This window comes from Chiloscyllium punctatum, chromosome 31 (genome assembly GCF_047496795.1).
Source record: "Chiloscyllium punctatum isolate Juve2018m chromosome 31, sChiPun1.3, whole genome shotgun sequence".
NCBI lineage: Eukaryota > Metazoa > Chordata > Chondrichthyes > Orectolobiformes > Hemiscylliidae > Chiloscyllium > Chiloscyllium punctatum.
In genome coordinates this window covers 32,511,532-32,583,620 of record NC_092769.1, presented here as the reverse complement: position 1 = coordinate 32,583,620, position 72,089 = coordinate 32,511,532, and the positions used below count along the sequence as shown (strand labels likewise).

At 40.8% G+C, this 72,089-nt stretch overlaps 2 gene segments (V, D, J or C); both read right to left on the bottom strand.

Moving 5' to 3' along the window:
* Positions 1 to 28,092: 28,092 nt before the first annotated feature.
* On the bottom strand, positions 28,093 to 49,423 carry LOC140456932 (Ig heavy chain C region, membrane-bound form-like). The segment is given in 9 exon segments: positions 28,093 to 28,448; positions 28,588 to 28,715; positions 31,539 to 31,868; positions 32,322 to 32,630; positions 34,570 to 34,875; positions 37,965 to 38,270; positions 48,446 to 48,536; positions 48,891 to 49,205; positions 49,334 to 49,423. Coding segments are annotated over 7 exon segments (1,407 nt in total).
* Positions 48,838 to 54,003, bottom strand: LOC140456870 (Ig heavy chain V region-like). The segment is given in 2 exon segments: positions 48,838 to 49,205; positions 53,988 to 54,003. Coding segments are annotated over 2 exon segments (384 nt in total).
* Positions 54,004 to 72,089: the final 18,086 nt, after the last annotated feature.

The window sequence follows — 72,089 nt, the reverse complement described above, 5'->3', positions numbered from 1 at the left end:
ACTCTCTTCATGTTACCATCATCCGAGAGATTATTCTGATAAAACAGCTTTGCACTGCTTCTGTGACAAGGAGACCATTGATTTATAAAGGTCAGAAAAACTTTCCACAATAGCCGAAATACTGCCTCAACAACACTCCACAACTCCCACATATGATTCATTTTGTAATGAAGGCTGACATTTCATTTCTTGTCCTGGTGAATGGATGCCCGAAATGAATTCGGTCCGTGACGTGTGACCAAGGACATTCGGGCCCTTTTTGCCTAAAGCACTTCCCAACATCTCACCTTCTAACAAATACAACATGAAAAGGAAAGTATATGTTAACAAAAAAGAATAAAGGAAATTTACAGCCCAGGAACAGGCCCTTCGGCCTCCAAGTCTGAGCGGATCCAAATGTTCTGTCTAAACCTGTCGGTCAATTTCTAAGCATCTGTATCCCTCTGCTCTCCATCTATTTCATCTGTCCATACGCATCTTAAATGAATCTACCATGCCTGCCTCTACCACCTCAGCTGGCAACGCATTCCAAACTGCCACCACCCTCTGTGTGAAGTACTTGCCACATGTATCCCCCTTAATCTTTCCACCACTCACAATGAAAGTGTGACCTCTTGTTATTGAATCCTTCACCCTGGGAAAAAGCTTGTCTCTATCCACCCTGCCTAAACCCTTCACGATTTTGTAAACCTCAATCAGGTCCCCCCTCAATCTCCTTTTTATTAATGAAAATAAACCTAGCCTACTCAACCTTTCTTCATAGCTAGCACCTTCCATCCTCATAAACCTTCTCAAACCCTCCAAAAGGCGTCTATATCCTTTTGACAATGTGGCGACCAGAATTGTACACAGTATTCTAAATGTGGCCGCACCAATGCTTTGTACAATTTTAACATGACTTGCCAGCTCTTATAATCAATACCCCGTCCAATGAAGGCAAGCATACTATATGCCTTCTTCACCACTCTATCCACCTGTGCAGCAACCTTCAGAGTACAATGGAACTGCACTCCCAGATGTCTATGCTTATCAACATTTCTCAAGGCTCTTCCGTTCATTGTATAATTCGCTCTAGAATTAGTCTTGCCTACATGCATTACCTCACATTTGTCTGGATTGAAAGCCATCTGCCACTTTCCGCCCAAATCTCCAGTCCCTCTATATCCTCCTGAATTCTCTGACAGTCCCTTATGCTTTCTGCTACTCCAACAATCTTCGTGTCATCTGCAAACTTGCTGATCATACCAACAGTGTCCTCTTCCAGATCATTTATTTATATGACAAACAACAGTTGCCCCAACACTGACCCCTGTGGATCAGCACTGGTCACCTTTCACCATTTCGTGAAACTCCTGTCTGTGTCCTGTTTCTCAACCAGTTCTTTATCCACCTAGCTAGAATATCCTGCACACCATATGACTTCAATTTCTCCATTAGTCTACAATGGGGAATCATATCAAACGCTTTACTAAAGTCCATGTATGTGACATGTACAGCCCTTCTTTCATCTAGCAAATTGCTCACTTCCTCAAAAAACTCAATTAAGTTGGTAAGGCACGATCTCCCCTGCACAAAGCCATTTTGCCTATCACTGTAAACCCATTATTTTCTAAATATAAGTAGATCCTATCCCTCAGTACCTTCCTCAGCAACTTTCACACCACTGACATCATACACACTCATCTTTGATTACCCAGAATATTCCTTCTACCCTTCTTGTACAGGGGACAACATAAGCGACCCTCCAATCCTCCGGCACCTCACCTGTATTTAAGGATTCCACAAAGATATCTGTCAGGGCCCCAGCTATTTCCCCTCTCGCCTCCCTTAGCAACGTGGGATAGATCCATAAGACCATAAGACCATAAGACATAGGAGTGGAAGTAAGGCCATTCGGCCCATCGAGTCCACCCCGCCATTCAATCATTGCTGATGCGCATTTCAGCTCCACTTCCCAGCGTTCTCCCCGTAGCCCTTAATTCCTCTGGACAACAAGAATCTATCAATCTCGGCCTTGAAGACATTTAGCGTCCCGGCTTCCACTGCACTCCGTGGCAATGAATCCCATCCGGTACCTGGGGATTTGTCCACCTTAATAACCACTAGCCTACCCAGCACATCTTCGCTACTTATGTCAGCGTGATCAAGACTAATCAAATTTCTATCTCTAATCTCGACATACTTCATGTTCCTCTCCTCAGTGAACACTGATGCAAAGTAATCATTCAGAATCTCACCCATTCTCTCTGGTTCGACACACAGCCTTCCTTTGTTATCCTTTAGTGGACCAATCCTTTATGTAGTCACTCTCTTGCTTCTTGTATAAGAATAAAATGCTTAGTGCTTCTCCTTAATTCTGCTCGCTAAAGATATTTCATGACCCCTTTTAGCCCGCTTGATTCCTTGTTTAAGACTTGTCCTACTTTTCCGATATTCTTCCAGGGCCCGTTCTGTTCTTAGCTCCCTTAGCCTTATGTATGCTTCCCTTTTCCTCTTTGCTAGTCGTAGAATTTCTCCTGTCACCCACGGTTCACGAATCTTGCCCTTCCTATCCTTTGCCTTGAAAGGGACATGCCTATCCTGCACTATCTTTAACCTACCTTTCAAAGCCTCCCACGTCTCAAATGTGGACTTCCCTTCAAATAGCTGTGTCCATTCCACATTTCCTAGCTTCTGCCGAATTTTGATACAATTAGCCTTGGCTCAGTTTAGTACTCTTCCCTTAGGACCACTCTCTTCTTTATCCATGAGTATTCTAAAACTTACAGAATTGTGGTCACTGTTCCCAAAGAAATCCCCTACCGCAACTTCTACCACATGTCCTGGCATGTACCACAGTACTAGGCACAATATGGCCTCTTCCCTCGTCAGACTATTGACATACTGCAGTAGAAAACTCTCCTGGACATTTCTTGCAAATTCCACCCCATCCAGACCTCTGACGCGAAGTATATCCCAGTCAATGTTGGGAAAAATAAAATCTCCTATCACCACTACCCAATTTCCTCTACATATTTCCATAATCTGTTTACCTATTTGTTCTTCTACCACATGCTCACTGTTGGGAGCCCTGTAATACAGCCCCAACAGTGTAACTGCACCCTTCTATTTCTCTGCTCCACCCATAATGCCTCACTATCCAAGACCTCTATAGTGTGCTCCTTTAGCACAGCTGTGATATCGTCCTTGACCAGCAACGCAACTCCACCCCTTCCTTTTACTTCCCTCCCTGTCCGGTCTGAAGCGTCTATATCCTGGAACGTTTAATTGCCAATTTTCATGCCCTTCCTTCAACCAAGCCTCTGTGATTGCAATGACATGATACTCCTCGGCACCAATCCAAGCCCTAAGTTCATCTGCCTTTCAAACTATACTCCTTGCATTCAAGGAGATGCATTTTAGGCTACCAGTTTTTTTGTTCTCATCTACTCTCTGCCTACTCTGCCCTTTATGAATGCAATCTTCATAATTCTTACAGTCTCCACATCACTGCCTACTTGTTTTCTATTCTGGTTCCCAATCTCCTGCCACATTAGTTTAAATACTCCCAAATGCAGAAACAAAAAAACCCACTAAGGACATTGGTTCCAGTCTGGTTCAGATGTACACCGTCCATTTTGTAATAGTCTCACCTGCCTCAGAACCGGCCCCAATGTCTAACAAATTGAGCCCCTCCCTTCTACACCATCTCTCAAGCCATGTGTTCAACCTGTCTTGTTCTTTTTTATCTCAACGCTGGCTAGCACGTGGCACTAGTAGTACTCCCGAGATCACTACCTTTGAGGTGCTCCTCTTTAACTTCCCTCCTACCTCCCTGAATTCTTCTTTGAGGACCTCATCTCATTTTCTACTTATATCGTTGGTGTCCATAAGCACCAAGACATTTGGTTGTTCACCTTCCCCTTTTAGAACGCTCTACAGTTGATCGGTGGCATACCTGACCTGTGCACCTGTGAGGCAACATACCATCCAGAAGTCCCATTCCACCCACAGAACCGCCTATCTACTCCCTTCACAAGAGAATTCCCTGTGACAATGGTCCTACGAGTCATTTTACCGCCCTTCTGAATAGCAGTGCCTGCCACGATGCCATGAACCATGCACCTGCTGCCCTCACCTGGTAAGTAATCTCCCCCAACAGCATGCAAAACGGTATACCTGTATTGGAGGGGGATGACCGCAGGGGACACCTGCACTGTCTTCTTACTCTTTTTCTGTCTTTTAGTCACCCATTCACTGTCTCCCTCAGCAATTCTAAACTGTGTTGTGACCAACTCACTAAACGTGCTATCCATGGCATCCTCAGCATTACAGATGCTCCACAGTGAGTCCATCCCCAGCTCCAGAGTCGTCATGTGATCAAACAAGAGCTGCAGCTGGACACACTTCTTGCAAGTGTAAGAGTCAGGAGCGTCAGCCACGTTCCTAAGCTCCCACATCAAGCAAGAGGCACAGGCCACGGGTCTGAGTCAACCATTGTTGTTTTGCTGAAAGGTTGACATAGTACAGTGGAAGTTTATAGTATCAATTTGCCTTACAGACATCTTCCATTTAATGATTTTCACATATCCATGGTGTGTGTGTGTGTGTGTGTGTTTGTGTGTGTGAGAGACAGAGAGAGGGGAGCGGGGGGGGGGGGGGGGCTGACAAGAATCCTATTGTTATTTTGGTATACTCTGATTATATTCATAGGTTCAGCCTTTTTTACATGAATGTTCATTACGTCGGTGTTTGGAACTGAGAATTATCCGGAGTTCAGAATGGTTAGGATCATATAACTTGAGCAGCTAATTAAAACAAATCTGTTTCTGCTCAAATTTTCCAAGTATTCAATCACAGTCCATGACGCACGAAGGAATTAATATAAAGCTGACATGACAAAAGGAAGGTTAAAAAATAACTTCAGAGGACATTGGAGTGCTATAGAGAAATATCGGTTAAGTGAGTAGTCAAAGGCCTGACAAATAGAGATTTACGGTGATAAAAGATAAATTGTCCATTTTCACTGGGAGAAAAACGTTTTTTTAAAATAGAGGGAGATTCCATAGCTGTGAGATGCAGTGGGATCAGAGTGTAACATTCCCTGAATCACAAAGTGCTAGCAATACGTAACTAGGAAAGCGAATAAATGTTTTCCTTTTATCGTGGGGCAATTTAAACACAAAAGTAGAGAGCACTGTTGAGCTTGTATCTTGAATGCTCTAGTTCTTATCGGTCACCCTGTTTATGGAAGGAAGTAAATACATTGGAGGCAATTCGGAGAATGCTTACCAGAATAATACTTACAGAATGACTTGTCAGACAAAGGGAATTCGGATAGGCTAGTCTTTTGTCAGTTTGTGGTTAGGAGAGGAAGAGTCAAATTAATTGAAACAAGATGTTTCCTCTTACAGAAGAGACGAGAATGAAGGATTGCTGTCTAAATGTCAGTGGTTGCCCATTTGAAACACATCGAGATGATTTGTTTTCTCTCAAAATGTGGAAACTCTGACACTTTATTAAAACAGAGCTATGGAATATTTTAAAGGCATAAATAAATAGTTTATTGTTGAGAGAGGGATGGTGAAAGGTTTTCAGGATAGGCAGGAATGTGGATTTAACATTACAATTAATGAGACATACTCATGTTGAATATCTAACTCATCCCTGTTTGTATGGGATGTGGCAGGTTGATTAAACTGACAAATTGGAATTTCAATGTAAAGATCCAACAAAGTTTATAATGCTGAAATCCTCCATCTTCAGAGCTTTTTCAATGGTTGAATTTTTCAAGTGTTTGTTTAAAATCGCTTAATTTGTGCTGTAACACTAATTGCCGATGTGGAAACTGTGAAGAGATTCCAATAATGAATGCAGTGATCACAAAGAAAGTTTTAGTCCAATGCGTGACTGAATTAAGATTCATCTAGAACACAACAATGTGAAAGAAAATTAGTGTCACTTCCCGGAAGTTCTATGGAGGGGCTTCTGTCTGAGAACATGCCACAACAATGCAACAATAACAGTAAATTGCTGGTGGACTGACAGTTACAGTAAGATAACGTAGAGACTCCTCATGAAAACAGCACCCAGCAATGCAGAGAATACCATTCCCGACCATAGCAATCACATACTGCCTCTCCATTATCGACATTATCCTTCGGGTCGGAGAGTTTATTTTTACAAACAGACAGTTTTAGGAGAGGACATCAAGGAAGCTTGAATTCAAAATTACTTGCAAATTTGAGTTACTTATCCCTCCTCATTTTAGTCTCTTAAAATGAATATATTCAAGAAATATGTATCCCATCACACTCTCACCCTTATCACCGGCTATAATGTCCATCAAACCTATGAAAGGGGTTGAAGAATAAAATCAGTATTGATTGCAGTATCCGTCTGGATTGTAAGAAGTTGAACAAAAGCAGCTGAACTCAAGCTGCAGGACTGTATCCAGAGTCTTCAGCCATTCAAGCAGCTGGCACTCAATAGTAGCTGGAGGCAAATGCTAACTTCAGGATTTAATTTATCTTGTCTGAACAGTTACAGGCATGGTAAGGTTGACAATCCAAACTGCAAGGGATATGTAAAATATAATTCTCCAAGATTGTTTGCAATAACTGGAAAATATGTTTGATCTTTTGTGTAATTCGTACTTCATTTGATATTATATTTTCCAAGGCAAATGCTGGAGAAGAAGCAGTTCCTGTGAAGTTATGTAGATATTTTCTTCAGCATCCAGAAACCATGTAGCAGGCCCTAGTTACCACAGTCAGCTTTAACCCCCAAAAGATGTATTACATCCAGAAGTGGAAGATAGTGTTCTTTCTTACAGGAGACTTTTGCAGTCATCATTTTATGAATTCTGGTGAAGCCCTGCTGGTTGAACTGAGAGCTGGAGTCAATCGTGATGGTTGGCAGTGCCAAGGGTGGCATGGTACTGACAGTAGGTAGTACAGAAGATGCTTCCTGTTCACAAACCATTATTGAAATGGCATGATCCCAGGAGCTAACAGCAATAACAGAATGAAGACAGAGCAGTGACCTGTCCTTTGCTGCCAGTAGTGGTGGATATTGCTGAGCCTGTACTCAAGAGATTTGCAGGCTACGGCCCACTGCGGGAGTTGAGGAGCTCTCCTATTCACTACTCAGACAGACACGAGTGGCTCTCAATTGATGACTTCATTTGCCCCCCACGCACAGGATAATATAATGGGGCAGAAGGGAATTGGGCTTTGCTCCTGAACTCCCCTCCGCTTGGCCTAACTCATGAGAATCTTGGCAAATGCCAGTTGACATGGAAAATGCAGCCCTGCCTGTGGAGACAGTACCAAAGGTCTTCATTGGAGATATTGGAAAATTGGTTGCCAAGTCTCCATTTGGGCCTGGAGCTCTTCAGCTGAGATATTTTGAGACGCTGCAACAAATATAAAGTTTTGAAGAAATGAATTGGTTGCATCGTATCTCCCTTTTTTGCTTCCACACTCCAGCCTAATTAGCTTGTCTTGCCAACAATTAATGAGGGTTTTGAGCTCATAAATCTTGAACCAGTTTTATAAAACTAGCTGTCAATCGCTTGAAATATTAACTTAATTCTTCAGGTTTATTATGATGATTTTATTGTGGACGTAGATGTATGCTTAAAATGACTGAATAGCACTTTTCTGACTATTTGCAGATCACCTGACAGTCCAAAGTACAAGGTCGATGAAAAACTGTACGCTCCAAAATCTATCATGAAAAAAGTAAGTTTGAAAACAATATGTGATTAATGTTTTGCTTCATTCAGAGGGCACAAAATAGGAAGTAAATCACTTTCTGTGGACTTTTCAGGAAACATCACACAGCAGCGTAGGGAACACCACAGCAGGCAAGAGCATTTGCATAACTGTCTCTCTGTTATCTGCATTAGAATGAGGGATTCAGAATTTTGTTTCAAAAATATTGTATCAGGAGAGAACATCGAAGACACTTCATTGTAAGTTTGCTTACATTTTATTATTGAAGTTTCTAAACTCTTAATATGAATACATTCAAGAACTTGCTATCCCATTTTTGTCTCTAATCATTATCACCAGCAACAAAGGTTTTGAAGAACAAATTCATCATTTATTGCTAAACATCACACAACACCAGGTTATAGTCCAACAGGTTTATTTGGAAGCACACTAGCTTTCGCAGTGTCGCTCCTTCATCAGGTGATAGTGGAGGGCTCAATCCTAACACACAGAATTTATAGCAAACATTTACAGTGTGATGTAACTGAATCATGAACATTTATTGCAGTCACCCATCTGGAGTGTGGCCAGTTTCACTCAAATGGCTGAATGCAAGCTGCAGTCCTGAATCCCGAATCTTCAGTCTTCCAAACAGCTGGCACACAATTGTGGGATGGAGGCAAATGCTCATTTAAATCACTTTATGTATCTTTTATCATCAATTGCAGGCATAGTAAGTGTAACAATCCAAACTGCAATGGAAATGAAACCTATAGTTGTCAGGAACAACTGAAGAAATTGAAGTGTCAGTTTGATCCAAAGTGCAATTTAACTCCTGAATAATATTGTATTTGGAATAAAGGCTATTGCTGCAGAACCAGCAATCCTTGTGAAGTTATGTAGGTATTTCCTTCAGCATACATGCAAGAACAATTTCAAATACGCTGTTCCGGGCCACAGTTAGCACATTGTGGAAACTGCTGGGCTCTGCCTCCCAAGTGTGTATTTTACAGAGAAGTTAGATTGTGGTGTTTTTTTGTGTTGTGAATTGTGGTGGAGTCCTGCTGCTTGGACTGAGAGCTGGAGCCAGCGCTGCTGTAGTGAATGGCACCACCAAGGGCAGCATGCTGCTGATGTGGCCTGACCAAGAAGATATTGCTGGGTCACTATCACAAGAATGAAATGGTCCAATCCAAAGAGCTGATGGTGAAATCGGAACGATAACAGAGTGGCAAACCTTTCTGTGCCACCAATAATGTTTGCAATTGCTGAGCCAATACCCATTGATGAGAAAAAGTCAATTCTGTATTAGAACCAGTATCCAAAGCTCTTCATTGGAGAAATTGGACAGTTAGTTGCCCTTCTCTAATTGCCCCTAAGCTCTTTATTTGAGACTTTCCTGGACTGTGCAACTGTGAAGAAATAGGTTTGTAACGTCATTCATTTCCATGTTCCAGCCTGCCTGTCAATGGCTTGAAATCCTGACACTCCTATTCAAGTGTTTTTATTCTGAATGTAAATGTTTGCTAAAATTGACTTAATAGCACGTTATGACCATTTGCAGCTCTGAAAACATCAACTGCTGAAAGTGCAAGGGAGCTGGTGATTCTGGTTCTCCAGAAGCTAAGAAGCTCATTGAAAAATAAGCTGAATACAATGTGTGACTGTCTACTAATAGCTAGCAGGTCTGGCTGCATGTGTGGAGTGAAAGCAGAGTTAATGTTTTTAGTTGAATGATTCATGTTCAGAACTTCAGACCTCTCTGAAGAAGGGTCACTTGACTCAAGGTGAACTCTGCTTTCTCTCCACAGATGCTGCAAAATATGTTGAGTTTTCAGATTGTCAAATTCCATAGTTTGTTTTATTACATTAAAGAAATTATTGACTGGCATATAATCTTTGCTCTATTGTTAATTTGTAAAAAGACATTTTAGGTGGAAGTTTGCAGTGAATGCTGCAGACCTAATGCTGGGACTGAAACCTAGAGTTTTGGCGTATGCTAAGGATGGTATATTGCCAGCAGTGACCAATGAAGAGATTCTTCATTGATGAAGGGCTTTTGCCCGAAATGGTGATTTTCCTGCTCCTCAGATGCTGCCTGACCTGCTGTGCTTTTCCAGCTCCATTCTAATCTAAAATGACGAGATTCCTGCCAGGGTTACTCATCAGTTGACAGTGCAGCTTAATTTCAAGAGTTGCTCCTCCAGTAAGAGGGACACATTTCTGAGCCCTACTGTTCATACTGATCATTGCTGAGACTGCAAAGGTGGGCACAGTCAGGGATATGAGGGAGGCATGACTGAGAGATCATGTAGAGTCAAGATGTCAAAGAGAACTGGCCTATGTCAGCATGGCTTAGCAATGAGAAGGTGCCAGACTCCCTACTGCCATCTTCCAAATTCGACCACCTCCCAGTTAAAAGCTAGTGAATAATTGAGTGAATAATGTATTAATACAAAGTCTTTCAATAATCATTTCCAGCCCTTCAATGTTCAGGCCTTCAGTTGTTCACTTCAAAGCACTGGACTGTACAATGAGGCTAAACATATTGAAAACACATTGACTACCTAACTCTCTGCTTCCACATACTATTACATTGGCCACCTCCCCTCACCCCATCTCTTCTAAAAGAACAGACTAAGGTGTTCTGCAAACCTCTGTGGAAGTTGAAAAAAAGTCAGCATATATTGCAGTCATATCTTTTGAAAGTGGCCTTTTTTAACAGAATATAATAGAACATAGAACAATACAGCACAGAACAGGCCCTTTGGCCCACGATGTTGTGCTGAACATTTGCCATAGCTTAAGTACCTATCCATGTACCTATCCAATGGCCGCTTAAAGGTCACCAATGATTTTGACTCTGCCACTCCCACAGGCAGCGCACTCCATGCCCCCAACACTCTCTGAGTAAAGAAACTACCCCTGACATCTCCCCTATACCTTCCACCATTCACCTTAAATTTATGTCCCCACGTAACACTCTTTTGCATCGGGGAAAAAGTCTCTGACTGTCTACACTATCTATTCTAATGTAAACAGGAATTTCTGGAGAGCATTAATTTTTGTAAGATTTCTGGAGGAACTTCCTCTTGACAAGATCTCTCTGTGCTATAGCAAAACCCACCATTCCAGACCACAGCCCCTCCCAATATTTACATTACTCCCGGTTATTAGAGTGATTCCTCTCTTTTTATAAATATGCTGTATCAGCTCAATAGAGCCTTTTGATCTTCACGGTTTATTTTCAAATGTTTGCAAGTCATTGATAAGTGTCAATCCTTTGTTTAATTTGTGCTTCACGGTGACTTGTGGCTGGGGACATTTTGTCAGACCAGATTATCAGGAAGATGGGAATCAAAGTTTGCCAGAAATGAGGAAGCAAGTTTGATTTGATCTGATTTTGATGTGGTTTAATTATGCTTCATTTGGAATACAAGAATGTGAAAAGGGAATGTTGGAGAACCATTAATTCCTTCAAAATGTTTTGTGCAATGCAACGAATGCCAGTTCAGACAACAGCAGCTACATTAAAGAGGCTGCTAGACTGCCTCCCAAGGAATTTAAGGTTAGTGACAGAGTTGTCTTAAACAGTAGTACCACCACCCTAAATGCTGAGAGGGGAAATTGCTTGCTGATCAATATTGAGGTTCTGTTTCTGGACATCGGAGCTATAGTGAAAACACTGAAGAATTGTGTTCCTTTCCTTCACTCCACCTCATCGCTTCTTTTTGTTTCTCTTTCCTGCTCATCCTCACTCCCCCACCCCCGATTCCACACTAACTCCAAAATCATCGCCATGGTCTCCAGAATTCGGTGACATTTGATGAAATGTGGCTGCATATTTGAAGAAATATGGCTATGGATTGGGACCAGCTCCTGGTCTCCTCACCTTGGTCTATCTCCCATACAATGTCGCCATTGAATGCTTCGCACTTTTTATAATTTAAGTTGGCCAGAGGCCATGTGTATCCACGGAGTCAGGCACTTTCCCTAGTAATAGTCATTTGTTTGAATCAAGCTTATAAAGTGCTTTCATGGTGAATTCAATACAGGCAGCATCACATCCACTCCATTTCACTGACATCATCAACTAATAGAAGACTAAATGCTGAGGGCATTACAGTGCTCTGGCTCAGAGATCTGTAATTACTCCCGGGTTTATTATGGTCAGGTCTTTCAGTAAACTCCAAACGGATGAAGGAGCAGGAAAGGAAAAGGGATAAAATTCTCTTTTCAACAAAACAGCCAATACTGACTAATATGACATGAACATTCAGTGAATTTGAATAATGAGAAATCACTATATTCGGATTCTGAATCAAACATTGAGCTACAAATTGTGCTTGTAAGGGTTAAATTAGCCATAGTGTATAAAGGGCTTGAGTTACTTTTTCAGAGATAAAGAAGTTAAACTTGAATCCTTGCATTTGGGATGTTGTCCCTCTGTTCAAGTGCAGACAAGTCTTTATTTGACCTCTTTACTCCCCACCCACCAACTCCTACCCTCACAACCAAAACTTCCGATGTTAATAAGAAGTGCCAAACATTAATTTTGTGATCATGCACGTATTTAAAATGATTTAACTGGTAATTTATAACCAGTTGCAGCTGTGAAAATGTTGACACCTCACATTGTGAATTAGGTGGAAACCTATGTTTGTCAGAAACTAAAGGGAACAAATTGGCAAGTAAATACTAAACATGTGGGAAAAGCAGGACTGTTTATAACTATTTGTCATAATTTCCTTATTTTGCATGCGACGGTCCTATTTCTAATGTTCAGAATCCTAATGATATCTTCAATCTGCACTGCCAACTTCATAATTTGTGTGCATACACACAATATGCATAAACTGCATTAAATATTATACCGGGATCATTTAAGAAAGCATTGATCATTGTATCAAAAGATTTTAGCTTGTTTATATAATGAACAAAGAACAATCCAGAATAATTCTGAGTTGGCGGAGGGCTGAGTGCAATGGGGCAAGAGGGCATTTGTGCAAGGACATTTGAGCACAAATCTGGGCAACGTTCAGCTTCAGCTGTACAGTACAGCTTAACATTTCCACAAGCAGGAAATGGTGGCAAAAACAGTACTCTAATTCCCTGCATGATGTTGCAAAGGATATGGATTATTGTTAACTCCAGTGAGGACCATGCTAAATATAGACTGTTCAGAGGGGAAATAAAGAGTAAGGGAGACTGGCAGCTAACTTCAAAAGGGAATCCAAAAGTCATCATTAGTCACAAACAGTGAAAGGGTAGCAACGGAATGAGTGGGGCCAATTATCATTCATCTCCTGTTTAAACGTCATAGGGGCAGGGGCCTGGCTGAGGTATTATGAAGAGGAAGTTGATGTCCAGTTCATGGTGAAACAAAATGTAGTTGAGACTTGGATGAGATGAAGTTTGACAGAATTTTAGAAAGGCTAAAATAAAACAAAATTGTAGATGCTGGAAATCTGAAACAAAAATGAAACTGCTGGAGAATCTCAGCAGGTCTGGCAGCATCTGTGGCGGGAAAGCAGAGTTTTAGTTTTCGAGTCCTGTGACCCATTGCGTATATCCAGCTCTTTCTTTTTCAATGAGAAAGGCTGATCATCATTGAGTGTTGTAACTGATAACAGCGAAATTGGAGATACCTGAGGATACAGAGGAAAGGAACATTGAAGCTGCAGTGGGAATATCCACAACAACCGAATCCTGTTCAAATAGAGGCATGGAATCAGAGACAGGAGAATCACAACATTTAAAATACTTTTGTTCAAAATTGTCTGGATAAATCCAGCAACCAGATTCATCTTAGTGGTCGGAAAGTTTCTAATGAAGTGTAATCACAGCTCCAGCAACAATACTTGGAGATCATATGGACTAAATTTATATGCTGACTAAAAATCTAATATGTAACCTGTTTACCTAAATCAACTGATGAAGGCTCATAATTCTGAATCTTCAGTTTTCTTGGATATTTAATCCAGTTTAGAAACATAGAAAATAGGGCAGGAGCAGGCCATGCAATCCTTCGAGCCTGCCCTGTCATTCATCATGATCATGGCTGATTGGAGTATGACCTTGTTTCATTAAATTATTTGATCAAGGCTTGAAATGCAGCATTGTGAGACTTCTGCTTTTTTAATGTCTGGCAATAAATTATAGACCCAGACACCATTTTAGTTTGCTTTTAATTTTGTGGTTATTGATCAATTGCAATTTAACAGACAGAGCATTCAAAAAAATTATAGACTCAATTCTACAGAAAAAAAAGTGACGAAAAAGTAAGTTTGATTTGTCACGTGGCTAAATTGTATTTTTAATGTGGAATCTAACACCATGAGAGAAATTGCTGTAGAGTCAGAATATCCTGCAAAATAATGTAGAGACTTTCTCATGAAGACATGCCCCGAAAACCAGTCTACATTGTTTGTCCTTGAATTTTTCCAAAAAACATTCAAGGATTATGATCAATATGTATGGTTGTCTCAGATACATTACTGGCAAATGTTGTAACGCCAATACCAAACTCAAGGTCTCTTTCTCAACTTTAAATGTTCCTAGGAGAAATTGAGGACGGCAGAGTCTGGAGATCAGAGATAAAAAATGTGTTGCTGCAAAAGCACAGCAGGTCAGGCAGCATCCAAGGAGCAGGGAATCGACGTTTCGGGCATAAGCAATAGTCAGTAATTTCTATCAGTGTCCACCGTTACAGCTACAAAAAATCCTCTAATATCTCTCCTCAATGGGTCATTCTTTCCCTTTGAATGTGGGCAGTGAGCACTCAGCTCTATCTTTTTTTGGCAGCAAATCGCTACCTTGATCCAGCCTGCTCTCAACAAGAGGTTAACTTGCACTGTCAAAGTGTGGCAATACTGAGAACAATCCTCCCCATACATGACCCATGCTATGATCACAAGAGAGGGGCTTATGTCCAAAACGTCGACTCTCCTGCTCCTTGGATGTTGCCTGACCTGTCAAATATTCCTGTTGATGAATGTTTAGCTTCCTGAGAAACAACTAATAAGTCTTTTTATCTTCTTGATGCTTTCTGTAGGAGTATAGCACCAACACGTCTATCACTTGCATCGATAACTACATTGAATAGCTTTGGGTTATTAGTTGTCGCTAATATTGGGGCAGTAGTTAACACAACTTTCAGGCTGACAAATGCCTTCTGACAGTTTTCCATCCATTGAAACTTCCTGCATTTCTACGCAATTCAATGAGTGAAGCAGCCACACTGCTAAGACTCCCTACAACTTTCTGATAAAACCCACTTGTAGTACTACCAAATGCAGAACAACCTCTGTTATATGAACGTCAATTATCCAAATTTCAGATTATCCGAACAAGATCTCAAGGTCCTTTGTTTGCAATCTGATCAGTTATCTGAGCAATGCATTATCTGAACAATTAGTTATCCGAACAATTAGTTATCCCCACCCGTCTAATGTCGATAATCAAGATTGTTTTGTAGTCGTACTGCTCTTTTGGTCGATGAGGACACCTGTCCATGTTCAATAACATGGTCCAGGAGAGTGATTTATGTTTTCTTGAGTTCGCTGTCAGCCAGGTTTATCACCAAGCCTGCCTCTCAAAGTTGAGTGAATAATTTTGAGAAATTCTGCAAATTTTCCATCCGTGTGTGACAAAAAACCAGGTCATCAATGTGTACCACGCAATTGGGGAACGAAGAAATTGCATCATTGGTTAGTCTTTAAAATGTAGCTGGCACATTCTTCATACCACATGACATGGCTGTAAACTGTACAGTGCATTTTGGTGTCACGAAAGCCGAAATTGTTTTCACATTTTTGAATAGAAGTAGCTGAAGGGGTCCTTTGAGTAAGTCGTAGAGAGAAATATAAATTGCTCCTCCCATCTTCTCAATATGGTCTTCCAAACTTGATTTAGGACATTTATCAGATTTAGTAACTGCATGGATTATGCATAGGTCCACACATAATCATTGGATATGATCTGGCTTTGGTCCCACTGATGTAGGTGAACTCTTTTCACTACGTCAGATTTTGATTATATTGTCTTTCTGCAAGTGTTCAGTCTCTTTCTGAACCTGTGCCAACCTTCAAAGGTTAAATCTGGAGGGTGTTATTTGATTGGAACAGCATTTCCTCAATCAATATTATGTGTAGTGAGATTAGTAATTCCCAGGTTATTCCCACATATCTCCCCATGTGATTATACTATTTATTTTGGGTCATTTCGATTTTCATCCGAAAGGAAACTCAGCCGTTTATCCCAGTTTCCCAGAACTTCTTCATTGTTCAATTTAATTTGAGGAGACCAATTCACAATCATCTGAAATTATTTCGTCACTCTGTGTTGTAGCCAGTACCACATTCTCTTTTGTTTTCTTATCAAAATAGCTTTTGAACAAACCACATCTCTTCAAGCCACAGAATGGTCACAGAAGTAAGTGGAGCAGTAAGCCATTCAGCCCCTTAAGCAGGCACTGCTGTTCAAAATGACGATGGCTGATTATTCAACTCAGTACCCTGTTCCATCATTCTTTCTGTAAGCTTTGATCCCTTTAGCCTGAAGAAAAACTATCACGTTTTGGACTCAATCAATTTCTATGACAGTGAATTCCAAAGAGTCACCACTGTCAGGGTGAAGAAAGTTTTCCTCATCTCAGTCCAAAATGCCCGAGCCAGTATCCTTAGACCGTGAGCCCTGGTTCTGGACTCCCCAGCCGTAGAGAACATCCTTCCTGATTATCGAATTCTGGACATAAACACTGACTTGTACTACATCTTGTGATCTTAGCCTGGATCAATATGGGGAGGGTTGTTATCAGTATTGCCACACTTTGACAGTGCAAGTTAACCTCTTGCTGATAGCAGGCTGGAAGCAAGGTAGCCATTTGTTGCTAAGGAAGAGATAGGACTGAGTGCTCACTGCCCATATTCAAAAGGGAAGAATGACCTATTCAGGAGAGATATTAGAGGACTTTTTCTGGTTGTAATGGTGGACAGTGATAGAAATTACTGACTCCCGTAGAACACACAGGGAATCAGCAAAGGTGACCCAAAGTGCTGATTCCTAATTACACATGTTGCACTTTCCAAATGACAACAGCCCATTGGTTGAAGAAGTTTTCCTTTATTTAAAATTAAAATGCCCATCGATGTATGATACACTTCTGGAGTAGGTGGGACAGGAAGAGATAGGACTGAGTGCTCACTGCCCATATTCAAAAGGGAAGAATGACCTATTCAGGAGAGATATTAGAGGACTTTTTCTGGTTGTAATGGTGGACAGTGATAGAAATTACTGACTCCCGTAGAACACACAGGGAATCAGCAAAGGTGACCCAAAGTGCTGATTCCTAATTACACATGTTGCACTTTCCAAATGACAACAGCCCATTGGTTGAAGAAGTTTTCCTTTATTTAAAATTAAAATGCCCATCGATGTATGATACACTTCTGGAGTAGGTGGGACAGGAAGATAAGCCTACTCAGTCTAACCTAGGAACTTAAGCTACTGATCGAGGGTAGGGAGACTACCATTCGACGATAAGAGGCCTGTTTGGCATCCCAGACAGAATCGATGCAATTGCCCTTAATTGCTTCATTAATCCCTGGGGATGTAAGTAATAAGCCACTTGTCAGAGTGTTGTGTTTTGCTCAGGTGTCACTGAGTAGTGTGCTGATCTTTAAGTCGGAACGTTCAGGGTTCAAGATCTACCCTCGGGGTTAAAATAGACTAATTGATACTGCCACATCAGTGCTGTCCTGAGATAATCCTACACATCAGATGTATATGAGGCATTAAACCAAAGCCACTCTGCCCGCTAAAGGCACCCTTATTATTTTGAACGAACGTGAGGAGATTATACTTGGTGTCCCGGCCAATATTTATTGCTCAATCCCGATGAGCAGATGATCCAGTCATCATCTCCTTCCTGGTTTTCTCATGGCACACAAATTAAATATCACTTTTCTGACATGTGACTACATGATCAAAAGTACTTCGGTTGTTGTATAGAATATCTCTGATTGAAAATTGATTTGTCAGAACCTGGATGTATTGTTACTCAACTTTGCTGTTCATTTTTTATTCTCTTCACTCTATGCTGTAAGAAAAAAACTCCTTTCCAACTTCCACCAAAGGAGAATGAGACAAAGCTCAGTGCTATAATATTTCACTTTGTACTAACATCTGGATGAAACTAATATACCTTTCAATGCAAATATAAAACGAATTGAACCCGTTTTAAACGTTTAAAACAAATTATATATTTCACCAAAGGAGTGTATTGAAATATTTCAATAGTTCTCATTGTGTCAAGTACCAGCAAACAGTGGAGTCTGTTCCAATCTAACTTATCTTGTCTAAAGAATAGGCTGAGGAAAAGAACAGCGCATTATGGGCTCCTTCAATTTGAGAATGAGGAAAGGAGTACAGTGTGGATCAGTGATTAACAGCGGGAACAGTATTCTCCAGGTTAGAATAGATGTGCAGTGGAATATACTAAAATGATAGAATGAGAGAAGCTGAAGTGGGATATTGTCGGCTGAATGTTTTATAAGCCTGTTCAAATCGGGTCAGTCAGGATCTTATTGAATGGTGGAGCAGGCTCGAAGGGCCAAGTGACCTATCCTCGTTCATTGTTCATACCTCGAAACAATAATGTTAGTTACTCGAGCGGAGGTATTAAACACACATTTTAAACTGTTACATGGACACATGCTGATATTTCCATCTATGACTCCCTGGGTTTGATAACATGTAGTTGACAGTGGCCCCAGGGGTTCTGCACTTGTTTCAGAGGTCTGGAAATAGATGTACAGGATACTCTGAGATTGCATTAAGATGTTATATAAAAGCACAACTTTTCTACTTGTCTTCCTGCGAGGGTAGAGAGGGTTTTGCTCTTCATCAAACCTGTGCTGCATTTGACTTCAATCTGCTTTTCTTTTTTGCATTATTGTGTGGAGTTTATTCTCTTAAGTCAATAGCCTGGGTTTTGCCCAAAGTTTAAGAGGTTTTTACTCACATTGGTGAGTTTCTGTATCCCATGAGGTCGATTCATTGCAATCAGTAATGGAAAATATAGCAGATCAAATATAATGTTGTTAACTGTTATTAGGTCATTTAACAGGGATAACTATGTGCTGTTCTATGCCCCTCAGGATTTAAAAGCCTTTTCAGTGGGGCCACTGCTGATTTACCCCAGGCGCTACACTGGTGAACTCACTGAGACTGAAACCTTTATAATCTGGGACAATGATGAAATACAAACTGACTGGAACTGCAACTTATCAGAAAAACTAGGGAACAGGGAGAGACTGGGGCCGAAGCTCAGAACACAGAGGCACTGTAAACCCAAGCACCCATTGACACAGCTTCTCGAGATGGGTTATGATGTGGTTCTGCACTATTCGGGTCTGATCTCTGATCAGAACCAATGCTTCTCTGTCAAACCTATGTGGTTTGTGGAAACAAATAATGTCTGCTAGGACGCAACTACAAAGCTCTCCTGCAATAATGTCACACAGAATCAAGTGAAATTTGGTGTATCCCCTTTTGGGGCTTCCTGCATCCTTTCAAGTGGCAGCTGAATTTGTTGGTCAGGTATCAGTTACCATCGAATTGGATGAAATCTTGTTAGTGGTTCATTTATTTACATTTCCCTATCTCTGAGGTTTGCCCCATTTCTTTATTAAAGAGCCAATGTGTGTGAGATCTCTTTAGTGCTGTCTATAGGAGAGCCGTGTTCCTGCCACTGTGCAACTTCATATTGATATCTGCCTTTAAAAACAATCTGAATCTATGGTCACATACTGGTGTCGGAACTGAGTAAGGCTCATAATAGAATGACCAACTCGACAACTGCTACAAACCAATGTGGGCTAGATTTTCCAACTGTCATTATCACAAGGGTGCTTTTGGTGCCACATTCACTATTCAGAATAACAATTGGTTTTTCTGCTTGTGCAGAATTTCTCTCTATTACTTTAAATAATAGTGTACTGTGTGTGGTTTGTTTCTATTTATTTCTGTTCCTCAATGACTTTGAAATTCTTACTGAAAAAGTATCAAAGGCAAAGTAAAGCCATTCTTCTCTCTCCAGAAGTACATTGTTGCTGGTTTTCCTCTGAGGCCAGTGCAGAACTCTACCAGTTCATTGTAGGCCTGATACATTATAGTTAAATTTCACCTCTGCCAGCTGGTACAACATGGAAATTTGAGTATTGATGAAAATAAAGATTTTTAAAATTTAAATCTTTAGTATTGTACTTATCAGGACACAATCAAGAATACCAATGGGAAGGGAGAAGACATTTAATCTGTCTGGGTAATGAGTGCTGATTGGTAAAGACATGGAGAATGGACCAGGTGATGATTGGCAGTTAACTGCCATTGCTTGTTGTGATTCGACTAAATTGGTGATGGCCATTCTCTGATTCATTTGTCAGGGCAATACCTTGACCACTCAGGCAACCTGCCAATTGAAAACTCAACAAAGTTTAGCTGTTAACTGTCCATCACCATCTGACAAGCCCATTTCCATTGGTGACATCTCCATCAATCGTTGTGTACTTTCCAAAGCTGCAGATCTCTTTTCCTGTTCAGTGTAAACTGTTGTTTCCCTTTACATCAAAATCCTTGCTACTATGATGATGCATGCAAGACAAAAAAAAAGTATGTCCTATTTTACAGCAATACCCAATTTCTGTATTTGCAAACAACTGTTTGAAAATGGGAACTTTTTGCAAATGGAGGATCCAACATCCGGCTGATATGATTAAAATGGAGGAGAAAGTGAGGACTGCAGATGCTGGAAATGTGTTGCTGGAAAAGCGCAGCAGGTTAGGCAGCATCCAAGGAACAGGAGAATCGACGTTTCAGGCATAAGCCAAAACGTCGATTCCCATGATTAAAATGGAATCTAGTTTTCGAAGTTGAATTAATTTAACCCCCTGACAAGCCCACTTTGTACATGCAGATCCACTTTGAATATTGTATCAGTCTGGCTGTTGAAAGGCAGCTTTGGAAAGTTGTTTATTTATGTTAACTTCAATTTAATGAATTGCTGAACCGGTGGAAAATACATTCTATTGCATTTACGAAACTAAGATATCTTGTGAAATCAGGAGATGTGCACAATGCAAATGAACATCCCATTTACTGCTGGCCTGGACAAGACTGGTAAATTTAAACTGGCGCTTATAGAGAAAAGACAGAGAACTTAACTGGCTCATTATCATCTAATGTATTGAGTTTAAACTTATGTCTGTCTGTAAATTCTTCAAGGCCTTGATCCATGCTGTCTCTTGTACTTTTTATATACACACTCTGTTCTTTTGGTTCTCTGATTGCTTTATATCTTTTTGTCCACGAGTATGGTCAAGTCCCCTTAATTAGCTGTACTTTACTGATAAACTTCCTCAGATGCCCTCTTTACTCATTCTCTCTTTGAAAGCTTACTTAAAAGGCAGTTTCATGTTTCTGCTCATTGGTCCAAACTCTACTGATACATGTCAACAACCTTCTCCTGTTTGGCTTTCGGTGCATCCTTTTCCAGTTTGGAAGGTCGAACTCAAATGCTGAATATAGGGTTAAAGACAGGATTCTTGGCAGTGTGGATGAACAGAGGGATCTGGGTGTGCAAGTACATAGATCCCTCAAAGTTGCCACCCAAATGGATAGGGTTGTTAAGAAAGCATATGATGTTTAGGCTTTCATTTACAGGGAAATCGAGTTTGAGAGCCACGAGGTTTTGCTACAGCTCTACATGTCCCTGGTGAGACCACGATTGGAATATTGTGTCCAGTTCTGGTCACCCTGCTATAAGAATTATTTACAGGCTTTGGAGAGGGTGCAAAGAAGGCTTACCAGAATGCTGTTTGGACTGGAGGGCTTGCCTTATGAAGAAAGGTTGAATAAGCTTAGACTTTTCTCTCGGGAGAGAAGGAGGAAGCGAGGAGACCTGATTGAGGTGTCCAAAATAATGAGAGGAATAGATAAAATCAAAGCTAGAGAATTTTCTGCAGGGCAGGATTGACAGGTACGAGGGGGTCATAGTTTTAAGATATTAGGAGAAAGGTATTGAGGAGACGTTAGAGTAGGTTCTTGACACAGAGAGGTGTGAATGCATGGAATACATTGCCAGCGGTGGTGGCGGAAGCAGAGTCATTAGGGACATTTAAGTGACTGCTGGACATGCACATGGTTAGCAGGGAGTTGAGGGATGTGTAGGTTGTTATTATATTTTACATTAGGATTATAACTCGGCACACTGTCGTGGGTCTGAGGGCCTGTTCTGCGCTGTACTTTTCTATGTTCTCCGTTAAAGCATATCATAAATGTGAGTAATAATGTCCACTTTTGGTAGATTTAATTGGAATGTATCTGCCAAACCTTTAGCAAAACTGAATCAGCAAACAGCTTCAAACTGTGCGCACATCCATCACATAACATTGCTGCTCCTCATTAACTCTTCAAATACACTGCTCCATTCCAAATAGCGGACCACCCGTTCCCATTCAGAGAAATTTGTATCTGATGGATGGAAGCGGTTGTTTCTGTACTTCTGCCATTTTTATTGAACTCATCTCAAGCTACACTTTAAAATTTGACAGTCAGGCCAAGACTGTTTGTGTTAAGCTTTATCAATTTGGACAAGTTTTCCAGCTCTTCATGTTCTTGAATATTGGAATGGGACTGGGGTCTATCAGGCCTCAAGGGACAGGCAGCAAGGTCATTAGGTGGATAATACGGTGGAAGATGACAAGGGAAGGAAGGAGTTTCAGTGCCTCTCATATTTCCATCTCCGTAGTATTTTATTGATCCCAAATTAGGGAAAAGATGACCACTCAGGTGGTCAATGTAGAGACTGTTCCCGCCAGTGCTGGCAGTTTATTAGCAGTAGGTGGGTCCTCTATTGGGTGGGAGACCTCCTCCTGCATCCTAGAGACACGCCTGCAGGATGTCCCTCCTAATGAAGTACCTCATGGCTCACAACAGGGTATCCCATCTGCATACTGGAACAGTCTCCTGTCCAGGTTAGCGATCATTACGGGAACTGGAAATCAGAGTATGTGAGTGAAAGAAGCCGTGAGGGCTAGAGTGTTCACAACATTCCCAGGACCAGGTTGGCAGGTCCTACTGAAGCCATTAATAAGTCATTAAGATCCCCCAATTGGTGCATGAACAATGGGTTACTCCTACTCCTAGTAAGAGTATTGTGATTAATGCTTTTTAGTGCTATTACGCAAATAGTGAAGTGTGGCCATGTGATAAAATCATTTACATTCACTGCTGAATACTCGAGACTTTTTTGTGAGAAACTTTATAATTTTTCTAGTTGTTCTGAACACACTTTTTATTTCATACAATGGTGATTTTCTACATAGGATTACAGAGGAAAAACAGACCATTTGGCACAATCAGTCCATGCCAGTGCTTATGTTCCATTCAAGGTGTTTCACATCTTTCCTCATCGAAATCACGCATTGTAATTCTCTATTCCCAACCTTTCCAAGTGCTCGCCTAGTTTCCTTGAAATACATCTAAACTATTGATTTCAACTATTCCGTCTGGTCACATATTCCCCGTTCTCATCATTATTTCAGTGAAGAGGTTTCTTCTGAATTCCCTTTTGGATTTCTTGAGGTACCGCCTTATATTGACAGCCTCTAGTTATGTTCTATCCCAAAGTGAAATGTTTTCTCTGTACCTTCTCCTTCAAAACCTCTCATAATTTTAGAACTGTCAGCCTTCTTTTCAAGAGAGAAGAATTCTTCCTTGACATGCACAGCCAGAAACTTGTGTAGCATTTTTATAAATCTTCTTTTCACTCTTTCTCATACATTCTATAAAATGTCAACTGGAACTGCAGGCAATACTCTTAATTATAGTCAACCAAATTATTAGATTACTTACAGTATGGAAACAAGCCCTTCAGCCCAACAAGTCCACACCGCCCCACCGACGCACAACCCACCCATACGTCTAACCTTAACCGACACGACGGGCAATTTAGCATGGCCAATCCACCCTAACCTGCACATCTTTGGACTGTGGGAGAAAACCGGAGCATACCCACGCAGACACGGGGAGAATGTGCAAAATCCACACAGTCAGTCGCCTGAGGCAGGAATTGAACCCAGGTCTCTGGCGCTGTGAGGCAGCAGTGGAAACCACTGTGCCACCAAGCCACCCACATTTAAGAGGGACCCTACTTTCAAATCTATCCCTTTCGAGATAAAGCTTAGAGCTTTGTTTGCATTTTTATGGCCTTTAGAACCTGTGGTGAAATTGTTAGTGACTGATGTAATTGTCTGAAATCCCTTTGTTTGTCTCCCTCCCTTAGATGTGCATCTTTGAAAAATGACCTGCACATTATTCCTACCAAGATGTAACACCTTACATTTATCTGTGTGGATCTTCATTTGCTAATTATTTCCAATTTGGTATCATTGAATTGCTAACTTTTTTTGTCTTAATTAGATACAATATTTAATTTGCAGTTTTACTTTATATTGTTTTGAATTTTTAGAGACGTGCAGTAATCCACACGGTAACTATAACAACTAAATGTAGAATGACAGATAGATGAAAATTATTACAAACACAGGACTAATTAATAGACTCTATTAACTGCAAGGTCAAAACAGGGAATTATTTTTTACACGAATGATATGGTGAGATTATCCGTAGTGCAATAACTTTTTCTCCATTTTTTTGTTGCAGTTTATTTCCTCAGGTCTTTCTGTGCTACTGGTATGAAATTGAAAAGGCACCCATCCTCCATTTTAAGCTAAATGATAATTAAAACAAAACAGCATTTATATAAAATGTAACATGATTTATGAAGCCATCCCTCTAGGCTTATACATATTCACAGCCATGTAGAGTTATATAGGGAGAGGCAGAATAGGCTGGGGCTGATTTCTCTGGAGCATTGGAGACTGAGGCGTGACTTTATAAATGTTTATAAAATCATCAGAGGCATGGATATTGTGAATAGACAAGGTTTTTTTCCCTGAGGCGGGTGGAGTCTCACCTAAACCTATACTCGTGAGTATAGGTTTAGAGTGAGAGGGGGAAAAGTTGAAAGTACCTAAGGAGTAACATGTGCATGCAGAGGATGGTGTGTATAGAATGAACTGCCAGAGGAAGCGGTGGAGGCTGGTGCAATTTCAACATATAAAAGACACCTGAGTGTGTATACGAATAGGAAGGGTTTAGAGGGAAATGGGCCAAGTACTGGCAAATGGGACTAGATTCGTTTAGAATATCTGGTCAGCATGGGCAAGTGAGACTGAAAGACCTGTTTCCAAGTTGTAAATCTCTATGACTCTATGATCTACCCCTTTGCTCTTAATGTACTAGTCGAATCTCTTTGGATTATCTTTAACATTATCTCCCAAGGCTTTCTCATTTTCCTTTCTTGCCCTCCTCATTTCCCTCTTTAGAATGTCCCTGCACCTCTTGGACTCTTCGAGTTCACTTGATCTCATTTATCTATATCTAATATATGATTCATTCTTAATCTGACCCAGAGCCTCAATATCTTTATTCCTCCAGTGTTCCCTCCTCTTACCAGCCTTATCTTCACACTAACAGGAACATCACGCCTCTGAACTCACGTTATCTCACTTCTGAAAGCTTCATTCTTGCCGGCCGTCCCTTGAGCTGCAAGCAGTCTACTCCAATCAACCCTTCAAAGTTTTTGTCTCATACTATCAAAATTTGCCCTCGTCCAATTAAGAACTTTAACTTATATATAATGCCAATCCTTTCCATAGATATTTTACAACTAATCGAATTATGACCCCGGCCACAAAAAGCTCCCCTACTAAGCATTCAGTCACTTGCCCTGCCTTGTATCTCAAGAGTAGGTCAGGTTTGCTCCTTCTGAGGTAGTTACATCTGCATATTAATGAAGAACATTGACTTTAGCACTTACCAAATTCCATACCATCCAAGCTCTTAAGACCATGGCTGTCCCACTGTATGTTTAGAAGTTTAAAATTTGCGATTGTTACAAACCTATTATTTTTACATATAAATAAGATCTTTCAACATATTTGTTACTCAATTTCACTCTGACTACTGGGGGGACTATTACAATTGCATCAAAGTAATCACGCCCTTCTTATTTATGAGTTCCATCCACATAGCTTCACTGGACCATCCCTCAGAAATCCCTTGTGTTAGAACAGCACTTATATTTCACCACAAGAAAAATTGACTCCAATCTCCTTCTAGCTCTTCCTATTTCTGCCGTACCTTTGATGGTGGGAGGGGCTTTGAACATAAATTATTCAGTTTACTGGTGATGGTTCGTAGCTGAAAATAAAGATACCATGGGTGATTTGGGTGATGGGAAATAAAAGGTTACATTGTGTGGAAGGAAAATTCTGGATATAAACAAGATTTTTACAAACCGATCTCCATTCTGTCTGCCCAGGTCTTGCCTACACCGCTGTACCTCCAGAGGACTTTTATTTTGATGAGTTCAAGTTAATCTCAGCCGCTGTTTTGTACTTGTCAACTATTTGTTAACGGGGGTTTGCCGTTTCAGAATGTAGGTTACCTTATTGTGTACGTTCTCAGAGTTCAGTGTTTGGGGTCCTTGTTGGTTCACCCTGTGCTTTGGTATATAATGCAAAATTACAGAAAAATATTAATAGCAATTTAAGGTAAAATGTTAGGATATTGGAAGAACAGCTAAGAGCATCAAGTTTGACAGAGGGTTGTGGGACAGGACATGGAAAGCAGCAGGGTTTCCAAAACTTCTCATCTCTGCCTTCCCTGATCGAAATCAACCTGTGATTTATCATTTTTGAGGATTGTTATTCATTAATATCGGTGTGTCAGATAGATCTCAGTCTCAGGGAGGTGTGGCGTGCTTCTTTGTTTTGTGATGAACTCAGAGGAACATACAATAGTAAAGGAGTAAACCCAAAGGGGTGAAGGAGCAGAGGATCCCCCGTGTGTATGTGCACAAATCAGGGAATGTACCATGACACGTGGACAGAAGAGCAAATAAACCCAACTTCATCAATAACGCTGTAGAGAACAAGCACAAAGCAATTATATTAAACTCAAATAAAACAGTCTCTTGTCTCACCTGGAATGTTGCATCTTGTTTCCGATGCCACGTTTTTGAAAAGATGCGAAGTTATGAGATTGGGTGCGTGACTGATTCACAACACTATTCCCGGAATGATACACCTCACCAACCCTGAGACGTTGGGACTGTTCTCCTCTGCTGATAGTTTCCAGACTCTGTGAACAGTTGCTCTGATTGGTTCTCAATTCCGTCTTGCGTCACATAGATCCCAATGGCTGAATATTTCAAGTACTCATGAGCTCTGCCTGATCAACATCGACCTCTGATTTATTATTTATGAGGGTTGCTGTTCAGTAATATCCCTGTCTCAGATAGATCTCAGTCTCATTCCCTGGGATTTGACAGATGCGGTGTGTCAAATAGACCCCAGGAATTGTGATACATGAGATTTAGGTGTGAGAAAAACTCCAGTCCTGAGAATCTGCCCTTGGATTGTGCACGTGTTGTGTCTGAATACCTGACTGAACGTTGACATTTTTGGCTGATGAATGTTTCGTTGGGCGCTTTAGGTGGTGATTTCTGCATTACTAACCCAGGCTGTCCCCACATTGGGAGTACTTTTAGTTTAGACAGTGTAGAGTAAAGTTTCAAACTCCTTTGCCTGCCTTTTATAGGCTTCTGGTGGAGCAAAGCTCCTCATTTGTATCATTAGATGACCCAAAGTCGTGACCCTTTGTGCATAAGAGGAAATGTTCTCTTATCATTCTGCCTCTGGAGTGTTCCATCAGGCATATCGTGTGATAGATGTATTTACATTATTGGGCTGCATGGTAGCGCAGCATTAAACTAAATGACTGGATGAAACACAACCAAACAGAACAAGTGAAAGCATTTGGCTGGGAAAGGAGTAGGATGTGGGAAAATCTATTATTACTGACTGGTCTTGAAGAAAGAATTAAGTAAACTCAAGGTTAGTGCATATTCATTCGAGATTTATTAACCATTTCAGAAAGCATTTTTATCCAAAAAGTTGATGTAAAAGCTAACAGAAGTGAATATAATGGCTGGATGCCACATTCAGATGAGAACACATGCGCTGTGAGCTGGGAGTTTTCTGTACATCAGTAACAGTCACAAGAAAGGGAATACAAAGGCTCTTCAGAAAGGGTTACATCAGTAACAGTCACAAGAAAGGGAGTACTAAGGCTAATCAGAAAGGGTTACATCAGTAACAGTCACAAGAAAGGGAGTACTAAGGCTCATCAGAAAGGGTTACATCAGTAACAGTCACAAGAAAGGGAGTACAAAGGCCCATCAGAAAGGGTTACATCAGTAAAAGTCACAAGAAAGGGAGTACAAAGGCCCATCAGAAAGGGTTACATCAGTAACAGTCACAAGAAAGGGAGTACAAAGGCTCATCAGAAAGGGTAGGTAACCATTCTGAGTAAGGAACTAATAAAAGCAAAACAAATGGGGCTTCAAACAACTGGGAAGCTACAAATTCTTCCATCCACAACCATCTCAAAGATATCAAAGTAAAAAGGAAAATCCATCAATAATTGTCTCAGTAACACGCTGATAAACTGAAGTAATCTCACTGTTAGAGTCAGCAACAGGACAGATTGTAGATTGGGAATTCAGAGACCTTGATAAGCAGATCACGAAAATCAAGGGGGTCCACAATTCATTCACTTAACCTGGAAAAGAGGCAAAAAGCAATGACGCAGATATTTATGATCAGGGACTTTCAGACTTAATGTTTATTCAATGGCACACTTAGAGATTTTACAAAACATATTGGGCTGCTTGGCGTGAGAAAGATGTGATTATTCTCACCTTCACCAGAGTGACGGCAGCGCTGTAGAAAATACTCAGGAAGAACAAGGTGATGAACGTGGAAGCAGTTGTCCAGATGTTGCTGTTATCATCATCATAGTCTTCAATCCAAGTGCGATCTATTGAATCTATGAATATAAAGCCGAGAGAACGCATTTAGATTGTTTATTGATCCAGATCGATCTATCTGCATCCAAGTCATGTAATTAGAGGCCATTACATCTTCATAAAGCAGTCAGGTATTTCTCAAGTGTGACTCTTATCTGTATCTGTTAGTGCATCATTGACTCTCAGCAAGAAATTACAAATACTAACTGCACATGTACTTTCTTCATTGTCCATGTCAGAACGCTTTAAATTATTTTTCTTTTAATCTATTATTTAAGGATATTATTATTTGAGGAATGCTGATAACTAATGATTATTTTAATTGAATCATTATATTTAAAATATAGGCTGTGATAGCACTTTAGTTGAAAATTGTGGCCATCACTGAATAAAAGTTCAAATGTGGTTCTCATCTTTATGTATTGGTGACCAATTACTTGGCAAATCATGAATATAAGTGACATCACAGTCAGGACATTGCTTCATATTTTTGTTTGTCGGATCTGTACATTTAGGAATAAGTGTTTGTACATGTGTCCCTTAATTTATTTGATCTACTGCTTGGTGTGTTTGGTTTTCCTTTAATGTTTGTGTATGTGGTTATGAGAGTCTCTTTCTTCACTCTTGCCCATGTTGGAGTTTGTGCGTGAATAAACAAATTCCTGTTCCTTTACTGCTGGTGTGCTCATGTGTTTGTGTACCTAAATTTTGGTCTTTTCACATTGTGTAAGCATCATCACGCTAATATGCCACCTCGTTGCTGCCCCTATGCTTATCTTGTAATTTCTTTGTGAGTGTTCACTTTTCATTAGTGCTATCTAAAATGTGTGCTTATGCGTCTGTTTCAGATCCTACCTACATTAGGTTATTTTCATGTTTATGCTTAATAAATGTTAGCATGCAATGATATATTTTGATGGATGTTTATATTTATATGATGATGTTTGCTGTGTGACAATCTTTCCCAAACCATCTCCTGAGAAGCTTGTTTGTGTTATTGTTTGTGGATGCTTGCTGATGCTTGTGCCCATTATCCTTATTTAATAAACACCCCTCTATTTGTTGATCTATGCACTTGTGTGTCTGCATGTGAGACTCTGAATTTGTGTGTACGTGTGATATTGTATCCATGCTGATCAATGTGGTTTAAAAATAACTAATTAAGCTGCCTCTGTCATTGTATGTTTGTGATTCTGAAAATGGGAAAATTATGATATTAATATTTATCTCTGTGCACTTACGTGCCTGTGTGAGTTGACAAGTGGGAGGACATTTTTCAGAATTTGAATCTGTGTTCATGCGTGTATGTCTGTACGCATTGTGCTGTATGAATGTAAATGTATTTGTGTGTTACCGTGTGTCTTTGTTTCTCATGGTTATGTGTGAGTACCCCTGTTCATTTGTGCAAATGATTTTCATTCAGTGTATGTGAGTTTTTGTATGAGCTTAGAGAGTGTTCAAGTGCCACTTGCATCTGTGGCTCTGTGTGAGTATGCATGTGTGACATCTTATCTATATGCACATTTGAGTGTGCACATAAATATGTGTCTTTAGGTGAGAGCTCGTATATGTGTCATTACGAGTGTATTTGTGATCATCTCTCTGTATCTGTTCTTATACCAGACTGCAATTTTTATTGCTGTAATTTATTGTTCGAATTTTAATGGATTGCCCATAATTAGATCTGACCTTGGTGTTGTAGGAAACATTTCCCATCGTCATGGAGAGATAAATGTTTTATGAGCAACACTTCTGTTGCAGTGATAGAATTTCTGTCTCTGAGAGAAAAGTCTTGAGTTCAAATCCCCACTGCCCCAGAGATAACATTTCTGAATATGTTTATTAGAAAATGTCCACTTGTGTTCTGTATGTGAAACAAAATGATATCAGGTATTCGAATACCAGAATTGACCCCATGTGCTCCAGAAAACTGAGACAAACCTATGGAATACAAACCGGGACGATGCAAACACCAGTTTTGGATTATGGGAATCAATGTTCATCATTTGTTAACAGAGCCAAGCATGTCCAACATGCTTCAAAGGTATTATTTTGCATGGAAATGTTAAATCTTTGGACAGTAAGCAAGAAGCTGACTGTTCCTGTTAGTAACTGGGTTACATTACAGAGGACATCTTCCATGAAAACTCTTCACAGGGAGCAAGAGGACAGACCATTCATCGTTCCCCTCCCCTCTGCTTCACGACAACTTATCTGTTGATTCTCTTTGGTGTGAAAGTGAAGATACGTTCTGTCAACTCATGCACTGGTGCAAGATCCCTGGCAATTCCCCAGAAACAAAGGTTACATTCAAACTCTTCTGCACTATTTACGATTGGTATGTTCCAATCAAATTTAATTTTAAAGTGTCTTAAATTTACATTTCCAATTGGTGCAATGTGGCAGTTTAAAACTGACATGAATTTTGTAAGAGTGTCCAGTCGGGGGAATCAAGAACACCAAGTTCATAACTCGTGCTCTACCCTTGACATAAAATGGACATTGTCAGATTTTGTCACAGAGGGATTTAGGATGGATAAGGTATTTGGCGGAATCCTGCAATGAGTGAACTTTACTCTGTCTCTGACCCAGGGTGTATCTGAGCAGAGAACATTAACTGCACAAGACACTCGTCCTAGACCTGTTGATAATCCACTTTAACTACACAGATGGAATGGAAGTCAGGGTGGGAAACAATTAATTCAGTATTTAACTCACAACTGGAGGGAAAAAAACACTTCTATTACTTCTGTTGAATTATTAAATTCAACTTTGAAATTTTTATTGACATGAATTAACAGTGTCCATCAGTGCAAGCGAAATGTTTACAAAACTTGGTTTACCGCTGGATTTATCGACTGTTCTGTTGATTATCTTCAGTGGAATCGCTTCATGTTCCACCACACAGGAGTAAGAAGCACCGCTGGCCCACTCCTCCGCTGTAATGGATAACAGGCTGTACATGAAGAAGGAGATGTTGTCACTCTCCGCCATCACCTCAGTGTTCTTGTAGTTACTGGGATTCACCGGCTTGTCATTGTTTGTCCACTTGACGAAGATCTCTCGGGGGGAGAAACCTCTCACTAAACAGGTGAGGGAGAGAAACCTCTGAGCGGAGATTTCTTCTGTTGGTGGCAGGAGGACCGACACTGATGGCTCCAGCGGATTAATCACTGCAGAATATGTGAGACAAATATAAATCAACCAAAAAATCCTGAACCAATATCACAATTTCACTAAATATTAAACTATGCCACGTTTAATTTGGGATTTATTCACTTCCGTTTACTAAAGGAGCAGAATGGTACACATTCTGTTCAGTAAAAAAAGTCGAGTTTAATGTGAAAGTTGCCTCCATGTTTCCAGCCCACAACAAGGACATTCTGTCCAACTGTCATTGCTGATGGTGACGTCACAACCCAGGCTTCTTCCCACTTTATCTGACTGAATCAGAATACAATATCCTTTGGTCCATCTTTATCTTAATCAGCTACCCAGCTATCCTGCCTTCAGATGCACCATTAATACTCCCAATGGTGTTTGTTCATACCAATCAAACCCTGACATTGATGTAACTGCATCTGGATTACACATGGGATCCTTTGTGTTTTAATCTCACCGCTCACCTTTCTCCTTGTGGATGGAGTCTCTCCGCGGAGTCGGTAGATTCTGATGGTACACCACACATTCAAAAGTAACGCCACTCAGCCAGGCTTCAGTAGAAATGTCTAATTTGCTGATCACGCTGTCGGGATTCTGTCCAGGCTGGTCAGCAATCTCTGTTTTCAGAGGCTTCTTTTCTTGTTTCCAGGTCACGTTGACTCCAGAAGGAAAATTGGACACAACGCAGGTTAACGTCACCGTCGCCTCCAGTAAGACTTGTTCCACTGGCGGTGGGAGGATTTTAACGGTGTTAGGGTGGCACTCGGTATCTTCTATGAAAGAAAAATCAAAGTCAATGAAAAATGCCCCTTTATGATAAAAACAGCCAATCTTCAGATTACTTCTTCACAGGGTGAAGACACCACCTTCAAAATGGCAACTCCAACTATTGCTGAAACGATGCTTCATGTTGTTGATGTATTTTGATTTGTGAAAGCATTTGTGATTACGTATAACATACCCTGTGTAATTACTCCTAAAGAACACTGGCTTTGTAACAAGTGAAACCTGAAAAAAAATAAAATAATCGAAGATACCATCATGTAACCCATGGAATTACCTTTCTTTCAGAGTCTGTCTCTCACTTAACACCATCTATTGATACTTGTGACAAGAGTAATCTCAATATAATGAGTTCATTTCCATGTTCATAACCCTTTGTTGCAAATGCTGCTGGTCATTCTGACTGCCAAATCACATCCTACATTTTAGACAAATTATAATAAATAATAATTATTCTCTTTGCAGAGTTCTAAAGTGTTACAGGAGCGGTGAACAGCCATGGAAATTCTGTTCATTATATTTAACGTGATCAAAAATACTTTGCGTTATTGGTGTGATGTCATTCTCTAATTTATGTCATTGTTCCTCGTGAGCTGTGTTTGGAGTAGATCAGAAAACAAGACATTGAGTACAGCATTGGATATCGAGAAGGACACCCATCTCCTTAAGTCTTTCCCTCCATTCAGTTTGTTCGTAACTGGTCTGTACTTTCACTTTATTTACTAAGGTGCGTTTTTTAATTTCTTCATAGAGCAGGGGAGCAAAAAACAAACAAAAGCGTCTTAAATCAATCTACAAACGCGATGGAAATGTGCACTAATTTTATAGACATCCACTACTCACTGTGTAAACATCGCTACCCCAAACCAGGCTAAATCAGCCTGTCTCGAGTTCCTAGTTCATTCATCCCTATTGGACCGTTCTTACCAGAATTTATTCTCCTGCCTCATCCACTAATTACAGAGACCATCTTAAAGAAGCTCATTGAGATCACGTTTATCCCAGTTGATGTGATACCCACTTGGTCTGGAGTCTGATCCCATAAATGAAGTTAAAGAGCTCAGTACCAGATAAAAATCGATGTCGTAAAATGTCCAAGGCCAACAGGTCATTCCTGAGCAGGGGATGATGCACTGAACGCATTTTAATTTATTTTCAAGTAAGGGTCACTGCATATTTTAACCACGTCATTTTGAGACCACAACATCATAAGATAGAGGATCAGAATAAGGCTGTACGGCCAATCCAGAGTTTAGATCAGAATGATGCTGGAAAAGCACAGCAGGTCAGGCAGCATCCGACGAGCAGGAACATCGACGTTTCGGGCTACAGCCATTCTACTGTCATCTCTAAACAAGAGCCGATCTATCTCTGGCTTGAATACACACAATGGCCTGGCCTCCACAGCCCTCTGCAGCAACAAGTTCCACAGCCTCATCACCCTCTGGCTGAAGACATTTCTCCCCACATCTCAGTTCTAAACGGTGCCCCTTTGACCTTGAGACTGTGCCCTTGGGGTCCTAGTCTGGCCGACCAGTCAAAACATCTATTCCACGTTCACTCGACCTCAGTCTCTCAGTATTTTCTATGTTTCAATCAGATATCTCTCCAATATCCCCCCTCCACCCCCAAACCTATCCTTGAAGGGGCCCTCTGAACGCCTCTCCCAGCATGGTCAGGCAATAAACTATTTAACAAAGCTCACTGTCTATATATCTATCTTCAACAGAGAGGAAACATGCTTTTCTGACTTGCCAAAATGTTGAGTCATGAGCGATGCTAATGTCACACTCAAAGTGAAATGCGATATGTTGCATGTTGGGAAACGAGAAGCTGTACCGTACTGTTTACTACGCCTGATAAATGAGCGTGTTTGATTCACATCAGAGTTTAGAAGTATTTGTAGCTCTCTCAGTGTGTGTCTCTTACCCTGGAGTGCGGTGATGTTTTTACTTTGAATGTTCTCTCCATGATTGACCTGGCAGGTATAGACTGCGCTGTTGAACCATTCACCATAAGGGACCATCAGCCGACTCATCACCGAGAAGTTCCCGTTTGCCTCACACACAGGAGACGTGAAGAAGCCAGAATCCAAGGGTCGGCCATTTTTCAACCAACTCACGGAGGTTGACTTCGGATGGAAATCGATGATTGAACAGACGACGGTTGCAAACTTGCTGCTTGCGATTTCTTCACTGGAGCTCACGGTTAGGAGAAGAGTTGGTGGGAGAATACCTAGATCATTAGGAAACACATCGCATAAATTATCTGATGAATTTCAGAACAAATACAATCAGTTCTCATATATCAAGGTTTCTTGTGGTTAATGGATACAAGAATCATAATTATGCAGAGTGCTGCAGAAGCTGGGATCCACACAGAAAGATCAGCAGGACAATGTGAAAAGCTAAAATTATAGGACACAGCAAGGGAGTCAAGGAGGCATAGAAACTATAGGCCGGTAACATCAAAAGGGAGATAGCAATGTTGGATGGTATTCGTTTTAATGACAGAGTCTGATGAACAAGGCAGACAAATTACTGGCATAAATGAGGAAATGATGCGGTTGCTATCACAGAGACATATTGAGAGCCAGGCAGGAGTGGCTATTCAACATTCCAGGATTTAGTGCCTTCAGGCGAGACAGGGAAAGATGGAAAAGGATGAGGGCTGGGGTGTACAGTGCAGAATGTTGCTTCTGTCGCAATTCTGACAAGAGTATTTTAGGCTTTAAAGAGAAATGAAACCATGGATCCCTCCTCGAACAAAGGCAAATGGACAGTACTTCAAAACCAAAATACAGCAAACATAACTACTGGGAGAGCATGATAGACCTTACTATAGGTCCAAAAGAGAAAGTGAACATACATGGGCAAATTTCAGAGAAATGTAAATTAAATAGGGGAATGAGAAAAGAGGTTTTTAACTTCCTCAGCATAGGCTTGGATATTCATTTTGTCAAAAATTTAGAGGGAGCAGAATTCTGAAAATGCCCCCAGGAGAATATTTTAACAAAGTATGTGTTTAATACTGAGAATTTTAATCCAGACCTTGCAAGAGAGGGGTGAACCTGGACTTAACTTTAGGGAATGAAGTCGACCCAGTGGGTAAAACCTCAATGGTGGAGCACTTTGCAGACAGTGATCGTAAATCAGTTGGATTTCAGATTGTACTGCAAAGGAATAGAAATTGGCCCAAAGTTTTGAAAAAGGGAAGGACAATTTTAGTAAGATCAGGTAATGACTTGACCAGAGTGGACTGGAAGCTGACACTTATTGGTAAATCTGAGTCAGAGCAGTGTGACACATTTAAGAGAGAGATAAGAAAATCACAGGGAGGACATTTCCCAGGAAGCCACTGAGTGGGACCAAGAATGCAGTGGGCTCTGGACACCAAAGGGCATGGAGGGTGAGATAAAGAGAAACAAGGGAGGCTTCCGGTCTAAACTGAAATCTCAAAACAATAGGAATTAGTATGGAGTACAGAATGTGCAAGGGGGAGTTTGAAAGACAGAGGAATTAGAAGAGCAAAAGAGACCATGAGAAAATAATAGCAGTCAAAATAAAGGAAAATATTTTTAAAAGTTACACGCTCATTCAAAATAAAATAATTATTCGGGAAACAGTAATGCTCATTAAGTGTATTATTGGAGTGGAACCGAAGGATTAGATTGTGGTCAAAACGAACGTGTTCTGTCAGTGTTCACTAGTAAGAGGGACAATGTGGGGACAGAAAACATGGAGGGGTGTTGTGATGTAGTTTTCAGAAATTAGGACACATGACGTGATGTTCTGTGTTGTCTTGCTGAATGAAAAGTGGTTATATTTCCAGGGCAGATGAAAAGTATACCGAGCTGTTGAGTGATGCAAAGAATGAAATAGTTGGGTCGCTGACAATAATTTAGAATTCCTGTCTGGCCACAGCACTTGTGCCAAGTGAGTGTAGATCAGCCAAAGTTGCACTGTCATGCAGGACGAAGGAAGGTATAAATAATGAAAACACAGATCTGTCAAGCTCATCTCAGTGGTAGGGAAACTATTGAGAAGTGAAGTTAGTCTTCATTTGGAAGATAAATCAACAATTTTCATCACGGTTTTATTGAGAGGAAGTCATGTGTAAGAATTTGATCGTAGTTTTCAGAGAGATAACTCGATGTCCAGATGATAGAAATAATCAGAGCCAATGGGATCGGAGTTAATTTGACAGATTGGATCGAGAACTGGCTGAGTGGTGGGAGCAGGGGATAATAGTCATCGGGTGTCTGCGTGACTGGAAATCTATGTCTCCTGGTGCTCTGTAGGGATTGGTTTGATTTCCTTGTTATCTCTCTTACATACTAATGATTAAGACTCAAATTTAGGAGTATTAACCAGTGAATTCACAGATGAAATGAAAACTGTCATGCTGGTAAGTCATGAGCATAATGGCTTTCGATTGCAGGAGGATATAAAAGGGTTGGTTGTATGTGAAGTGAAGTTGCAAATGGAAATTATTCTGCATAAATGTAAGGTGATGTAATTCGGCAGAAGAATCTGTGAGGTATGACGTTTTGAATGTTGAAACCCTGGAAAGACCTGAGGATCTTTGGTGCATGTACCCACCGATCCCCTATAGTACTGTGTCGTCTGGATAAAGAGGCTAAGAAGGTGAGAGGATATTTGCTTTTCTGAGCCGAGACATTGACAATGAAGAGTAGGGAGATGATACTGGAACTTAATAGAACACTGGTTAGGCCATACTGAAGCGTTGTATGCATGTTATCGAAGGAATGTGATTACACTGAAGGCAGTATTGATGAGATTTGCCAGGATCTTGCCTGGGTTGGAGGGTTTTAGTTATGAAACTAGTTTAGATAGACAGGGGTTTTCCTTGGAGCAGAGGAGAATTAGGGAGAAGATTATCATAATGTCTAGATTTATTTTAGGCATAGACAGGGTAAACTGGATGAAACCTTTCCCCTTGATGGAGAGAGAAGGTAAGGCCAGGAGCTTCCAAGTGGATCTCAGGGGAAAACAAAATCAAACAGAGGGTGGTGTTTGCCTGGAGCTCAGCACCTCTAAGTCATGTAGAGACTGAGCCCCTCATAGTAGGTATGAAGTATTGCGATGCATCCTTGCAAGGGCAAATCACACAAGGCAATGGATCAGGTGCTGGCACATGAGACTGGAATAGTTAGGTGGCTGTTATTGATAGCCATGAACTGAATGGATCAAAGGGCCTTGTTCCTGTGCTGTATAAGGTGATTCTGTGAAAACGGTTATAAATAATGCCTTCTTCATATTAATCCCAGATGCTCTGTTTATCTCAGTTCCCACAACACATACCTGGACATGGCATTTCTTTGCTCTTGTGTGACCCGCTGTGTTGAACCTCACAGTAGATTTTGCTGGGGCAATCTGCCGCTGAATCGGGCAGGGTTAACTGGCTGCTCAGGGTGTAGGTTCCCTTCTTGTTTCTCACTGATGGGTAAGTCTTAAATCCAGTCGTGATTAACTCCCCATCTTTCTTCCAGGTTACCTTGGTGACGTCAGGGGAATAGTACATCGCCAAACAACCAAAGGTCGCAGAACCGGTGTCGTGCTCCTGACAGGAGGAGACCAGGCCATAAAGCGTGGGGGGAGACTGTGTCTCTACAATAGAATGACCAATTGAGCAAGTTAGTTTCTGTTCATTTGACCTTATCAGTTACTCAAATGTATCCTCAGCTGTAAACGTTTGCCAGTATGCTCCCACTGAGTCTACAGCATAACTGGAGTTTATTTTTGTTTCCTACCAGTTGCTGATCATGATCATTGGTTCCTTCTTTAGAAACATGGCCTGGACCTTGACCATTGCCATATAATTTAGGAAGAAGAACATCCTGATCCCACCCCAGTAACTTTGAAGATCTCACCAACTGACACTTTCACTGGATTGCTGTGAAGAGCAAAGAAGTTTCACAAAATACAAACCAAGGAAATGCAGATTCATCAAAATTCTACACTGTGTGCAAACAGGCCATTTGGCCCAACAGGTCCACACCCACCCTCTGAAAAGTAACCCATCCAGACCTATTCCCCTCCCCTATTATGCTACAGTTAACCCTGACTAATGCACCCAACCTCCCAATCACTGAACACAACATTTTCAATTCCCCCAGCTTGCACATCTTTGGACTGTGGGAGGAAATGCACACAGACATGGGGAGAAAGTGCCAACTCCACACAGACAGTCACCCGAGGCTGGAATGGAACCGGAGTCCCTAGCACTGTGAGGCAGCAGCGCTAACCACGGAACCAGCGTGCTGTCCCACTAGGTACTGTGCTGCTGGAAATACCCAACCGCTGGCAGTACCCCCGGAGAGAAATCAGAGTGAATCATAGAACATAGAACAGTGCAATACAGGCCCTTCGGCCCTCGATATTGTACCACCCTGTCATACTAATCTGAAGCCCATCCCACCTACACCATTCCATGTACGTCTGTATGCCTAGGTAAAAACAATGACTACAGATGATGGAAATCCGATTCTGGATTAGTGGTGCTGGAAGAGCACAGCAGTTCAGGCAGTATCCAAGACTGTCCAATGATGACTTAATCTTGGCGAATCTACTACCGTTGCAGGCAAAAGCATTCCATTCCCTTACTACTCAATGACAAAAGAAACTACCTCTGACATCTGTCTTTTCCCTATCTCCACTCACTTTAAAGTTGTGTCCCCTCGTGTTTGCTGTCCCCATACTTGGAAATCAGGTCTAGTGAGCCTTCCTCACTTATCAATGCAAGGCAGAATGTTCTCTCTGGGAGGAAGGTCACTGCAGCAGCAGCACAGGCAGGAGCTGAGCACTGGGACTGGGAGGAGGGCTGTCACGGCTGAACTCATGCCAATTGTCTGGAAGTTGAAACATCTAATTTACAATTATCTGAATTCTGGAGGCCTCTGAAAAATGGAGGACCATTAAGGTTCAGAGGCTTTGGAGTGTTACAGCTGAGTATTTACGTAAATATGATTTGAGAAATGAACTGGTAATGTTTAACTTTAATAACTATCAAATTGACACGCAGTTCACCACCAAACCTCACATTGACAAACCCAACCCATTCATGCCCGGAACACACAACCCCTATCACACAAAACACATCCAAGGCAATCCATATTGGTAGTATAGCTGAGAAGAGAGATCTCGGTGCCCATGTACATAGATCCCTAAAAGTTGCCAGCCAGTTTGATAAGAATTATTTAGAAGGCATACTTTCTGTTGGCTTTCATCAATAGAGGGACTGAGTTTCAGAACCACGAGGTTAGGCTGCAGCTGTACAAAACTCTGGTGTGGCCGCACTTGGGAGTATTGTGCACTGTTCTGGTCACCACATTATAGAGAGAATGTGGAAGCTTTGGAAGAGATCAGAGGAGGTTTACCAGGATGTTGTTTGGTATGACAGGAAGGTTTAATGAGGAAAGGATGAGGGTCTTGAGACTGTTTTTGTTTGAGAGAAGAAGGTTGAGAGGTGACTTAATTGAGACATAAAAGATAAACAGAGGGTGGACAGTGAAAGTCTTTTTCCTTGAATAGTGATGGCTCGCAGGAGAGGACATAGATGATAGATGTCAGAGGTTGTTTCTTGACTCAGAGAGGAGTTGGGGCATGGAGCGCACTGCCTGCAACAATAGTACACTCGCCAACTTTAAGGGCATTTAAAGGTCATTGGATAAATATATGGTTGAAAATGGAATAGTGTAGGACAGATAGGCTTCAGATTGGTTCCACAGGTCAGCGCAACATTGAGGGCTGAAGGGCCTGTACTGCACTGTAATGTTCTATATTCTATATTCCAGATGGACATATGATCTCAATTCCTTTCACTCATTTACACTCCTGCCGCCCTGCACCTGGCCCATGGTGAATCTGGCCCTGACTGGACCTGGCACCATCATTTTCACAACCTCTGACAAAAGCCCACTACCCAAGACATGACCTCAGCCCTTGATCACTGACCTTACATCTTACCCAAGTCAACCTGTGCACATTGCATCCTCGCTACTTTCGCATCTGTGCTTTACAACCTACTATTTTGCCAGACTCGGAGCTTTGCATTTTGACAACACGTCCACCTGTCACTTCATTACAGTGACCTTCCACCCTGAAACATCCTGGCACTATGCCCACCGCTACACTAACAAGCCTGGCATCCTGCCCACCTCTCCATAAACCTGTCTGGCAAAGACAGACCTCCTGCATTTCAGTTCAAACTACCCCTCACCTACCAAGCACAATTCGAACAAATTATCCTGTGACCATTACCACTTACCTTGATGCCACCTTGCCAGACAGAGTGCATGCAAGCTTACCCAGCAGCCAGCCAACACCTCACAGCCTACCAGCCCAAATTCTCCCACATGCCCAATCTAGCCCCTCACTTGCTCACCACCTTCCAACTTTGAGCCTACTCCAACATAAAGTCAGAGAGTCATAAAGTCGTACAGCACAGAAACAGTTCCTTTGGTCCAGCTCATCCATGCTGACCAGAGTTCCCAAATTAAACTAATTCCACTTGCCTGCCTTTGGCCCATATCCATCCAGACCTATCCTGTTCCTGTAGCTGTTCAAATGTCTTCTAAATGTTGGACCTATCTCTGCATTTACCACTTCCTCTGGCAGTTCATTCCAATGTTTTGGACAGTTACAACATGAAGCCTACCTCCTGCACTCAGTGCTCTGACCAATGAAGGTACATGTGCAAAACACCTTCAACACACTAGGTACTTGAGACAACGCTTTCAAGAATCTATGAGTCTGAACCCTCAGGTTCCTCAGTGTTCAACATCACTATCCAGTGCCCTACCATTAACTCTGTAAGACTCTATGAGTCTGGAACCTCAAGGCCCTGTGTTTAAACATCACTATCCAATGCCCTACCATTAACTCTGTAAGTTGTGACCTGATTTATCTTCTCAAAATGCAACACGTCGTATTCATTTAAATTAAACTCCTTCTGCCACTCCTCAGTCCATTGGCCCAGCTGATCAAGATCTCATTGTACGTTTAGATAACTTTCACTGCCAATTATACCACCAATGTTGGCATTACATGCAAACTTACAAACCATGTCCCATTCAAATTTTTCATGGCTTTCAACCAATATTGTAGCCTGTTTTCCTTTCTCCCACATATGTGTAGCATTTTTTTAAGGATTGAAGGAATCTATCTCCTTATTGAAATCATTTAATGTTTTGTCCTCAATCAATTTCTGTGGTGGAGAATTCCAAAGGTTCACCATTCTTTTGCTGAATAGTAAACAATCAGGTTCAATGTTATCGAGTGTTGGGAAGATTGGTGAGCAGCAAGATTAATGATGATCCCATGAATAGCCTTCTAGAGGGGCCAAGGTGCCTTCTTCAGCTTCCATTTTGCATGTTGTCATGTCCCTTCGGCAGCATGTTCCAAAATTGTGACCCTTGAGGATAAGGGCGCACATGTATGTAAATGCTTCTCCTGAAAGCTTTCCTCCAAATCTGACTTCAACTTGACTCTCAACTATTTCCCTGCCCGTTTCCTCTTCCTCAATCATAGACATGGGACTCACTTCCTACCAGCGCTGTGAATGTGCTAATACCACACCAACTTCAGCAATTCAAATAGACTGATGACAACTGGTTTCTCAAGGCAATATAAAAAGTCTGACACTTCCTCACCGGTCTAGAGATTCAAACAACCACTGGAAAAATTGTAAATTATTTGAGGCACTTGTGTGTCTACACAAGATGACATGGTTTCCGTTTGTGTGATTTGACTGTGTTTTCACTAAAGGAACAGAGCTATTTCTTAATCATATAATAGGAATCAAGCATCCCTCATTTTTAGCAAGGCAATCACACATTATATTTCTTTATTCCAGGGAAGTATAGTGTTAAATTAATGAAATATGATGATTGGGATGTTTCAATTGGAAATAGTCAGAGATTTAAAGTTTACTTTCATGAGCAATTAATTCCAGCCCCATTGTTTCACAGTACTCACAGGAATGTCTTTCAGAAATGGTGTCTCCCTTTGTTTACTGAATCAGTAAATCTGGGATAGTTTTTGCTTGTTAATCAAAGGTGTTAAAGAGTTTTAGCCAAAGGGAGACCTGCGGATTTAGCTCACAGATGCTCCATGATCTAAGTAAGTGATGGAACAGCTCGAGGGGCTGAGTGCCCTCCTCTTGCTCCTACGTTCCTATCATTGTGTCATTCATTAAGCTAGCACTGGCGGTGAACACTTTTTATTAAAATATTTCAACAAATTAATTGTTTCACACATGCTTTTAAAAAAATTCTGTTGATTATTTGGAACGAGATCATTGACATTCTCTATTTGAGTGATCAAAATAACTTCCACCCAATTACAGCAGCCACTGCACTCTGGAGTGGGTTGTTACTTCATAATAGTTTCTTGTGAAACTCCAGCTCGAGATCAGGGCGCTCAAATTCAATGATTCTCTGATATTTAATATCTCTGAACATTTGCAATTTGTTCAAATGCATCTTTTCTCTGAAGAACGTGTTTAATCGAACAGAACTTTTTTCAATGAAACAACAAACTTTAAATGCTAGAAAACCAAAAGAAAAGACAGAAATTTCTGAAGAAACTCAGCAGGTCTAGCAGCTCCTGTGGAGAGAAGGCAAGGTTAACCTTTCGCATCCAGAGACCCCCCTCTTCACCAAATTGTTTTCATGTTTTTGACACAAGAGCTCACACCTGTTGAGATAAACAGTGATGACGTTGGCTTGACTCCTGCTGGAGAAAGGATTCTTAGCAGAGGTACTGGATGGTCGGAGATAGCAATTGAAGACCAACTGAAAAGCTATCTCCATCTGCTGCAAGTGTTGGATTCAGCAGAACTCCCACCGGACTGGACAATCAAATTCAGCTACAGCACTGGTTTAAATATAAAGTAAAACAGCCTAAGCATAATCTAATCAAATATGCTTCGAAAATGATTCAATCTGGATTAGTTATAAATTATATTGTGAGAACAGCAAGTCAAAAGCTGGGATTTCTTTGAGCACTTACTCCATTAACACCATCTAGCGATGCCCAAACGCTTGTGAACAAATATTGATCTGGAAAAAGCTGCTAACTGCCAAAATTCTGTTTAATATCTAAGAGACACAAGTCAGGACAGCGATTGAATAGATTTCACTGGCCTCTGTGAGTGGAATTCCAACAAACATCCAAACATCTCAATCTTCTTTCTTGCGCTGAAGTAACCTGATAAGAGATGGTGTTACATACCTCTCTTACAGGTTGTAAGTGAACACAGGCCACCTGGCACAGAATCAGGGACACTACCACAACATCACAACAGACCTGAACACAATGAGCTCGACACTATCACAGAGAACACAGCCCACCTGTTTTGACAGTACATAAACCATGTTCGTTATTAACACCTTCCAACATTCAGGAATTTTTCCAGAATGTTTGTACAATGAAAGTAACATTTCAACATTTATCCAAGAATACTTTGATAGCAGCTCCGAATTGTTCAAATTCTATGGGAACTACAGAGGAATAAAACTAGGAATTGTATTGCCATCAATTCCCTTCCTCTTTCCCCTGTGAATGTTGCTGCACCAGATGGTCTACTTAGTCTGAAAAAGATTAAAATGTTTTAAAGTGTAATATGACCGTTGCCAGTGACATTAAAAGCTGATAATAGGTTTTCAAATAATAAGATGCAAAAAAATTCTGATTCTACATTGTGCCATGAAACATGTCCTGCATAACTGAGGCACAAAGAAAATATACAGCATATTTCCATCTGCCTCACTCAATCAAATATCTCTTGTTGCCAACAACCAATTTCAAAACTCTTGCTATCTGCCTTTTGTTCCTGAAACGTTCGTTCTGATTGGAACAACATGGTCAGGGCTCTCAATTCTGAGGCACCTAATCGAATATTGTATTTCTGGCCGATAAAAATGGTTTTGAAGCGCGAGATGAAATTGAACTGTCTGAGATTCAGGGATCCGAACTGGACAATTTACAAATGGTCAGGACCGTTGACAAGTTAGTCAGAGATAGCACTGAAACAAACTGTACAACAGACTTAATCCTAGAGGATACATTTCTCAGCACCTCACGTCAAATATATTTACTGTACTTGAACATTCATCAGAGGAACTAACCAGTGGATTAATGTGAACGAGAATGTGTTCACCTTGAACATAAATAACCACTGAGTTAATAAACTTAATAAGTCATTGTATTTAATAAAATGATTGAGGAGGGAAATATCGCCAATTAAAGCACAGATCTGGAGGCAATGGATTATTCTCTAAATTATTTTTACATATTCTTAAAACGTTCCTTGAACTGGGGAGATTTTGCATGCACTGCATAAAGTCAATACTGCATTCCAGTGTGGAAAGCATTTCTGTTGAAGGAATCAGGGCAAGGTCATTTTCTTGTTTACTGCTTTTAATGAACGAAAATGTTTAAAAAGGTATGAATTGAAAACATGCTTCTGTCTGGAGTTGCCCGCTTTAACAGATGTCTAAGTAAATGTGGCCACTGCTGCCTCACAGATCCAGGTACCCAGGCTCGGTTCCAGCCTTGGGTGACTGCCTATGTGGAGTTTACACAATCTTCCCTGTGTCTGTGTGGATTTCCTCCCACAATCCAAAGATGTGCATGTCAAGTGAACTGGTCATGCTATATTGTCCATAGTGTTAGGTGCGTTAGTCAGGGGTAAATATAGGGTAGGGGAATGGGTCTGGGTGGGTTACTCTTCAGACGGTCGGTGTGGATTGTTGGGCCAAATGGCCCGATACATACTGCAGGAAATCTAATCTAAACGATTGTCACACTTAACAAATGTGAGCAGATTCCTTCGGATCGCTACATTGCAATAAATCGGTCAAGTATATTAATTTTAATAAATATTACTCTATTTTCAGTGTCTGAATAAACAATGTGCTCCGTTATCCTCTAGTTCATGTCTTCTGCAAATTTGTGAACTCTGCATACGTTTGAACACATCGATGTAAAATGAATTCTCTGCGTTTGCAGCAAGTACTCCCATGGTTTTGAGAGTAGAGTTCCAACAGTATGGAAACAGGCCATTTGGCCCAACAATTCTACACTGACCCTCTGAACAGTAAGTAGCCCAACCAGACCCATTCCCCATAATTTATATTTACCCCTGACTAATGCACTCTAACCTAGACATTCCTGAACACTATGGCTGTGCTAAATTGCACAAATCACCTGACCTGCGCATCTTTTGGACTGTGGTAGGAAACCAGAGCGCCCGAAGGAAACCCACGCAGACACAGGGAGAATGTGCAAACTCTACAGAGGCAGCCACCAGAGGGTGGAATCGAATTTGGAATCCTGGCGCTGTGAGGTAGCAGTGCCAACCACTGAGCCACCATGCTGCCCTGCGAATTGATGAGTGAATTATTTTAATTAATTCAAAATTTGTCCTTGGTCACATAATTCACGACAGCAGATGTTTCCGAAAGAATGACTCTTCAGTTGATTTTTTTGTACAATGTAACTATTTAATTAAAATGCACAGATTGGGAACACATAAAGCACTGTGCAGATTAAATAATTCAGTTAATGGTTTATTTTTATCCTGCAAATCCAGTTTAATCAGGGACATAACAATGAATTAACTCAAGTTACGTATGAAACTGATCAAAGCAGTGAAACTGATCTGTTCTTCATAGAATTGTGCAGAATTTCCAAATGGTCTTTGTCAATTATCTTTTCTAGTCAGAAAAATATGTATGTAGTGTACAGCGGAATTGAAAGGTGTTTCTTGATCAATTATAACACAGTCATGGCATTTTTGCTCAAGAGCAAGAACTATGAGAACATTAGACTTTTGAAATGCTATTTATATTTCTCTATGACTTGTAAACTCTTTAAAGACAGACCTTGTGATTGAACTAGACAGTGGAGTTCTGAATTTGGATTGGAAGGCATGGATTAGATTAATCCTTAATTATTACATTTAAGTAAAAATGGCGCCCGAAGGTATCTGTTTTCCCTTCATTTCTAAAACCTTTGCGATTTGCCTTTCACTTAATAATAGGCTTTATGAAATTTCAACTCGCATGCTGATTGCATTGAATGAGGGACCTGGAGCGGTTCACTGTCACCAACCGTGTTAACATTGCAAAACAATGTCGAAACCAGAAACGGTTTCCCAAATATAACACATTTAATGTCACCCAAGCACAGTCCTTCCTCAACAGATGAACGATCACCAGATCACAACATGGTGTGTTTGCAGCAGAACTGGCTCTGCAAACATTTTCAACAGAACCAAGAACATGATGTAACCTCACAAAAAAAACAAATTGAAATCGAACAAAGCTGCTCAGAATCCAGCAAACTAATGATTAAATTGGATGGAAATAACAAGTCATAACAACAACCTTGTTTGTGAGGGGACTTAACACTTAAAGCTGTAATGTTTCTGGCAACAGTTCAATTTATTTCCAACCTGCACACCCTTCTTGATCATGACAATCCTGTGCAGCACACAGTTGAGCGGTTGAAGGCATATATTGATTAATCACTTCATGGTCAAAACAAAATTACTGAATGGACAAATATTACCACATTATAATTTTAAGTTAGTTTCAATTACATAATCTGATCAATTCTGCAGTTTCAGATTTTAGTCCCAAAATTTATTTTGAATGAGGCTACTCAAAACAAAATTCAGCTAGTTTACAATTAGAACTGAGTTTTTTTTTTAAAAAGTCAATACATTAAAAACTCGTTGTTTTCATTTCTCACACTTCTTTCTTCCTTAAGTTAGTTTTCAGTTACAAATGGATGTAATGTTTTCAATCAAGCAGAGAAAATGTGTCATATAAGTTTAACAAATGCAGAAATGATTAATGAAAACCAAAATTACTTCACAAATATTGGTAATCAACAGTAATTCAGAGAGTCATTCTCCTCACCAGAAAGAAAACACCAATTACAGAAAGCATGAAAACGCTGATCAATTTCACAAACTGAATAAGAATTCAATTAACTCAATTCAACAGAATCAAGGAAAATAAAATCAGAATCCAATCAACTCAAAACATCAGATTTAAATGAAAGATAACCAGAATCCAACCAATTCAATTCAACAGAATCAAATAAAACAATTTCAAAAGCCAATCAACACAATTCAACAAAACCGAGTAAAATCAAAATTCAGAATCCAATTAACACAGTTCAAACTGAATCAACTAAAGCAAAGCCAAACTCCAATCAACTCAATTCAACAGAATCGAGTAAAACAAACTCAATCTCATGCAATATAGCACTGCAAGAAAATTGTATGAGTTTCTGACCTGCTTGTCACCAACAAACATAACAAAATAAATGAGAAAATATAATCATGATAAGAACATATATTCAAGAAATGAATAATGATATTTTTGCATATTTTAATCATGTTTGGTAATATCTTGAACATCTTTGAATTCTTAGCGTTTGTTGTTGATAATAAAACACACAGTCAGGGTGTCACTAACATTAAACATTATTTATAGCTGACAGATTAAGAGACATTAGGTGTTTCAAGTAACCCAGCCACACAGAATGCCCATCTGATCAAACAAAAAAGAGATACACTGAGCAACTGACTCTATCATCACCATTTTAACTATTTGCTGAGCCTTAACTGAAGTCTATAATCAGTCTGAACAAAAATCAATCCGAACTAAACCAAACTCAGCACAGAATCTGAGTTTCATTTAATTCAGAAATTAGTCACATGAATAGAAAGTTTTTAAAAAGTCACTAAGAAAGTTCAAAGTTCTTACCTGAAGTCACTGTCACCATGGTCCCTTGGCCCCAGTAATCAAGATAGTTACAGTGTTACATTCTCTGGACTGGGTCACACAATAACTAGCTCTGCATAAAACAAATCAAAAGTCTACCATCATTTTAAATTTTCAGAACCACAGGCAAAATAAAGTCACGATAAATCATCATCACATAATTGCGCTAGTGAATTCTGATCATTCTTGATAAACTTTAATACTGTTTTATCCTTCACAGAGGAACACATGAGCTGATTCTCAAAATTCCCAACGGTGTATTGATAATTACCCAACACTTTTACAAATTAAATAATGATACTGGCATTAAACCGCACAGAACTAATACTGCACTGCAAGTTAAGGCAGTTTGTAGAAGTAATCACTGACTAGTTTCAAACAGTGGAGGCTGAATAGGTTTTTGTATTGATCATAATTGCAGTGTCACCCCAGTTGTAGTATCTTGCACAGTAATAGATGGCGGTGTCTTTGATCTTCAGGTTCCCCATGTCCAACGCGAAAATGTTGTTTGAATTGTCTTTGGACGCAGTAAATCGATTCTTAATCGCTGGTGCATAGTTACTGTCGGATGAACTATAGTAGTACAGCAGCCACTCCAGACCCTGTCCGGGAACCTGTCGGAACCAGCTCATGTAGTAGCTGCTAAGATCGAAGCCGCTGGTTTTACAGGTCAGTTTCAGGCTGCCTCCGGGACGGCCAGTCTCTGCCTCTGGCTGAGTCAAAACAACCTCCGACTGGACACCTTTAAAAAAGAAAACAAATAAACCATGAGCATTAATACAGATGAAATCATGGCTGAGTCTTTTGCATTCCTGCGGTAGACTAACATTGAGACAGTGACAAAGACAGACTTGAACAAAAAACACTCACATGATAAGAAAGTAAGGAATAAACTGAGAAAAATTGTCGACACAATCATTCTGATAACTTGTGGGAAGCGGTTCTTTCTAAACAGAGCCGACCCAGGAGTGTTGAATTACGGTCTAGTGCCCAGGATTTATATGGCCATCGGAAAGGGCAGGCTTACAGCTTCCGCCTGTTGGTTTCATGCTGGAGGCTGAGACTGGATCCTGGTCTCAGCTTGTACAGCCCGAACACATGGGATCATGTATTTACGAGGTTACGCTGAAACATGGACATATACACACCTTGGGATATTTATTTTGCTGAATAGCTTCTTTGGGAGTGTTTTTATTTAAATGGTGGAAGTAAAATTGAGTAGCTTCAGGTCTGTTTCACATGATAGTTGCAAGTATTTTGTTTAAAAAAAACAAATTCATTCGGATGTTAGCTCCCTTTATTTCTACATTCATTCACAAGCAGATAAAACTAAAATCAAAGTTCAAACATATTACCAGCTAGTAAAACAATTGAGCTTGTCTTCCCAGGACACTGACAGTCTCTGTCCCAATACAAAATAACATGTAATTCATACTAAACATTTCAAAATTCAATTTAGACAACTGAACATAGAGCTTGTCCAAAGTGATTATATTTAGAATATTCAATTAGAAGTTAACTCCCTTTAATCCTACATTCCACCACAAGCAGATAAAGCTAAAAAGAACTTCAATAATATTATTAACCAACAAAATTAGTGACTTTATTTTTGCTGTCACTCAAAGTCTCTCTCACTTTACAAAATAACATACCATTTCTAATCTGCGTTTCTAAATTCAGTTTAGGCAACCTAATATGGAGCATGTCTAAAGTGATTATGTTCAGAATGTGAGTGTGTGTCACTAAACAGTTTGGACTCGGAGATTAGAAGCAGCTCCTTACATTGCAGAATGTCTCTCCCTGCACCTTTTTTTTCAAATTGCTCCGACCCTAAAATGCATAGTAAAGGAAAGCTGTGTGCCTGAGAAATAAAAAGTGAGTTGGCAGGGATACAGAACACCTAGGTAAACTTTTGAAAGAGCATCTAATGAACTAGAACAGCACAGTCCATACATCCATATCTAACAGTCTGGGTACAACAGGAATGTTTGGTTAAATTAGAGAGTATTACAATAATCATTACCACGGATGTAGGTTATAAACAGTACATGTCTCTGCTCACTGATAGCTCTGACAGGGGCAGATAACTCATAAAAATCAGTAAAAATTTGCTGTTACACGACACCAGTGTTAATCATGTACAAAGGGCCCACTCAGTTTGAATGAGATGTATGAATCCGAGAATGGTGTAACAAGTGATGTGAGTTTGAACCAATTCAAGTTTGTTAATTTACTTTGAGATGATAACAAATGTTACTGCAATGTGGGATTTTGGATCCATTAACTTCATATTCAGGAGCTTTAAAGATACTCAATAAACAGGCTGAACTAACCAGAACGTCATTGCATTCAATGTCCTGTTTTCTGACAGTCACACAGTGAATGCTGTATTTAGTGACTTTCCTTTTTAAAGAAGAAATGCCAAGTGAAATGTATCCATTGTGAGTAAATGGGAAAATATCGTTTGTCTGTTAGGATTTTACTTTAGTTGATTCATTTTCCCTTTAATAGGCCAGATACAATAGTTGGCAGCAATTAAACTGACTGCAGAAAAGGTCCTTGAGTTCCCAGTTTCATTTACTGGAAGCAGGTGGAGTTTCTGCAGTGGATCAAAGATATTTTGTCTCACTGTTGACCAGTTGGTGGAAAGCAAACTGCAAACCATAACCACCGCCTCCTCAGAAACAAATCGACTCAGCAACAATGCTGGAGGAAAGTTTATTTTTCAGTTATGTAACTTGGAGAACTAGTCACTCCTCTCATTGAAGGAAATGTTCGCAGCGTCTCAGACACAACCTTAACATCAACAGTTCATTCGAGGATCACTACAGCACTGTTTGATATTGAGAAAAATTGATAAATAGTCAGAGGGTCATGTGGTGATACAGCATGGTTACAGACCCTTCGGTCCAACCAGTCCATGCCAGTCATAATCCCAAACTAAACTAATCCCACCTGTGTGTACTTGGCCCATATACTTCCAAACATTTGATATTCATTTACTTATCCAAATGTCTTCTAAAGGTTGTAAGATCATCCCACACAAAAACCATTCTCTGTGTAAAAAGTTGTCTCTGATATGTTTTTTTTATTTTTCTCCTCTCATTGTAAAAACATGTTCCCTATTGTTGAAATCCCCCACCATAGGGAAAATTCGCCAATGTCTTAGTCAAAAATTGAAAACAATCCCAACTCCAAACATTTACAAAATATCACTATGGATCTTCCTCGAGTCCAAAAAAGATTGTCCCCTTTGATCAATGATTTGTAAAATTTACTCGTGTATCTGCTGTGATAGATGTTTTCAAATAACTTCTTAAATGCAAATGGTTCACATCAATCGGATTAAAGTAACATTTCGTGCACTACCCCACACACAAAAAAAGAACTACTTTGTTAACATGATTTGCTCTGACGAAGTCTACGATGGATTCTTTTATCAAACAAAATCATTTCCACTGTTGTGAGCGCTCGTCTGTCTTCTGTGCAATGGTCTGAATTTTAAGTTGTGTCTGACTGCAGATGGAACTGACTGATCTGGGTATAAGTATAGTTTGTGCCTTTCACATTGTTGATGTATATTGCTGACTTTAGTTGAATAAAGAGGTGTTGTCCCAGGCATCGTCTGGCACCATTAATTAGACCATTAATTTCCACATCACTAGCCAGATTATCAGGTGGAGTTTATTGATATGTGATATTTTTGAAATGAAAGCTTCGTACATTTCCAGTAAGAATCATGTCAATTAGAGCCATTCACCTTTCCACTCATGGCTTGATAAACTTATATGAGGTCGCCCCCCCGCACTCTCACCCTCCAGTGATAAAGGTTCCAGTCTATCTGGATTTCCAACGGTGGTTCTGTTCCCTCACATTCTGCTATTTAAGATCCTCCGGCCACCCCAGGTCCACAGACAGTGTCCCTTGATACTAATTCAAAGAAATGAAAGGAACTTGTCCCACCATATTTTTCAATTTTCTTTGGCTTCAAACACCATCAAAAATAAATGTTTGTATCATTGCTGATTTATGGGAGAATGCCGTGTACACAATATCTGCTGAAATAGCTGCCATACCATCCTGAATCTGGTTCGCAGGTTCATCTGTTGCTCACAAATGCAACCAGACATCAGGGAACAATGAACATCGCCCACACCCAACCGTCCACCATTCCCCTCTGGACTTTGCACTTTGTGAAATCCGTGTTGTCGATAATCAGTTAAAAGAAAGTTTTTTTTTAAACTTTCTTAATTCATGTTGCTGATCTTGGCTGAGTAAAGGTATGTTGCTGTCAGCATTTCTGGGGATCATGTCTGCATTTTTTTCATGTCAGTTTACAATGATATTAAGTCAAGAATTGTCAAAATGTTCTGAGAAACAACGTTTAGAAATGGGCCTATTAGCTCCTCAGGGCTGTACCAACTGTTTGAATATTGATACAGTTCTGCCCCTACTTTTTCCCCATAAGCCAGGATTTACAGCATTGGAGATCATATCTATGTTTATAATGGATTAGACCCTACACAATGTTCCCGAATGTTTACAGTGCTATCACCTGCAGGGTTATGGACAACATGCTATAAATTGGGTGTTGGCTGGAAGCCTCTGTCTTCACGTGATACAGGTGTGATGGGCGAAGTGATCTCTCTGTCGTGAAAAATTTTCTACTACTCTAAATTCATCTTTCCTACTTTGTCTCGTTCAGAGGCTCTTCATACCAGAAATATTCCAAGCATTCGTTTCAATGAGATCAATACACTCCACCTGATAGTCTGGCTCGTGATGTAGAAATTAATGGTCAAATTAATGGTGCCAGACGATGCCTGGGACAACATCACTTTATTCAACTAAAGTCAGCAATATACATTAAAAATGTGAAAGGCACAAACTGTACTTATACCCAGATCAGCCAGTGTCATCTGCAGTCAGACAAAAAATTCAGACCATTGTACAGAAGATAGACAAGCCCTCACAACATTGGGAATGATTTTGTTTGATAAAACAGTCCATCATAGACTTGCTTAGAGCAACTCGTGAAATATTACTTGATTTCTTTTTGTCTGGGGTAACACATGAAATGTTACTGTATTCCGACTGATGTGAACCATTTGCACTTCAAGTTATTTGAAAACGTCCTTCATAACAGATATGTGAGTAAATTTTAGAAATCATTGATCAAAGGGACAATTTTTTTTGGATTCAAGGAAGATCCATAGTGATATTTTGTAAATGTTTGGAGCTGTGATTGCTTATATTTTTAACTAAGACATTGGCATACAGTGCACAACTTCACAATTTGCTGTAACATGAAATTCGCAAACACTGTGAACCTGGAAGGTGATGGTTCAGAATTTAACAAGGACCTAACAAGGTTCGTGAATGGACCAACGAATGATTCATGAAATTTAACAAAGGCATTTCTGAAATGATTAATTTAGCTAGGATAGATGTAGAGACACAAATTCACATCTCTGTTTGCATTTCAATATACTATAGATCGCTTTTCTATTATATCCTAAAATACTTGCGTCTTCGTTCATATTTAATAAACTCTATCTTGTTCCGGTGTTAAGATAGTTTCTTTATTTACTTCACTCAAGACTGTATGCTGTATTCTTGCCTCAGTATTGACCAAACTCGGTTTGGTGCCAGCTTATATCACTTGAGCTGCTTTTTCAGGAAGTGAATCTCTCCACCTGTTACGTCAAAATAATCTGTTCATGCTTAGTTCGAAAGGAATCCTGTTAATATCATCCCAAATTCAGGCTCGGTTATTTTGTATTTATTCACTGGAAATGAACAGAATATGACTGATCTGTTCTTGGTGGAGTGGGAGAGGGAGTTAAAGTGTTCAGCCACTGGGCCGTGGGGTTGCTTGGCATGGGTGTCCCAGAGATGTTCTCTGAAATGATCAGCAAGTTAGTGTCCTGTCTCCCTGATGTAGAGGAGACCACATCAGGTGGAACAGACACAGCAGATGACATTTGTGGAAGTATAGATAAATTTCTCTGGATCATTTGGGGCCTTTTCGGAGGTGAGGGGGAGGTGTGGGCGCAGAGTTTGCACTTCCTGTGGTGGCAAGGGAAGGTGATAGGTGTGGGGAGTGGGCTGGTGGAGGGGCATGGACCTGACGAGGGAGTCGCGGAGGGAATGGTGCCACCGGAATGCAGATAGGGGTAGGGAGCGAAATGTACCCGAGTTATGGGGTCTGTTTACAGGCGGTGGAAGCAGCGGAGGATGATATGATGTATGCAAGGTCGGTGCATTGGAAGTTGAGGACCAGGAGGGCTCCCTGTTGAGATTGCAGGAATGGGGTTCAAGGGCATCATCCACCACGTGGGAGGGGAAATTGCAATTTTTGAAAAAGGAGGTTATCTGGGATATTTTATGGTGGAACTGCTCCTCCTGGGAGCAGGTGCGGTGGAGGCAGAGAAATTGACAATAAAGGGATGGCATTTTTACAGGAGGTCGGGTGGGAGGAGTGTCGTCCAGGTAGCTGTGGGAGTCAGAAGGCTTGTAGTAAATGTTTAGTTGGTCACTGGAGATAGAGGTGGAGAGGTCTAGGAAAGGGAGGGAGGTGTCCGAGATGGTCCCTCTGAAGTTTAGGTCAGGGTGGAAGGTCTTATTAAAGTTGATGAACTGTTCAACCTCCTAGTGGTAGCATGAGGTGGCATTGATACAGTCATCAATGTAGCGGTGGTAAAGGTGGGCAATGGTACTAGTGTAGCTGTGGAAGATTGACTGTTCCACATATCTGACGAAGAGGCAGGCATACTTGGGGTCCATATAGGGGTCCATGGCTACCCCTTTGGTTTGGAGGAAGTGGGAGGATTGAAAGGAAATGTAGTTGAGGTTGAGCATGTACTGCTTGGGTTGGGGTGACAGGAAGAAGGCCTACATCATGGCGTTTGGATGTGTACACGGCCTGGACATTCTGTTCATTCTGGGGCTTATCAATTGTTTGCAGTTATTATGGAACTGCAAGTGCAATGGCTGGGAACTCGGAGAAACCAATGATTAGGTCTTCTGCATGAAGCAAATTTTGACCAGAACATTTAAACACCACAAAGCTCGCTGTAGGAAATGCCAGAACTGCAACTTTTAATAATATTTGAAACTTTGTTAAAAATAGGGATTTTTAGTCATAGTTTCTGAAATAATCAAGAAAATAATTAACCGTTAGAACAAGCTCTTTCAAAGAGAGAGGATTTGCAAAGTTTGAAACCATACAGTGCTGTGGTTTATTTGAATTCAATGTCGGTCAGAGTTAGATACAGCCAAGGTGATCTCTCCATATATTGATTCTGTTAATCTGACACACCGACATACCTGTCTGTACAAAACTGTATTATTTGTTTAGTTGATTAAAATTTAGGAAACAGATCAAACAGAATGTATTCAGCTGGGAAGGTGATGGATACAGAAGACAGAATCAAAAACTGGGAACATTAAATCTGAAGAGAGAGTAACAAGGAGTACAAGATCAAAGACATGACAAGGTGCATGTCGATATGTTCCAGACGCTAGTGTTTCGAATGAGCTTGTTCGATGGTCGAGAGACTCGTCCAATGACGGCCTGGACTCAGACCACACGGTGGCACAGTGGTTAGCACTGTTGCCTCACAGCGCCTGAGATCCGCGTTCAATTCCCGCCACAGGCGACTGACTGTGCACATTCTCCCCGTGTCTGCGTGGGTTTCCTCCGGGTGCTCCGGTTTCCTCCACAGTCCAAAGATGTGCAGGTTAGGTGAATTGGCCATGCTAAATTGCCCCTAGTGTTAGGTAAGGGGTAAATGTAGGGATATGGGTGGGTTGCGCTTTGGCGGGGCGGTGTGGAATTGTTGGGCCGAAGGGCCTGTTTCCACACTGTAAGTAATCTAATCTAATCTAAACCATGAAACAGAGATCGAAATGTCGATTTGCAAATGTCACTTCGATGTGATCACTTCACACTCTGTGTCCTGATATTGCCTACATTGGCAGATGTTTCCGCCAGATTGCATCCCCTGGGTTTATTTTCTGATCAGAAGTGAGATGTGTGGCTTGCTGCTGGCACATAGAAACAGGAAGTTGTGCGCCAGCTGAGAATGATACATCAGGCGCTACTTTCCGTATTATCAGCACAAACAGTCTTCCTACCTCTGAGGGTGAACACCCACTGACAGGGTCAAGAACAAACGGACAGATTGCTGTAGGTCTCAGCATTGTAATCAATTCCATTCCCATTTCCCAGAATGAAACAGAAGAGACACAAGATTATTTCAGCTAGAGTAAATTATCTATCTGTCAGAGAGATAAGAAGAGTTACCATCGGGTGAAAGGAGCTAAATGACAATATGTAGTTTCGCTCATAAACCTGTGTTTAAATGTAGAAAGCTTGGGTGAAGTTAATAAATAAATCTAAGAGACAGCATTCATTAAAAGTTGGAAAAGTAAAGTTTAAACAATAAAATTCAGCATGGTAACTCTTCTTATCTCTCTGACAGATAATTTACTCTAGCTGAAATAATCTTGTGTCTCTTCTGTTTCATTCTGGGAAATGGGAATGGAATTAAATACAATGTTGAGACCTACAGCAATCTGTCCGTTTGTTCTTGACACTGTGGAAGTGATATCATATCGGAAGTGGTTGATTCTGTTTTTCGGAGAGGCAATGAGATGTGACATCGGGTGTAAAAAGTGGATGTAATGCTTCTTGACTTCAATCAGGTTTTTGACCAGATCTTGCATCTTCAATAAGGTAAGGGTTCATGGGATCTGGTGCAGTTTGGCAAATGCATCGAAGGTTTATTTGTTGGCAGAAGGTAATGGTCGAAGGTAGTCATTGTGAAGACATCTTGTGTCCAGTAGCTTACTATATGACTTGGTGCTGGATCCTTTGCTGTTTGCAGCATATATGAATAGTTTAGTCAAGAATGGAGCAAATGTGATTAGTAAGTTAAAAGATGAGGTGAAAAACGTTTGGTTTTGCAATTAGTGAGGAGGAAAGCGAGTGTGACATCAATGACCTCGCCTGTCGGAGAGAAGAATTGAAAACAGAACATTATATCCTAAAGTCTGTGAAGTAAAGCATTTTCGAGACTAACAAGTTAAGCGAATATATGATGTATTGTTGGAATCTACAAAATACAAACGATAAGCGATCTTCAGGAATCCTGAAGAAGGGCTCATGCCCGAAACGTCGATTCTCCTGCTCCTTGGATGCTGCCTGACCTGCTGCACTTTTCCAGCAACACATTTTCAGCTCTGATCTCCAGCATCTGCAGTCCTCACTTTCTCCTCGATATTGTGGCTAGACCATTAATTCAGGAAGCTGGGGTCTGAGCCCACAGTGCTGCCACATTGAGTCATGAATTAAGGTTGATAATTAAACAACTCATTGAAGGAATAAGCTCCACAGATATTCCCTTGCTCTGCTTTGGAAAGAACAACACATCAGCGCAAAAGTTAAGGCTGAAGCATTCACAGCAACCTTCAGCCAGATGTGCCAACTGTCTGATCCATCTCAGCATCTTCCATAGATCACCAATATTACAGATACCTGTCAGCAGAGAATTCCCTTCGCTCCACGTGAAATCAAGACACTGTTGGGCGAGTGGCACTGGTTACTGTAAATGCTATGGAGCCTGACAAAATTCTGGCAATAATACTGATGACTTGTGCTAGCCAAGCACTCCCGGTACAGCTACAACACTGGCATGGACAATGTGGAAAATAGGCCAGGCATGTCCTGGGCACAGAAAACAGGTCAAACCACCCTGGTGAATTATTGCCACATCAGTCCATGCTCAATCATGAGTTAGGTGTAGGAAAGTGCTTTCCACAGTGCTATCAAGCAGCACTATCTCAGCAATAACCTGCGTAAATGTGGGTCATGCAAGGCCTATTCAGCTCATGACTGAATTACAGACTTGATTTAAACATGGTCAAAGAACTGAATTCTAGAAATGAGGGGAGAGTGACAGCCCTTCACATTAAGGTCACATTCGACAGAGTGTGATATTATGGAGTCCTAGCAAAACCAAATTCAATGGGTATCAGTTGACAACCTCCCTGCTGCCTGCAGTCAGACCTCCCACATTGGAAGATGGCTCTGCTGGTTAGAGGTCAGTCGTCTCAGCCAAAGCAAATCTCTGTTGGAGTTCCTAAAGAAAGTGTTCTTGGCCCAATCATGTTCCGCTGCTTCAGCAATGACCTTCCCTCCATCAGAAGGTCAGAAGTGAAATCTGCATTTATCTAGCACTTTTTCTGTGACTCCTCAGTCCACATTCAAACGCAACAAAATCTGGACAATATCCAGACTTCAGCTGACAACTGACAAATAGCATTCACACCACAAAACTGCGAGACGAAGACCATTGACAATAGGAGTGAATCTAACCAAAACCCCTTGACATTCAATATTGTTACCATCAGTGAATCCCTCACTATCGACATCCTGGGTTTTATTGTTCATTAGAAATTGAGCTGGACACTCCATATAAATACAATGGTTGTTACAACAGGACAGAGGTGAGGAATACTGCAGCGAGTAACTCACCCTTCTGACTTGCAAAATCAATTGACTATTTAAGAGACAGAAGTCAGGAGAGTAATAGCACAGCTCGCCCCTTGGCTGGATAGGAGCACCTTCAACTGCACTCAAGAAGTTAGGCATTGTCCAGGACAAAGCATCCCACTTGATCAGCAGCACATCCACAAGCGTCCATTGCCTCCATATCTGACGCTTAGTACCAGCCGTATGCTGAAAAATGAGTTGCTGGAAAAGTGCAGCAGGTTAGGCAGCATCCAAGGAGCAGGAAAATCAACGTTTCAGGCATAAGCCCTTCTTCAGGCATACCTGCCATATGCACGATCTAAAATACTGCACTGCAGAAACTTAGCCACTTCCTTAGAAAGTACCTTCCCACTACCACTTGCATCTCGATGGACAAGAACAGCAGATACATGGGAACAGCATCACTGTAAGGTCCTCTCTAATCCACTCCTGACATGGAAATATATCATCGATCCTTTACTGTAATTGGGTCAAAATCTGGAACTCCCTTCCTCAGGCAATTTTGGAACATGTTATTTCAGAAAGGCAGCTTACTGCCATCTTCTGAAGGACACCTACAGACAACTGAAAGCAACCACCGTGTTCCATGAGTCAATAAAAAAAATCATTCAAGCTAACATGACAGTTTGAGAAAGTGGTTGAGGAGGCATTATGGGTATGTAATAAGCAATCAAAAGGTTTGGAGCAAAGTTCCAGAATCAATCTCTACCATGGTAGCTTCAATTAATGAAAGAGTATGAAATGAAAATGCTGGGGTAATGAATGATAATCACAGACCTACTAAAGTTTTGAAACACGTTACATGGTTCAGTATTGTCCTTCAGAGGAGGATGTGTGACTTTCCTACCTGTTCAACAAGAAGGCGATGGTTCCTTTCCTGCGACGAACCTGACTAAGAAAGTGAGGACTGCAGGTGCTGGAGATCAGAGTTGAGAGTGTAGTGCTGGAAAAGCACGGCAGGTCAGGCAGCATCCAAGGAGCAGGAGAATCAACGTTCCAGGCATAACAACTTCATCAGGTATCTTAATGAAGACCTCATGCCCGAAACGCCGATTCTCCTGTTCCGGATGCTGCCTGACCTGCTGTACTTTTCCAGCACTACAGTCTCGACTGAGAAGCCATTTGGTTGTAATAAAGCTTAAGAAAGATCAACCATAATTAGCCAAGCAAGTTGGCAGTCCTTCAAAAAGGTAGCTGATGACCACCTTCTTGGGATATGTGACTAACTTTTTCATAAGTCAGTGCAGAATTCAAAAATGCAAATTATGGTGAGTCAGGCTGTTCAGAGTCCGGTACACATTTAAGATTGATGATTGGATGCAAAGTCTCCTGTGGTGTTGCTGTGAACAGCAAGAGAGTTCTTGCCAGTATTGCACTCCAATAATTGTTCATGAAGTAAAGTGTCAGATTTATTGCATTTCTGTGCTTTCTGTGCATTTCCCACATTAGGATCACAGTGGTGATATCATGAGACCAGGATTCTCGAACTCCAGTTTGATGTTGAATGGCCAGGGTTTGGAATACCATCGTTTGCCCAGGGTGAAATTTAAATTTAAAGAAATCCTGGAATCGGAAAGAAAGCCAAATGGAGACCATGTAGCCCGAGTCAATGGAAAAATACAAAAACAGCTGCTGCACGAATGCCAAGGCATCTGTCACCTTTCCATGGTCTGGCCGACATGAGATTCCAGACCCACTGGGAAGTAACTGACTGTGTTCTGAAGTGGCTTTAGCAAGTTATTCAATGGACAATTGGGGATAGGGACTCATCGCTGACCCTAACCAGAAAGTAGTACGTGTAACAAAACCTCACAACAACTATATCAATTAAATGCAATTGTTGCGGCAGTTCCTGATGTCATTTCAAGTATTTCATGTGAATGTTCTAACACACAGTTTGAGTGATGCTGCACCGTCTAAACGGACTACAATATAAATCATTGGTCATTCAGAGTAGATCAGTTTAACATTTAAGTTTAATTGCAGAATTTTCAGCACTGAATTTTTAACCTAAATAAAAGTTTTCAATCAATAAAATCTGTTGCAATTCGTCTTCATAAATTTGTATTCACTTCTACAAATGGTCAATATTCTTAAAACATACTTGTTTCGATTTGAATCTTACCAACAAATCACTTTGTTCATCTGGTTTTGCTGTCATCATCACTTCTTTGAAGCCAATTAAGCATTTATGTAAATAAACACAGAAATAGAATTCTCAGAATAGATTACAGAACCACAAAACCCTAATTTATATTTCCCCACAAGCACAGCACACGAATTGTGGAAAAAATGCAAATAACTCAATGGATTCCAATACTAATTGATGTTAGGACTTTTTAACACATAAGTTGTATGACTGTTGAATGACAGAGGTATCAGTTGTCATGTTTCGTCAAAAGTCTATAATTCAGAGATACATTGGCACAGCTAATATTTCTGTCTCTATTTTTCTCTCTTCCCCTCCTGCCTTCTCCCCTTTTTTCTTTATATCTGATGCCGTGTTTTGCCTCTCCACAATCGGAAGATGTTTTCCTTAATAACCTGAAGCCAACACCTCACCAACATATCCTCTCAGCCAAATTCATCCATTTCATTAGAGGGATTTGAGTCAAGATTTTCTCAAAAATCTGTCTGAGTATTGAGTGATCTGGAAATACTTGATAGGAATGAGGCTGCAAGACTGTGATAGCGTTTTCATTGTATCTCAGCAGTATTATTCTTGGCTGAGGAATGTTTAATGGTTCAGGGCAATGCTTATTTAGACTATAATTAACCTTTACTGCACATCTCATGGAATGTTTAATATTGTAGAGGTCGATTTATTCTGTATCAACTCTGTGTTGTACCTTCTCTGGGAGGGTTTTTTTTTAGGGAACCCTGGATGCAGCTCTACTCTATGTCTAAACTAAAATATATTTGACATGATTGCATTGGACAGCACAATATAGAGGGAGGTTTACCCAGCACATTACATGAGCTGTACAATCACAGAAAACATTTGATGTAGCCGTGTAAAGGGGCTTGGACTCCTACCCACTGTCTTTCTGGTTTTGAAATGCTTGATACCAGAATAAAAAGGGAACAACACTATGCACCGAAACGTTGTTATACGTGCAGATTATCATCTACAGGCACATACGCAAATCATCTATGAACAACCCTTGCAGTGTTTAATGGATGAGTGCTGAGAGAGCTTTAATATGCAATACGTGTCTATTCCATGCAACATATGCCGACAGTGTGCTTGATATGGTAGTTTAAATGTAGTTTTGATTTGTCTTTAACCTTTTCTTTGACAGTCGTGGTTGTGTTTGACAAATATCCAACAGAACTGGAGGACTCTATGACTATAAATGCAGTCACTGCATTCGAGGAAGAATGCAATGCCATCAAACAGGGAGAAAGATGATCCCTGTCTTTTTTCATGATGAGGAGAGATTGAAGCAGCTGGGCTTCAAACATGAAATTTAAATGAGGCCTATATAATTCTGAAAAGAGTAACTTAGAGCAAAGGTCAATGATAGGGAACCAGAAGCAGCTTGTTCAGCCAATGGAGTTTGGTCTTCCAAACAATGACATCAGGGCTGAACTGATAATCCTCACCTCCAATTTCCAGCGTTTTAACTGTAAGCATTGATTCAATTACCAAATCAAATTCTGTCCATTTCAGCCTTCGAAATACTGAATGACCCAACCTCGACAGTCTTCGGTGGAAATGAATTCCACAGATTCACTACATTCTGGAAGACAAATTCTCTTCTGCCTGAAATTTGTGACCTCTAATTCAGAGATTCTACTCCCTGGTCCGAAACTCTCCCACAAGGAGAAACAACATTTCTGCATTTACACCATCAAGTTTCCTGAAAATAATAGATGTTTCAGAAAGTCAGTACTGAATCTTCTATGTTCCCAAATGACTCAATCTCTACTCTCAAGACAGTCCCTGCATCCTCAGGATCAGTCGACTAAACCTCGTGTGGATTGTCTCACATTCCAGTGTACATTTCCTTTGTGATATGAATCCAAAGAACAATTCACAGTATTCCAGCTGTGGTAAGAATAGAGGTTTTTTTCAGTTTTAACAAAGATTATAATCATACAGACATCCAGCAAAGAAACAGACCCTTCGGACCAACTGCACTGACCAGATATCCCAATCTGACTGAGTACCATTTGCCAAACATTTGGCCCATCTTCCTCTAAATGTTACCTGTTCATACACCCATCCAGCTGCCTTTTAAATGCAGTAATTGAACCCGCCTCCACCACTACCACTGGCAGCTTTAACCATACAGACAACCATGAAAAGGTTACCCCTCAGGTTCTTTTCAAACGTTTCTCCTCTCACCTTAATCCGCTGTCCTCTAGTTTTGGACTCTCCCACTCGAGGAAAAAGGCCTTGGCTATTCACCATATCAATGCCCCCCATGATTTTATAGGTCTTGTTCAGGCCACTCCTCAGCCTCCTTTCCTCTCACTGCAGGGAAAAGAAAAGTCCCAACCTATTCAGCCTCACCTTATACCTTAAACACTCCAGTTCCAGCATCATTCTTGGAAATCTTTTCTACACCCTCTCAAGTTTCACAAAATCCTTCATAGGAATGGTCAGCCAGATTTGTCTGTAATAATTCTAAATGTGGCCTCACAAACGTTCTGTAGAGCTGAGACATGATATCTCGACTCCTCCACTTAATGTTATGACCGATGAAGGAAAGCATGCCAAACACCATCTTCCCCACTCTGTCTCCCTGCAACTCCACTTTCAAGGAATGATGCATCTGCACGCTTTGGTTTCTTTGCTCAGCAACACTCCCCAAGGCCCAGCCATTAATTGTGTAAGTCCTGCCCTGGTTTGCCTTACAAAAACGCAACACCTACATTTATTTAATGAAGCATGGGTTCATGAAAGGCAAGTCATCTTGAACTGATTTATTGGAATTCTTTAAGGTTATAACGAGCGTGGTAGACAATGGGGAACTGGTGAACGTGGTGTATCTGGATTTCCAAAAGGCATTCAGCAAGGTGCTGCACAAAAGGCTGCTGCATAAGATAAAGATGCATAGTGTTACGGGCAATGCATTAGCATGGACAGAAGAATGGTTAACTAACAGAATGCAAATATTGGGGATCAATGGGTGTTTTTCTGGTTGACAATCAGTGGCTAGTGATGTGTCTCAGGGATCAGTGTTGAGACAGCAATTATTTACAATTGTTGGGACTGCAATTGTTTACAATTCAGATAGATTGCTTCAAGTTAGAGAACCAAGTGTAGAGTGTTGTAATTCACAGAAGCCACTTAAATGAGTGATAGGGCAAAGTGTGCAGAAGGATTTCGACAGGCTAAGTGAGTGGGCAAGGGTCTGGCAGATGGAGTACAATGTTAGTAAATGTGAGGTCATCCATTTTGGTAGGAACAATAACAAAGTGGACTACTTTAAAATGGTGAAAAATTACAGAATGCTGCTGTGCAGGGGGACCTGGGTGTTCTTGTGCATGAAACACAAAAGCATGGTTTGCGAGTACAGCAGCTAATTAGGAAGAAAAAAGGAATAATGTCCTTCATTGCCAGTGGATAGAGTTTAAAATTAGGAGCTGCAGCTGTATAGGGCGCTGGTGTGGCCACACCTGGAGTACTCTGTACACTCTTCATCGCCTTACATGAGATGGCACTGGGGGTGGGGTTTGCTGAGGAGGTTGACTGTGTTGATTCTGGATATGAGGGGGTGGGCTTACGAGGAGAGATTGATCAGACTGGGATTATACTCATTGGAATTCAGAAGAATGGGGGACCGGGTTTGTAAAATTATAAATGGGATAGATAAGACAGAAGCAGGGAGGCTCGAAGTTTGGGAGAAGATTTGAAGCTCGGGTGCTCGTTGTGGTTGTGTTTGCCGAGCTGGGAATTTGTGTTGCAAACATTTCATCGCCTGTCTTGGTGACATCCTCAGTGCTTGGGAGCCTCCTGTGAAGCGCTTCTGTGACGTTTCCTCCGGTATTTATATTGATTGGTATCTGCCGCTTCCGGTGGTCAGTTCCAGCTTTTCGTTGCAGTGGTCGCTATATTGGGTCCAGGTCGATGTGTTTGTTGATAGAATCTGTGGATGAGTGCCATGCCTCTAGGAATTCCCTGGCTGTTCTCTGTTTAGCTTGTCCTATAATAGTCGTGTTGTCCCAGTCGAACTCATGGTGCTTGTCATCTGCATGTGTGGCTACTAAGGATAGCTGGTCAAGCCAAAGTCTTCACCCAAAGGGTTGTGAATCTCTGGAATCCCCTGCCTAGTGAAGCAGCTGAGGTTAACCTGTTGAATGTTTTAAAGGTGAAGATAGATTTGTGAACAGTAAAGGAATGAAGGGTTATCGTGAGGGGTGGGTAAGTGGAGTCTCAGTCCATTGAAAGATGATCCACGATATTATTGAAAAGCAGAGCTGACTCATGGAGTCAGATGGCCTCCTCCTGATTGTATTTCTTATGTTCGGATGTTGTTATGTTCTAACAGGCCTCCAATTCAAAAAGTAATGCTCTCTGACTACTAAATAAAAACTGAAAGAACTGTGGATGCTGTGTATCAGAAACAAAAGCAGAAACTGCTGGAAATGCTCAGAAGGTCTGGCAGCATCTCTGGGGTGAAAGGCTCACCAGTTTATGGTTCCCTGGCTTTTCCATCCAACTTTCTTCAATAATGCTGCCACATTAGTCACTCTCCAGTCTTCTGGCATCTCATCTATGATTATCAACGATACAAATATCTCAGCAAGGGGTCCAGGAATCTCTTCCCTAGCTTCCCACAATGTTCTGGGAAATACCTAATCAGGTCTCCAGGATTTATTTCCATTTTTCTACTTTAGACCTCCAACATCTCCTTTTCTGTAAAATGAACTCATTTTTAGATCACATTATTTATTTCCCAAGTTTCTTCGCTTCCATGCTCCTGTCTACTGTAAATATTGATGCAAAATATTTGCTTAGTGTCTCTGCCATCCCCTGTGGTTCCATGCATGGAAAGCCATGTTGATCTTTAAGGGCTGTATTCTCTCCTTAGTTATTCTTTTAACCTTCAAATAATTTTGGAATCTTTTCGGATTCTCCTTAATTCTATTTTATGTCCTCTTTTTTCCCTCATGATTTCCTGTTTAAGTATACTCCGACTGCCCTTATACCCTTCTCAGGATTCACTCAATCCCAGCTGTCTATATCGGATGAATGCCCCCTTCTTTTTCTGGACAGGAGTTACAATTTCCCTCATCAATGTGCTTTTCCCATGCCTTGCCCTTCACACAAACAGAAACATACCATCACTGAACTCTCATTGTCTCATTCTTAAAGACCTCCCACTTGTCAGCCGTCCCTTTACCTGTGAATAACCTCCCCCAACCGACTTCTCAAAGTCTAATACCATCAAAACTGGCCACACTCTAATTTGAAACTTTCATTTTTAAATCAATTCTATCCTTTCTCATCATTATTATTAAACCAATAGAATTATGATCACTTTCCCTGAAGCGTGCCCCTATGGACACCTCAGTCACTTGCCCTGCCTTGGTTCCCAACAGAAGGTCAAGTATTGCGAACTGTCTTGTAGGTGCATCTACATATTGAATAACAACATTTTCTTGTGCACACTTAACCAATTTCTCCACATTCCAAGATCTTAACACTACCCCAAACTCTGTTTCGAAAGTTAAAATTCACTATCATTATCCGTTTTTTTCTTACAGATAGCGTAATCGCTTGTAAATTTCCCACTAGCTATTAGGAGGCCCATTTTACAATCCCAGCAAGTTCATCACCTCTTTCTTATTTTTATGTTTCATCCATATAACTTCACTGGGCAGTCTCCAAGAAAATACCTCTCTACATCCAGCTGTAATGTTCTTTCTAACCAAAAACACCACTCCATCTCCTCTCTTGCTCCTCTGTCTATACATTCTATAGCATCTATATCCTGGAACATTAAGCTGCCAGTCCTGTTCATCCCTGAGCCACATTTCTGTAATGGTAATGATATCCTTGTCCCACATTCCCATCTATGCCCTACTTTCATCTGTCTCACATGTCAGGCCTATTGCATCAAAGTAAATGCAGTTTAGCAGTCTTCCCTCGCTCTTGCCAAACTGTTATCTGCCTTGACCCCTAGAATTGCTCACCGCATCTCACCTCAAACATTTCTCTTTTCTCACTATCTTGTTAGTTCCCACCATCCCCCTTACTAGTTTAAAACCTTCAGCATACTGCTAGCAAATTTCCCCACAAGAATATCTGTCCCCTTCCAATTCAGATCCCTCTTATACAGGTCATTTCTATCCCTGAAGAGATCCCAATGATTGAAAAATGGGAATCCTAACCCCTGCACCAGCTCCTCAGCTACACATTAGCTGCTCTATCTGATTGTTCCTAATCTCAATATTCCATTAGTTTTTAAACTAACCCCAACATGACATTTGCCATTCTTATTGTCAGTTGAAATGAAAAGCTAACTTTTTGTGGTTCGGAGATGCAGACTCCCTGTAGATTTTTGAATTCAATCTCTATCTTGCCTGTTAAAATGCATAAATTCACGGTTTATGTCTGTTCTCATTTATTTCATCCACATTACATTATTATGCAAAGCTCCTTGTTCACTCTCTTGTCCTATCTGTATGCCTCCGCAAACTTCTTTTTGTGTCATATTCACCACTTGTCTCTGCTCCAATTTTTGAGTCATTCGCAAACTTGCCTACAATATATTCACTTTCCTCATCGAAGTCATCAAAATACTTTGTAATTTTTTTTGTCCCCAGAACAGATTTATGTGGTACTCCACAGATTCACATCCTGTAAAATAAAACCCTTAGTCAAACTTTTCTGATTGGGATTTCAAAAATCCTCTCTCCATGTTAATACAGTACCTCCAAAGCCAAGGCTCCTATCTTATTCAGTAATCTTATGCATGGGTGCTATCAAACACCTTCAGAAAATCAAAACATATTACAATCATGGTTTCCTCCATTTTCTCCAAGAATTCCAATACTTTTCTCAGGCAAGATTTCCATTTTGTAAAGCCATTCTCAGTTTTCTGCGAGAACATCCTTTTTTAAAGACTCCACCATTTTTTTTTCAATCAATGATGTTAAACTAACATCAGTCAATCTTTTGTGTGCCTTAACTTTTTATGAGTAAAGGTGTTGGGTGAAGGATCTACTATCAGCCCTCACTTCCAACTGCTGGAGAAGCACTGTCATTGCATCTACTGTGAAAATCTCAACAAAATGTATCTATGTTCATTTACTGAGTAAGCAATTCCACAAATGTTCTCGCTCCTCACCTTCTGCTGGCGGTCCCAGATTTTACGAAGCAACTCATTGAAAGTCGACAAGGCTAATTAGCAGCAAACCAAGATCAATATTTGAGCAAAAATATCTCAATTCCTGGTCACGTATTTTTGTTCATCTCTTTTTAGGACATTAGCTTCGACAATGTGGAATCTGTGTAAGAGAGAGAGAAAAACACTGTGCCTGAGCGTGTGTGTGTAAGCGAGTGAGTCAGAGAGAGCGAGAGAGAGAGAGAGACCATGCCTCTGTGTGTGTGCGTGAGAGAGAGATAGCAAAAGACTCTGTGTGTGTGTGTGTGTGTGTGTGTGTGTGTGTGTGTGTGTGTGTGTGTGTGTGTGCGTGTGTTTGTTTGTCGGGGGCAGGGGGAGTGAGGGTGTGGTGATGTGAGGATACTGTTATCTTAAAAAGGTTATTTTTGTCCTGTGTTTTTTGAAGAGAGATTGGAAGGGCAGAGGTGCTGAAGAATCCAGAGTGTTTGTAGCTTTTTCTTTAAAAATGTTTAACAATGGAAAAGGAGTGGCCAGTTCAAGTTCTTCAAGTTTTGGTCTCGCTGCAGCATTCCCAAGATGTTTTGAGTTACAGAAGGTTGCAAGCTTCAGTAAATGATTCCTAACTGAGCACGTGGACATTTCTCTGGATGTTGTTCCCTCCTGCCTGTTCGAATACGAGTTTGAATTTACCTTTTTGCCAAGGGGTGTGTTTATGAGATGTTACAACATTGGATCAGGAAATTAGTGAGTTACTGTATCAAGTAGTCGGTTATGTTTTCCAATCGTTTAATGCCACTTTCTTTTGTTTGTGTTTCAACCGTAGTGTTTAAGTCAATTCTGTTTGGCTTAATGCCGAGTGGTTTCACCAGTTGCATCACATCTGGAACATCAATGTCACATTTGCCTTTAAACAAAGAAAACCTTATTTACCCTATCCATGCCTCAATGATTTTACAAACCTCTATATGGTCACGCCTCAGCCACCGACACTCCAGGGAAATTAGCTGCAGCTTCTTCAGCCTTTCCTTGTCGCTCAAACCCTCCAACCCTGGCAACATCCTTGTATATCTTTTCTGAACCCTTTCAAGTTTCACAGCACCCTTCCTTTATGAGGGAAATTGCACGTAATATTCTAACAGTGGCCTAACCATTGCCCTGTATAGCCGCAACATGACCTCCCAACTCCTATACTCAATGTTCTGACCAACAAAGGGAAGCATACTCAATGCCTTCTTCACTATGCTGTCTTCCTGGGAATCCACTTCCACGGAACTAGGAACTCCAAGGTTTCTTTGATCACCAACACTCCCCAGGACATTACCATTAAGTGTGTAAGCCCAGCCCTGACTTGCCTTTCCAAAATGCAGCACCTTGCGTTTATCTAAATTAAACTCCATCTACCAACCTTTGCTCTATTGGCCCATCTGATCAAGATCCCGTTATACTTTGAGGTAACCTTCTTCGCTGTCCATTACACGTACAATGTTGGTGTCATCTGCAAACTTACTACATATACCTTCTATGTTCACATCCAAATCTTAAATGTAAGTGATGAAAAGCAGTGGATCCAGCATTGATCCTTGTGGCACATCACAGGTCACAGGCCTCCAGTCTGAAAATCAAACATCTACCACCATCCTCTGTCTTCTACCTTCAACCCAGTTCTGTATCCAAGTGGCTAGTTCTCCCTGTATTCCATGAGATCTAACCTTGCTAACCAGTCTCCCATGGAGAACCTTGTCATACGCCTTACTGAGGTGCATATAAATCACGTCTACTGCTCTGCCCTCATCAAATCTCTTTGCTCCTTATTCAAAAAACTCAATCAAGTTTGAGAGACATGATTTCCCATGCACAAAGCCATGTTGACTATCCCTAATCAGTCTTTGCCTTTCCAAATACATTCTGTCCTTCAGGATTCCCTTCAACTGCAATGCACCCCGCCCCCAATGATATCAGGCTCACTGGGCTATAGCTCCCTGGCTTTCCATACCACCTTTCCTTAATAGTGGCACCATGTTAGCCAACCTGCTGCCTTCCAGCACCTCATCGTAACTCTCGATGATAAAAATATCTCAGCAATGGGTCCAGCAATCACTTCGAGCTTCCCACAGAGTTCAAGCGTACACCTGATCAGGTCCTGGGGATTTACCCACATTTGTGTTTTAAGACATCCAGCACCTTCTCCTCTGTATGTGGACATTTTTCAAGATGTCACTGTTTATTTCCCCACATTCTATTTCTTCCATGCCCTTCTCCACAGTAAGCACTGACGCAAATACTCCTTTAATATCCCCCTCCCATCTCTTGCAGTTTGATACAAATGGCTGCTTTGCTGATCTTTGAAGTGCCCGATCCTCTCCCGAGTTACCCTTTTGTCCTTAATGCTTTTTTCGTAGAATCATTTTGGATTCTCCTTAACCCAGTTTGCCAAATGTATCTCATGCCCCCTTTTTGCCCTCCTGATTTCCCCTCTTAAGTATACTCCTACTGCCCTTATACTTGAAGAATTCACTCAATCTCTACTGTCTATACCTGACGTATGCTTCCTTCTCTTTCTTGCGCAAACCTTCAAGTTCTCGAGTCATCCAGCATTCCCCACACCTCCCACCCTTGCCTTTCACCCCAATAGGAACATACTGTCTCATTATCTCATTTTCGAAGGCTACTAATTTTCCAACCATCCCTTTACCTGCAAAAATCCGCATATAATCACATTTTCAAAGTTCTTCCCTCATACTGCCAAAATTGTCCTTTATCCAATTTCGAAATTTAACAGTTAGATCCTGTCTATCCTTTGCCAGTACTATTTTAAAACTAATCGAATTATGGTCACTGGCACCAAAGTGCTCCCCCACTGACACCTGCTCTGCCTTATTTCCCAAGGGTAGGTCAAGCTTTGCACCTTCTCTAGTAGGTACATCCACATACTGAATCAGAAAATCTTCTTGTACACACTTAACAAATTCCGCTCCTTGGGTGCTCCGGTTTCCTCCCACAGTCCAAAAGTATGCAGGTTAGGTGAATTGGCAAAGCAAAGTTGCCTGTAGTGTTAGGTGAAGGGGTAAATGTAAGGGAATGGGTCTGGGTGGGTTGGTCTTCGGAGGATCGGTGTGGACTCGTTGGGCCGAATGTCCTGTATTCCACAGTGTAAGTAATCTAATCAAATCTAATCTAACTTTATCTAATCGAATCTAAACCCTGAGCACTATGCCAGTTCCAGTCTACATTTAGAATGTTAAAAATCCTTACCATAACACACTATTATTCTTATAGATAACTGCGATCTCCTTACAAATTTGTTACTCAATTCCCCACTGATTATGTGGAGCTCTATAGTACAATCCCAAAAAGGTAATAGTCCCTTTCTTATTTCTCACTTCCACCCAAATGAATTCCCGGATGTATTCCCAGGAATATCCTCCCTAATTACAGTCATAATGTTATCCCTTATCAAAAATGACACTCCTCCTCCTCACCTGCCTCCCTTTCTCTCCTTCCTGTAGCATTTGTATCTTGGAACATGAAGCTGCCAGGCCTGCCCATCCTTGAGCGACGTTTCTGCAATTGCTCTGATATCCCAGACCCATGTTCCTAACCATGTCCTGAGTTCATCTGCCTTCCCTGCTAGGTCGCTTGCATTGATGAAAATGCACTTTGATTTATCAGTCCTACGTTGTTCTCTGCTTTGTTCCTGCCTGCCCTGACTGTTTGACTTGCTCCTTTTCCCAACTGTACCAGTGTCAGATTGATCTCTTTCCTCACT